The sequence below is a fragment of the Amia ocellicauda genome, chromosome 12, assembly GCF_036373705.1.
Source record: "Amia ocellicauda isolate fAmiCal2 chromosome 12, fAmiCal2.hap1, whole genome shotgun sequence".
NCBI classification, from domain to species: Eukaryota; Metazoa; Chordata; class Actinopteri; order Amiiformes; family Amiidae; genus Amia; species Amia ocellicauda.
The window spans coordinates 29,951,915-30,020,437 of record NC_089861.1 but is presented as its reverse complement, the minus strand read 5'-3'; the positions used below and the strand labels follow the sequence as shown (position 1 = coordinate 30,020,437).

The 68,523-nt window shown below is 39.8% G+C and overlaps 1 protein-coding gene and 2 long non-coding RNA genes across 5 annotated transcripts; 2 read left to right on the top strand and 1 right to left on the bottom strand.

Moving 5' to 3' along the window:
* The first annotated feature begins 19,552 nt into the window (after positions 1 to 19,552).
* Positions 19,553 to 27,213, top strand: LOC136764896 (uncharacterized). The gene is made up of 6 exons (XR_010821257.1): positions 19,553 to 19,854; positions 22,524 to 22,634; positions 24,651 to 24,728; positions 25,051 to 25,197; positions 25,737 to 25,865; positions 26,065 to 27,213. It is a non-coding gene; the product is annotated as an uncharacterized LOC136764896 (long non-coding RNA).
* Positions 27,214 to 35,520: 8,307 nt separating this feature from the next.
* LOC136764902 (uncharacterized) lies at positions 35,521 to 54,238 on the bottom strand. The gene is made up of 4 exons (XR_010821262.1): positions 54,168 to 54,238; positions 37,574 to 37,675; positions 37,099 to 37,255; positions 35,521 to 36,293 (listed from the first exon to the last, which is right to left on the bottom strand). It is a non-coding gene; the product is annotated as an uncharacterized LOC136764902 (long non-coding RNA).
* LOC136764884 (B-cell receptor CD22) lies at positions 42,239 to 57,890 on the top strand. 3 transcript variants are annotated; one of them, XR_010821256.1, is made up of 13 exons: positions 42,239 to 42,562; positions 42,919 to 42,983; positions 44,956 to 45,318; positions 45,647 to 45,882; positions 46,322 to 46,591; positions 48,453 to 48,722; positions 48,940 to 49,209; positions 52,349 to 52,618; positions 53,640 to 53,730; positions 54,517 to 54,580; positions 56,161 to 56,309; positions 56,713 to 56,801; positions 57,109 to 57,890. XR_010821256.1 is itself a non-coding variant. In XM_066719249.1 (13 exons), the coding sequence occupies exons 2-12, from the start codon at positions 42,944 to 42,946 to the stop codon at positions 56,798 to 56,800; spliced, it is 2,139 nt and encodes a 712-aa protein (XP_066575346.1). In that variant the 5' UTR covers positions 42,240 to 42,562; positions 42,919 to 42,943; the 3' UTR covers position 56,801; positions 57,109 to 57,890. The 3 variants fall into 3 exon arrangements, 2 of the variants coding, with proteins under 2 accessions (XP_066575346.1, XP_066575347.1); XM_066719249.1 differs by having other exon boundaries at positions 42,240 to 42,562; positions 45,619 to 45,882; XM_066719250.1 differs by lacking the exons at positions 44,956 to 45,318; positions 45,647 to 45,882 and having other exon boundaries at positions 42,240 to 42,562.
* The last annotated feature ends 10,633 nt before the right edge of the window (positions 57,891 to 68,523 follow it).

Sequence of the window (68,523 nt, the reverse complement as noted above, 5' to 3'; positions counted from 1 at the left end):
AACATAATAAATAACACCAATTAATAGGCAACACCAATCACCCCTCCCAGCACCTCTTGTAACATTAGTTCCAATAATTCAGTCATATAGACTACACATAATTAGGACAGTTGGCTGCGTTAGTAGGGTACTTTACAGTGTGCTGGTGTAGTGGTTTAGAAACACTGCTATGAACTTGAGGTTGTGGGTCCGATTCCGCATAGTGAGGTAGTGATTTATTAAGTAGGTGTTGGATTTATATATATATTGATTTTTTTTTTCTTCCTGGAATTAAATAGAACGAACAATTAGAAGGCGATTAATAAGGCTTTTACATAGCTTTTCTTAATTAGAATTGCGTTTCAGTAACAACATCGCTTCAGGCAACGTGGATAATAGCAAACAGTGGTGCATTTAGGGGGGTGCCACGATGCCATTGCCCGCCTCAAGGCCATGACAATTTGGAAATAAAATAATATGTTTGTGTAGGTCGGAGCTCCGCCTGGGAATGGAAGCGCAGCTCATGCGCTGCTCTGCGCTACTGATTCTGCGCACCAGTTATATCATGGGTAACGAGCTCATTTCATGTAACAGTCACGACCGCATCACAGGAGCGATCATTCAGCGGCTAAAACTACTCAAATGTTCGCTCCATTATGACAGATGACTTTATGGACTCGTTCACCTGTACATAAGGACCTCAAACTAATGTCTTGATGTTACTGATGAATTCGGACGTCGTAATGTCACCCGTGGGACATTGATACTTAATTAGCTTGGTTTTATTGATTGTTTTTTTCCTTTATATTTACTACACGTATTTGTTTATATACATTTAACACATGCTTGTTTGATTTTCTTTATTTTTCACACTTGATTTTGTGATCAATACTTATGACTTTTGGGTTTTGCACGAGTTTGTTTATTGATTTGATTTTAATGGATTGCCTAGCTAATGAGTATTAACTACCGCATGCCTTCTCACGTCTTTTAATAGCGTAACTGACAGCTGCTGTAGCCTTTTAAAAGTGGCTTGTTCAACTGAAATGGAGAGAAGCACGACTGAAGAGAAGCGGGATTGAAAAAAAAAAAAAAAAAAAAGTGAAGAGCAGAGAACAGGAAACAGAGAAAGGAGAGGAGAAATATAGACAGAAACAAAGGAGAAAACGCAGAGAGCGAACGAGAGAAACCGAAACAGAGTGAAACTAGGAGGTTTAAAGAGACTTAAAACTTTATCCTTGCAAGAACGAACATTTTTGTATTTTGTTTTATCTTTTGTATGGGTTTTGTATACCCCTGCCTGCTGTTATCTCTGCTGTAACTGGATTTTTTATTCTTGCTGCAGATACTGTATTTCTTTGGGACAGTGTTGTGGATTTTAACTTTTTTTTGTTTTTATTGCCTTGGCTTTGGACAGTTTTAAATAATTGTTTTATTATTATTTTTATTTCTTGGCAGACGCCCTTATCCAGGGAGACTTACAATATAAGTACAAAACAAAGTGCAAATAGACAAGTTAAGTAAAAGGCATCATCATTACAAATTCAATTTAACTAAAACATAGCAATTCAAAATAATACATTTTACAAATTCCATTTTACAATTTACACAAGTACAGTAAGTGAGGTCCTACATCCTGGACAGTAAAAGCTAAGTGCTGTCAAGATGTAGGGTCACAGTCAATGGCTATGGGAAAGGGAGCAAGGAGGAAAACAATCAAAAGCACAAGGCGCATAATAAAACTGTGAAGTGCTATCTAGCAGGGATAAAAGGACTAATATTACAAGTACTGTCGGAAAAGATGCGTCTTGAGTAAGCGCCGGAATGAGGTCAAGGACTCTGCTGTTTTAACTTTGGTGGGCAGGTCGTTCCACCATTTAGGGGCCAGGGATGAGAAGGAGCGGGCTCTGGAGGAAGGAGAGTGGAGAGAAGGCAGAGTTAGTCTTCTGGCATTGGAGGAGCACAGTGGTGTGGAGGGGATGTATGGAGAGATGAGTGTTTGAAGGTAGCTTGGTGCAGTGTGGTCAAGACAGCGCTAGGTGAGGGTCTTGAACTGAATGCGTGCCGGTATCGGGAGCCAGTGGAGGGAGCGGAGCAGTGGAGGAGCATGTGCGAATCGGGGCAGAGAGAATACCAGACGAGCCGCAGAGTTCTGGATGAGCTGGGGCAGGTAGTAGTTGCAGGCAGGCTGGCCAGGAGGGAGTTGCAGTAGTCCAGGCGGGAGAGGACCAGTGACTGGACGAGCAGCTGAGTCGAGTAGTCAGTGAGGAAGGGACGGATTCGGCGCATGTTGCTCAGGAAGAATCTACAGGTGCGTGTCAGCATGGTGATGTGCTGGGTGTAGGAGAGCGCAGGATCGAGGGTGACTCCTAGATTTTTAGTGGAAGAAGAAGGAGAGAGTGTGGTGGATTCCAAGGGGATCGAGATGGGGAGGTCAGCAGAAGGTGAGGAAGAGTGGGGGGGAAAAACGAGATTCGATTTGGAGAGGTTGAGCTTGAGGTGGTGCGAGTGCATCCAGGGGGAAATTGCAGACAAGCAGGAAGAGATGCGAGAGGGGATGAGAGGGTCAGAAGAGGGAAAAGACAGGAAGATCTGGGCATCATCAGCGTAGAAGTGGTAGGAGAAACCATGGGATGCGATGAGGGGGCCCAGGGAGCAAGTATAGAGCGAGAACAGGAGTGGGCCCAGGATGGAGCCTTGGGGAATGCCTGTGAGGAGAGGTTGGGGGGTGGATGAGGAGCCTCACCATGTCACTTGGTAGGACCAGTCGCTGAGGTAGGAGGAGAACCAGGTGAGAGCAGTCCCAGAGATTCCAAGGTCAGCGAGGCAGGAGAGGAGGATGGAGTGATCAACGGTGTCAAATGCTGCAGAGAGGTCAAGGAGGATGAGGACTGAGGAGAGGGAGGCTGCCCAAGCACAGCTGAGGGAGTCAGTGACATACAATGTGTTAATAGTCTAAAACAAAATAAATCGCATAAACTGAATAAACTCATCATAACCAGTTCCGTGCCGTGCTCTTTAACAGGTGCATTCAGGGGATCTTCACATGTCAACCCTCACAATCACTTAAAATAAGGTCCGACATCAATAATGTGTTAATTGTAGAAACAAGATGCATAACATTCATTGATACATAAACAATACCGCCTTAATTGCATTGATTTCAATGTGTGTTTTTGGTGCCAGGTGACTGCGTTTCTCATGGATAGAAAAATACAATGCATTTAAATCCCCTTTGTTATAGCAAGTTGCTTGATCTGTGTATTTTCACAGTTATAACTAAATAAGCTGTAGACTTTGTAAGCATTTAACATAGTTACAATTTAGAGAAGATACCGGTTTATGTTTTCAAGAAAATGCATTTCACATATCACCGATTAGCAGAAAACAAACCATGTGGCTGCATTAAAATGACAGTGAATGAGATACACCTTTGACCTTACACATTATTGATATGTCTGATTTATGTCGGTTTGTAAAAATGTAAAGGGTATCAAAACGCAGTTTCACTTGTTTAAAAATGCATACACTACAAAATGCAAAGTACAATATGCAAGAAAATTAAACGGATGCAAATCTTAATTACCATTTTAATTGTCTACTGTGGATAAAAATAACCAAATTCAATCCGTCATAAATATTAGAATGTGTAGTACATTTTGTTTCACTTCTTGAAAAGTAATCTAAAAGTATTCTGATTACGTTACTGACTTGGAGTAATGTATTGGATTAGGTTACAGATTATTTTCAAAACAAGGTAATCAGTATGCTGTAACGGAATACTTTTTAAAAGTAACCCTCCCAACCCTGATCACCAGTTAGAGTGGATCAAATTAAATGTTAGAAATCAATAGCAATAAATTATTACCATTATTATTATACTGTGTTCAATTATTTCATATGTTGGTATTTTTTTTAAATTATACTTAATTCCATTTGAAAAAATCATATGTAATAATAATAGTTTAAAATAATAGACTGGACAATACACAAAGTACTTAAATCAATTATAGCAACGCAACCCTATCAACACAACCCTTTGCTCCCTCTCCATTAGTTCATAACTTTGACTTAACATCTTGTCTGCACTTATCAGCTTTTAAAATCTAGGATGTAAGACCTTATATTGCTTACTGTATCTCACATTTGTGTGAATTCTAAATGTGTAAAATGTATTATACCTGAACTGCATTATATTATTGCACTTTGTATTGCTCTTATTTTGAACGTTCCCCCTGGACAAGGGCATCTGCAAATAAATAAATAATAATAACGTGGTAACGGTGGGAATCTGCAGGTGGGTAGTCACTCTGGGGCTATTCGTGGGTTCCGATGTAGCTTACATTTAGTGAACGCCTCCTTAATATATTTGAATATTGTTTGTTTTTCAGGTTTTCAGGAATTGGTTATGTCAAAGTGACAAAACAAAAAATAGCAAGGTTTGTCTATGTCTAGGTCTTGCTTCATCTCACTCTTTCTCTGTGTGTGTCATACACACACACACACACACACACACACACACACACACACACAATACATTAGAAACATTTAACTTCCTAATTGGAAGGTAAGTTCGCTAAATACACTAGAAATATCCTAAACACTAGGTGTCGCTATAAACTGAAAGAAGAGTCTCTCCTCTCCTGCCTGAATTTTCGCTTTGCTTTACTGCCTGATTATTTGCATTTATGTTTTTTGGTTTATTTTTTCAAGAATAATTAAAGTATTTCTGTGAATAATGAGGACAGTTTATCGTTCTAATGGTTTTCATGTCTTATTTAAATATGCTGGTTTAAAGAAGTAGCCTTATGTCGCCCTGGATAAGGGCGTCTGCCAATACAATTATGATGATGATATTATTAATAACAATAATAATAATAATAATAATAATAATAATAATAATAATAATAATAATTCCCCCTCTTTCTGCTTGGCTTGATAGTTCCCATTAAGAATTACATTTAATTATAATTTGTCATGTTCACATGCAACGTGACCTCACATTATATGGATTAAAAAAAAGAAACATCACATTCAAATAAAATAAATTAAATAAAACGTAATATTATTGCTTCAAGCATAGAAAAACGTTGTTGAAAAACGTGTTGACAAATGATATCAACATTACTCAAATACAAAGCAAAATTACAGTGATTACAAATCTGCAATGTTTGAGTATTATTAAGTTATGGTTATAGTAATGATTTGAAGGCATCCGTCTATGTATATTTTTATCTATATATATATATATATATTTATCTATATATATATATATATATATCTGCGCATCTGTCCATCTAAACACTGTTAAAGTAGCATTGTAGCACACTCTTGCAGTCACACTTAATGTAAACCTAGATACACAAGAAATAATCACAGTCATGAGCATTGATAGCTTTTATTACAAATATGCATAGAGATAAGGTTAGTCCCTAGCCAGAAAGTCATATAGGATTCCAAAAGATTATTTTTTCCCCTTATATTAGAATCCTATTGGAATTTCTAGAATTATCAGGAACCAATCCTATAGGATTCCTATTGGAAATTCTTATACGATATTTATGGGAAAAAATACTATTGAAATTCTTCACATATTGTGGAAGCAATCATATGGGACCAGTTCAAATCACTAAGCATTAGCACTTTAAAAACGACAATTTTATATAATTTGTATCATATATTAAATAGTTATATTATAACAACTGTTTCTGTATTGTAATACTTTGCCCAGGCTCTAAATACTTGAGAAAATCATGCTGCAGCAAAAAACAGACCAGAAGGTGATTACATACACTAAATTTTATTACAAACAAACATTAATTTTTGGTTCAGATAAACACACACACATACATACAGTGAGGGAAAGAAGTATTTGATCCCTAGTTTTGTGCTGATTTTGTACATTTGCCCACTGACAAAGAAATGATCAGTCTATAATTTTAATGGTAGGTGTATTTTAACAGTGAGAGACAGAATAACAACAAAATAATCCAGAAAAACGCATTTATAACTTTTTTGAAATTGATTTGCATGTTAATGAGGGAAATAAGTATTGGTGTCTTGTATACAGGTAACGATATAAACCTGTATAAAAGACACCTGTCCACAGAAGCAATCAATCAGATTCCAAACTCTCCACCATGGCCAAGACCAAAGAGCTGTCCAAGGATGTCAGGGACAAGATTGTAGACCTACACAAGGCTGGAATGGGCTACAAGACCATCACCAAGCAGCTTGGTGAGAAGGTGACAACAGTTGGTGCGATTATTCGCAAATGGAAGAAACACAAAATAACTGTCAGTCTCCCTTGGTCTGGGGCTCCATGCCAGATCTCACCTCGTGGAGTTTCAATGATCATGAGAAAAGGTGAGGAATCAGCCCAAAACTACACAGGAGGATCTTGTTAATGATCTCAAGGCAGCTGGGACCATAGTCACCAAGAAAACAATTGGTAACACACTACACCATGAAGGACTGAAATCCTGCAGGGACCGCAAGGTCCCCCTGCTCAAGAAAGCACATGTACAGGCCCGTCTGAAGTTTGCCAACATCTGAATGATTCAGAGGAGAACTGGGTGAAAGTGTTGTGGTCAGATGAGACCAAAATCGAGCTCTTTGGCATCAACTCAACTCGCCGTGTTTGGAGGAGGAGGAATGACCCCAAGAACACCATCCCCACCGTCAAACATGGAGGTGGAAACATTATGCTTTGGGGGTGTTTTTCTGCTAAGGGGACAGGACAACTGCACCGCATCAAAGGGACGATGGGAGGGACCATGTACTGTCCAATCTTGGGTGAGAACCTCCTTCCCTCAGCCAGGGCATTGAAAATGGGTATTCCAGCATGACAATGACCCAAAACACACAGCCAATGCAACAAAGGAGTGGCTCAAGAAGCACATGAAGGTCCTGGAGTGGCCTAGCCAGTCTCCAGACCTTAATCCCATAGAAAATCTGTGGAGGGAGCTGAAGGTTCGAGTTGCCAAACGTCAGCCTCGAAACCTTAATGACGTGGAGAGGATCTGCAAAGAGGAGTGGGACAAAATCCCTCCTGAGATGTGTGCAAACCTGGTGGCCAACTACAAGAAACGTCTAACCTCTGTGATTGCCAACAAGGGTTTTGCCACCAAGTACTAATTCGAAGGGGTCAAATACTTATTTCCCTCAATAACATGCAAATCAATGTATAACTTTTTTGAAATGCGTTTTTCTGGATTTTTTTGTTGTTATTCTGTCTCTCACTGTTAAAATACACCTACCATTAAAATTATAGACTGATCATTTCTTTGTCAGTGGACAAACGTACAAAATCAGCAGGGGATCAAATTATTTTTTCCCCCTCACTGTATATACAGTAGATGAGTACAACATTTTAATCTATTGTCCTCTTCAATATTTTGCATTAATCAGAACACTTTTGGAAGATTATAATATTCCCAAGAATAGCAACATATTGTTGTGTTCAATAACTGCATATAGTATGTTTAAATATTGGATGTGTTCATAGACAATCGTCACAGATTGTTAAACTGAATGCTTTTCCGGTCAGATCTGCGACCGTGTATTATTCGGTTGGATCAGAAAGTGTGTTATTAGACTACTGCACGTAGTTACTGTATTGCTGTCATATGCATTTGTTATTGTACACGTTTGCTGCCATTTCTTATGCACTGATCATGTAAAATGTAAATGTTTTATTAATACAAAACGAACTGAGCTCACGGATTATTGCAATATGAACACAAGTGATCCGAGTCCTGAAAAAACACAGAAGTGAACAATGAAAACGAACGATAGGTTGCATATGCAACCCCGGTTATCTGAGAAAAGAAGCACTGCCCAAGGGGGAGGGGTTTTCAGCGTGCATCGCTGGAACGCGCGAATACTTTTGTCTATCAAAGCAGCCAATGGCCCTTGTGCCCGTCCCTCAAACAGGGCCGATATAGTGTGTGCGACCGGAGGCCTCCCTGCCTGTTGATGTCTTGTGGACCAAAACCATCACGACGAACTAGCCTGAATAATAATAATATTAATATTAAACGACTAGCAGTCGCGTGAAAGCCGAGATGAACAGAGCCGCGGACGGAACAAAACAGCGTGGCTAATTTAAATAAAATAAATATAGCACAACACCACAAATGTAGCGAATCAGTGGGTGGATAGTACTATTTGTACTACCAGCCAGACGAAAAACGCAATTTCTGTTTTTATTTACAAGTCTTTGTGCAGACGTCACCTTTTATACAAACAGGAAGTGGAAGGGTCCTGTTTGAGTCACAGGCACATGGGCCAGTGGCAGCTTTGATAGACAAATGTCTTCGATAGTTCCAGCACTCCAGTGCTTTTTCTACGCCACAAGGTGTCATTGCCATGCATATTGTAAGATATTATTTGTTAGAATGTATTTTCTATGGGAAATTCGAAGCTATCTGGTTTGGTGCAGACTTCTTCCTTTTTATCTAGTTCCCTACATTCAAAGGGGCCCTGGTAGACCCTGGCTTAACTATGTGTCCAGAGTTCAAAAGATACCTGTCCTCTGATTGGCTCCTAGCCAAATCTCCAAAGACCCCCACCTCTAAGTTACATCTGTATCACATACCCTTCTCACGGTGTTGTGCTGTCAAAATGTGATTGGTTGAAAGGAAACCTTATAAACTAGGGACAAACAAAGAGTTAAGAGTTCAAGAAGAAGAAGAATGAGATAATGGCAAGAGAAGAGCAGGAGGAAGAGAGAGACCTGTTGCCTGACCAGACTGACCTAAGCTGCCATGTGAGGAGAAGAGGAGAAATCGGGTATTATCTGTTTCTTTCTGTAATCCAGCTGAAGCTTAATATTACTTATTTTAAGTAATATAATTGAATGATATTAGTTTTCTATTTTTGTCACGAATAAATTATTATTGCACATCTGTGACTTGATCACGTCTTCCTTCTAAAAAGAATCTTAAAAGAGAAACCAATTGACCTATGAGTTTTCAGTTCAACTATTTATTTAGATTGACTGACAAACCAAGCATATCAAATTCTCTTACAATATTATAACCAGATTACAAACACTTTACACTAAAAAGACCTAACACCAGCAAACTAACGACAGGAAATTGGCTGTGTGTACTATATTTACTGTACAGTGTGAGATCATTAGACTGCACTATAGTTGCTGCGCAGTGTGAGATCATTACACTGTACTACGACATTAATGACAATTTACAATGCCTGTGTTAATCAGTAGGGTATCAGATTTTGGATAATACTATACATCACCCATGACTTGACCTCAATTATTCCTATATGATCTGTAAATCCACCTGCCTCATTTCAAGTATTGAAGACAGTGTCCAGGCACTGTCCACATATTTTTTCAGAAATCATTGCTTGAAGATTTGTTTTATGAACTGATGTAATAATGTTAATCTGAAAGTCAATATGATGGGATTATTTCCCTGTTAATTTGTCTAAAAAGGCAAATAAACCATGAATATTAGACAGATTAATTAGTACAACATAATACTAAAGTATTATATAAAAAAAAAACAATGGCAAAACAAAAGAGAGCTAACGATTCTGATGCAGCAAACTCTCAGTCCATGTTACATTCCATAACTACAAGCATGCAGATTTAAATTATCGGATTATCTGAATCTGGCTAATGTCTGATTAGTCTGAATTAGCTACGAGGAAAGTGGCCCGAGTGTCACCGGCAGTTGCATGATTGGACGCTGTATACAGTGCTGTCCAAATTATACTTATACTTAAACAGACAGGAGTGCATTGCAAAACCCGTTCATTTTCACTAATGGTCATGTGTATACAGGGTTTAGAAATTCTGTATGTGCGTGTGTGTGTGTTCTAGATTTACTGGAGCATCTGGGTCACTTCACCCATGCTCCAGTAAAAACACAGTTCTATAAATCAGTAGGCTAATTAAATAGTGATATACTGTAAATTGTAAGCCACACTATAAACTTACTACATGCATTAGCAGATGACCTCATTTATAGTATGTAAGATTACATTTATCAGTATATTACATTTATTACAAGCCAACAATGTTGGGAGGGGAACCTAAATTATAAAGGTCAACCAATATCTAAGACATCTTACCAACACAACACAACACCTATTGGGAAACAATGGAATATCTCTCGGTAACTGGCAGACATTGTGACGAAATAACATTCTATAGGCTTACCACATATGTACTGAAAATAACAAACTGACAAGTTAACACTTAAGTCATTTCCATGTCATTGTTGCACAGAGCAACACAGCTCAATCTGATGTCAGTTTGGCATGCCCTGGGCTGCCAAATAATAATAATTAATAATAATAATGCCGCTAGGTATATTTGTTTGTCTTCTGATTAATGTCCCCATGATACATTTGGTATTAGTATTGAGTGTGAATTATTTTTTTGGAGTAGTGCAAAAGCATCTGCCATTACTTATCGGTGTCTATAAAGTGTGTGTGTGTATACAGTGCATCCGGAAAGTATTCACATTGCAAAATGGATTAAATTCATTATTTTCCTCAAAATTCTACAAACAATACCCCATAATGACAACGTGAAAAAAAGTTTGTTTGAAATCTTTGCAAATGTATTAAAATTAAAAAACAAAAAAAGCACATGTACATAAGTATTCACAGCCTTTGCTCAATACTTTGTTGAAGCACCTTTGGCACCAATTACAGCCTCAAGTCTATTTTAGTATGATGCTACACGCTTGGCACACCTATTTTTGGGCAGTTTCTCCCATTCTTCTTTGCAGGACTTCTCAAGTTCCATCAGGTTGGATGGGGAGCGTCGGTGCACAGCCATTTTCAGATCTCTCCAGAGATGTTCAATCGGGTTCAAGTCTTGGCTGTGTGCTTAGGGTCGTTGCCCTGTTGGAAGATGAACCTTCGCCCCAGTCTGAGGTCCAGAGCGCTCTGGAGCAGGTTTTCATCAAGGATGTCTCTGTACATTGCTGCATTCATCTTTCCCTCGATCCTGACTAGTCTCCCAGTTCCTGCCACTGAAAAACATTCACACAGCATGATGCTGCCACCACCATGCTTCACTGTAGGGATGGTATTGTCCAGGTGATGAGTGGTGTCTGGTTTCCTCCAGACATGATGCTTGCCATTCAGGCCAAAGAGTTCAATCTTTGTTTCATCAGACCAGAGAAATGTTGTTTCTCATGGTCTAAGAGTCCTTCTGGTGCCTTTTGGCAAACACCAGGCGGGCTGTCATGTGCCTTTTACTGAGGCGTGGCTTCCGTCTGGCCACTCTACCATACAGGCCTCATTGGTGGAGTGCTGCAGAGATGGTTGTTCTTCTGGAAGGTTCTCCTCTCTCCACAGAGACACGCTGGAGCTCTGTCAGAGTGACAATCGGGTTCTTGGTCACTGTAGAACACGTCTCTGAAATAATTGGAAAAGTCGTTGAGATAAAGCAAATAGAACTTTAATCAAGCCAGCTTGGAAGCACCACGTCAGGGAATTCCTTCAGTGAGACCTTAATGTTTACAAACATGAGTGCAGCTTTATAGGAAAATGACATAGAATCTTGTGGCCGTTCATCCAATCAGAGGCTTCAAAAGATGCAAGCTCTGCAAAGTTTGTAGGCTGCCCTTCCCAAGGGAGGAGGTCATCATGGAGGCAGATGTCTGGTCCTGTTACAGCATACAAACGGTACGATCTTGTGGTTTTCTTAACAACGAGGTAACATCTTTAGCTTTGAGAGGAGAAACAGGAAATCCACACACAGACAAACCCATGGGTGGATACATTCAGAAAAACCCATGGGCTATACATTCAGAAAAACCCATTTCTCTTATCATACAAAAACAGAAGTGGAAGCAGAGAGAATAATTCAATAGGATGCATCTTTAACAACTACTTTGTAGGTTTTACTAGACTAGGCCATTTCTAATGCTAACAGGTGTGTATGCATGTACGGCGAGGTATTCAAATAATCAGGGGATAGGAATGTCTTTTCTTTGCCTGGTCAGGCAAACAATTATGTCATAACTACACCTTATCGCATATTGAGCTCTCTTATGGAAATTGCAGTGGCCACCTACAATTTCCTGGAACTTTACCGTGTATCTCAAATTATGTTTCATCCTGCCCCAGGTCATAAAGGTCAATCCCCAGTTACTAAATACATAATACAAACATTTTGTTGCTTCTAAGAGAATACAAAAGTCAGCAAAATGTTATTTTTACAAATTCAGTTTACATATATTTCTGTTGCATTTTGATTGTACATTCTACAAATCTCAAGAGAAGGGCAATGGACTTATTCTTACTTCATGTCTTTTATTCTATTCAATTGAATAATTTGACATCTCCACCAAAAGTACATTATAAATTAAACTATCAATACAAGAATATATGCTACTGCAGACATCATCTGAGCTGTTTCACAATGTCTTGTAGATCCGTATAATCTGAAAAACCTTTATTCATAGTATTTCTCCATTAAGTCAACCATCACTGTGGCGTTGTGCACCTCAACATCGATCTTTTTAAGATGCCGTGAGGATGTCTTTAAAGCCGCGCCCTCGGTCTACTGTGTCTCAATGAAAACACCAGCGTCTTCTCCATATGCACCTCTGCCACTACGGGTCAAACATCGGTTCCATCAGGACACGATTCATAATGTCTATATCTGCCATGTGGAATAAATCAGTCATCTGAAGACACAATGTGTGGTTTGCACAACAGCAGAGATCCTCCTTATGAAAGGCATCTCTATCACATGCACAGTAGTTGACATTCGCACAATCTATAGGGTTTCCAGTAAAGGGACAATTCAAAATAATAACATTGATTCCAATTTATCACAAATTATTTCGGTACAGCAGCACTACGCTGTTGTCAGCAGCATCATCATATCTCCTGTGTTACTGAATCAACTTTACTTCCTAGTGTAAATACTCTTTTGTGTGGAGCTGTCAAACTTTCAGAACAATGTGCAATGTGCATCTCTTTCCTTTTATCTGACTTAAATATCAGAGACCATTTTAATAATTATTACAGCAGCTCCTTCAACAACATAGTTAATAGTGGTTTGGTAAATGATGGCAGTTATTAATCTTTGTTTCTCAATTCATTTTTTACCAATAAACCATCATTTGAAATTATTTCCATAGTTTAATTAGGAATTATTCCTATTTTCATTATTTATTTATCTAAAATTTCCTCCCAATATTGCCATTGTCTTGATTTGTATTTTACCCATTAATGGACATTCATTGTATCAATATATAAATTTACTTTTAATAAACCTTCATCTATAATAATATAACTCCATCCTTATTCTACAAAACTAAACCTTGTAATGACATGGTTGTACAAATCTTTGCATAAACATCATCTATAATTTCCCAAAAGTTAGAATGGAATTGGCACTGATCTAAAGCCAATTCTATCGCACAATAGACTTATGCTATAAAACCTTTTTTAACTAGAGCAAATATGTATTATTCGTTCATTACAAAGCATTGGCTTTGTTATCACATACAATTTTAGAACTAGTTTTTTACTCAACTCCCATATACAATACAATATACCATAGTAGAATTATTCAGTGTGTATCCACTTCATCACATTGAAACATCAAATATCATTTCACATTTCAGTCACACAGCACAATTCTCTCAATCCAGTAGTCACTATTAAACTATGGAAAGGATAGTTAATGAAATGCCCATAGTCCCACCAGACTCTGTATCCTTCAATTGCACTTAAAAGAGGTTTGAGATGCAGGACTATTCATGTTTCTTTTCAATCTATTTCCATATTGTTTATTCAGGCCTTTCTCCTGTTTTACCTGAAAGATACAATTATGTTATTTTCAGCACCAATGATTTCCCCAATGAAGAGCCTGTGTGGGCACCGAGACTGTCCGCCTGCATGGCTCACATATGTCTTTATGGTGTCAACTTCCTCCTATTGAAGTCCACTCGACACCGGTACATGTTCAGAAGAACTTTTCCCAAAGCCAGATTGAACTGATCAATAGTTTATTTCCAACCTACACAGCGTGTTTAGGGATCTATTTCTTGGGGTATCAAAAACTCTTCATTGTGGAACTCACAGCTACCAAATGACCACATTTTAATTTCCTGGAGTATTTGTTTACCTATGTATTCATATCTTCACCACATTTTACAGTTTCCTCAGATTTCCATTTCAAAAATTAGATCCAATTAAAATTTAATTGTATTTCTGGTTTGTAAAACTAATTCTAATAGTATTTCATTTTCTCCTTTAAATTATTCAATACTAATTTTAGCTAACTTATTCAATGCTTGAGATTTTACATTTCTATAATATCCTTAAAATTCTTACCCTTTGACTAATTCACTCATCTTAAATCCAAGGTCTAATTTTAACTTTTATTTCAGGTATTTTATGCTAGGCACTAAACATTTTTTGAAAATTTGACTAATATATCACTATTCCGTTTACAGTCTCCTGCCTGGATTTTACATCAGGCTGTCAGGGCTGCACAAGAGTGCTGCTCATGTGGATTTCAGCCTTTCGTTTTGCTTTAATTTTACTTTACAGAATTTGTCCATAATATGTTTTTTTAACAAACAAAATTATTGTCCTTCGGAGTCTTCGAGGACACCGTGACTACTTATTTACTTGTATTATTAATGTATTTAGTGTATATTTTGTATTATATTAACATTATTCTTAGAATAAGAATTAACTGCATAATTTTAAATAGAACTCTCAGTCTTATTCTGGACTATGCACAATATTAAAAATACAATGCATACAAAAACAGACATTTACCTTGCATAATCTTCAGACTATACATGTACATAAACACACAAAGCACATACACATTGAAATCCAAAGATAATTCAGATATTAGATTAATGGCATGTTTTGTTGACCCTGCAGTGTGTCGGTCACCGCCTATGGGGTGCGTAGGGGCCACACGCTCACGACCACGCCACCTCTTTTGTTTGAGGAGAGAGGACCTCGTTCACCCCAGTCAGTTCTCTCCCCAGGCAGCTCGACCGGACCCCAGAACAGCACCACACGGAAGGCTAGTTCGCAAAAAGTAACATTATATTTTAGCTAGAGCAGGGTATGAAGACTGTACTAGCACAGAACCTTAGGAATTTTGCATGTGTAATTCTAAAACCTATTAAAATGCCTTTAATAAATTGGGCACATAAAACACTAAAAACCCTACCCAAAATAACAAAGAAAATAAGAAACGATGCATAGAATAAATAAAACCCAAATTCCCAATATAAAACAAAAAGCAACGACTAGATTTTACAGTCTCTTCTGTTCACAATAGGCGACACCACACGGAAGGATCCCCCTTCCTCTCGGAGGAAAGGAGTCTCTTTGCAGCTGAGCTGGAACCCCGTCGGCCAACTGGGACCCCAACAACTGCAGGTAGGAACAAGTATTAGCAAGTCTCCAATTGCACAAATTCAAATGTAATTAATGTCTTTTCTTCTATCCCGCAGTCACCCGTCTGCATCACAAAGACCGAAAAATCACAGCAGGCAAGTCTCTAGCCCCAGGACAGGGAACGCTCTCCATAAAGCAAACCGACAGAGATCTCAGAGTCTTAAAGAAAGTTCAACCTCCACAACGTGTGGCTTCTCTTTTCTAATTATCCCTTCTAAAGAATTACAACTGGGTACTTAACGCTCCGTAGCCTGCGCGGTCATCTCCAGCAATCCAGTGTCCGTCATTTCCAAAGCGCCCTTTATAATCCGTGCTTGGAGAAATCTTCGACGTTCACTGCTGGCACTGCGGCACTGCGGCACTGCGGCACTGCGGCACTGCGGCACTGCGGCTTGGTTCCCCTCTCCGCCAGATGTCCTGCTCAGTAGTCCATTGCTCTCTGCCGAATGACCATTTCCCTGGCCTTAAATACTAAATAGAGGGATAGGGGCACAGGTAAAAGCCACCAATGAGAAAACGTGCAGTTAGTCCGTGTGGGAATGTGATCCGGCAGCTTGCGCTGGGCAACAGAAGCAATTGATTAAACCAATAAATCACCCCAAATAACAAATTAACCGTAGAAATAGAAACAATAAGGAAGTTAAAAAAAACCTTCATCAATAAAACAATCGTGAATAATGAACAGTGCGCAAACAATAATTAAGTGAAAAAAAATGATAAGTAATCAATTAATGCTAATTGCCAGTCACGCCCCGTCACGCCCCGCCCCGCCCCGCCCCGCCCGTGACATCTTTCAATTATTTCACTACTTTGGGGTTCTTGATCCATTATGATCAATTTCTTCGCTATATTCTTATTATTCAGATAAAGAATTGTATAAACTTTGTCGGTTTTTCATCTTTTTACCTGGGGGTCCAGTCAGGTCTTTACCATTTTAAGGTTAACATTTTTTAAACTTCTCCCATAGCAATTCACATACAGACACATATTGTAATGCCATTATGCCAATCTTATCTTTGCCAATGATGGGACTATATCGTTGGACTTTATTGTACCTCAGGTTCCGTCTGACTGACTGCCACCAACTGCCTTAGCGTACAAGGATTTCCTTGCGTAACATAGGGTTTAGTATGCGTTGCAATGCAGCTCAGTTCCCTTGGCATCTCTCCCCGCAGATCTGTCTTGCCTGGAGTTCACCCTACTACGAACCTTCGCTGTACAGTCAACCTTTCCATTTATTTCACCTCTACTTTTCCACAGGTTCACTTTAAATTACAATCCAATAGCCTCAAACAATCCCGAGATCAAATCTAAATATTATAGGGTGGTAGATTTGAAGATACTCACCCTTGTTTTGGTCCCGGGAGTGGAGGCAAGTTCAGATCCTCGTTCGTGACGCCAAGTGTATACAGAGTCTTCAGTCACCTCCCTGACTAAGGCCCTTCTTCCCCGATCGCTCAGTTTGGCCAGGTGGCCAGCTCTAGGAAGAGTACTGGTGGTTCCAAACTTCTTCCATTTACAGATGATGGAGGCCACTGTGCTCATTGGGACCTTCAATGCTGCAGACATTTTTCTGTACCCTTCCCCAGATCTGTGCCTCGATACAATCCTGTCTCGGAGGTCTACAGACAATTCCTTGGACTTCATGGCTTGGTTTGTGCTCTGAAATGCACTGTTAACTGTGGGACCTTATATAGACAGGTGTGTGCCTTTCCAAATCATGTCCAATCAACTGAATTTACCACAGGTGGACCCCAATCAAGTTGTAGAAACATCTCAAGGATGATCAATGGAAACAGAATGCACCTGAGCTCAATTTTGAGTGTCATGGCAAAGGTTGTGAATACTTATGTACGTGTGCTTTTTTTGTTTTTTAATTTTAATATATTTGCTTATATTTGATTTCAAACAAACTTCTTTCACGTTGTTATTATGGGGTATTGTTTGTAGAATTTTGTCGAAAATAATGAATTTAATCAATTTTGGAATAAGGCTGTAAGATAACAAAATGTGGAAAAAGTGAAGGGCTGTGAATACTTTCCGGATGCACTGTATATATGCCTATATATATTAATACTCCATCTTAAATGTACATATCACCCCATATATAGGCCTATATATATATGTGTAAGATGTAAGATGGATTACATGACTCCTGTAGAATCTCTCTGCACGGACATTGATTAACCCTAGGAATAAACAAGCAATATGTGTTGGGGAGGTTAATGCAGAGTGATTGGAAATAAAGAAGGTGTTAGGTGAGCGGTATGTTTGGGCCATGTAGTCCCATGCAACTTCAAAGATTTGTTGCACCAATTTAATTACACAACAAAAAAAAGCAGCTCAATACAAAAACACTCTCTGGTCTCCTCTGAGATCACAGGATGTCAGTCACCACCCAGAAATGGTTTCTGTGTCCTTCCTAGCTAGGATCGGGTTGTCTCAGCCCTTCCCAAACACACAGCTGTCCTCCTCTCTTTTAGTCCTCTGCTCCAAGCCTCCTTAACCCCCCTAATCGAGTTCAACCATGTCAGAGAGCTGGGCCCCGTTCCTCGAAGCTGGCTGAGTTTAAGTTTAAGGATAAATTGACAGAAGTCTGGCATGTTATATGCAATTTAATTAATAGGTAATCCTAACCTAATAGAATTATAGACTACATTATTATGTAGAGATCCCCAATGTCAATGGTGCTGTGGTCTGCAGTCAGATGCCCAACAAGGCACCCTCAGGACCAAATGAGGCAGATTTTGTGAACAGGAAATCATTTCACAGCATTAATGTACAGATGCTTATGAAGTTATCATTACATTAAATAAAAAATTAGCTACAATTCAGAAACTGATGCACATAATCCAACATTTTAACGACAATTATACAATGCCTGTGCCCATACAGCATGCACATACCTGTATTTCTTAAGTCCGAAATGGAGTTAATGAGACAAGTTTAGCTTCTTTTCGTCGGCGATAGCCTGGCTTATTTGGGTTAACTGAATCCGGCTAATGTGTGATTAGCCTGAATTAGTTAAACCAGCTATGAGGAACGGGGCCCAGGTGAGCTGCCTGACCTTTCAGTGTGGAGAGGGAGTAGGTTTCCACAGACTGAGGCCCCCTAAAAGGCCGGCACACACATACCGCAGCCCCTACAGCCACCCTGCTCTTTACAAAGCTTTGTACAGCACAGGGTTCTGGACATGAGGAGGCTGGCATCCTTGACAACCATCCCCTTCCCACACACTTCTTCACCTGGTTGCTATGATACAATCTCTTCATGTGTAGGACAATGGGAGTCCATGTTGACCTTGTCTGTCTTCCTTGCAAACCCATTATTCAAATGTTGCCGCCTTCTGTGATTCCTGCCTGGTGTAGGGCTGTGACAATCCATAACCAACAACCCTCCCTCATCCTTCTCGTATCCCATGGTGACATCATCATTTGCATCGGCACAATCATTAAGTAAATGAGAAGTGAATTGATGGATTGTACATTAAGCATATGAATTACAAATTTTAGAGGGAATTACTTTGTTTACTATTTATTGTGCCGTCCAGCTTTATTTATACCCCTGAATAAATAGGACCGATATAGTTCATATGAAAGAAGGATACACGTATTGAATAATGTGTCTAAACGTGTTACACTGTCATCGCATTAGCATTGCACAGAGCAAAGTCATAATTGTCAGGAATAATACATTAAATTCCAGAATTCAGGGGGGTCACATTTATTCACACTGTTGTAATTAGTGCTGTGTAAATTCTCCTCTGCCACAGAATGACAAGATGCCTCTGGCAGTGTTGTATGAGGTTTTGGCACTTCTGAGGGGGGATTGTTGACCATTCTATATTATTCACAATATTACATATATAATATAAAATGAGTACAAAAAGTCACTTTTTAAATAAAGCATCATTACTAAGAAATCCTTTAATTAAAAGGAAAAACTGAACAAAGTATTCTTAATGTTCTCCTTAACAGTATATCATTAGTTTTAAAAGTAAAATGGTTTGTTACAATACAAGTATGCTAAATTTGTCAATCTAAATTATATTTCATAGTAATAAAAAATGATTGGCTTTCACAATAAAACGATAAGATTAACTGTACTTTGCTCTGTAGTTCTCATTCACTCAAAATCATATGCAGTTTGTGAGGACTTTAGTTGATAGTAATAAACCCTTAATTACCACAGCTTATCTCTCAAGCTTCCTGCTCTTTCTTTGTGGACAGATTGGTTAATCATTTATGAGACTTTCGAGAATATTCATTAAACCGTACATTATAGTCATCACTTACTGTAACTTAAAAAGTTATCTCTCAAGCTTCTGCCCATATGTCTGTATATATATGTAGAGGGCCACTTTGGTCAAGCACTCGCGCCTTACACATCTCAAAATGCAGCTGTGGGTGAAACTCTGTGTAATCTGTGGATTGCTCTTTTCAGGTTAGCCAGTTCTGTTTATTATAACATACATAAATGTTCAGTGCTGTTTATCAAAGATGATGATGTTGATTATTAAAATATTGTATATGTATTTATATGGTGTAATTTTATTTGTTTTATGGGCAGCACGGCATTTAGGTGAATTAAATCCTTGTTCAGTAGAGCATTAATTGAGCAGAGTAAGGTGCAGGTTCAAATGAATACAAAATATTACATTTTTTTAAAGCAACAACTGAAGAGGTTTTAGCCTAATTAGTCACAGTTACATATGCCTAAATGTTGGGTGCTTAGTGTCTACATTAATTCAGACAAAGGTTAATCTTAATATTAATTTTGTTAGTCTGAGACAAATATTGAATTGTGTATTTTCTGTTATTAAAAATCGTTACAGTAGCAGTGAATATCTTTAGGTGCACACTGGTAATTAATACAAATTTCACACAATGAACAATGACAATGACAAGAATTCTCATTAAACTTGAACAGGAAATATATAGGAATAATGTTTTAACAGATTATATCAATACTAGACTTATGTGCAGAGTTAATAAAATGACAAATATTGAATGTTCAATACTTATCAATTACTTCTGCCAAGTTGTTCCAAGGCTTGGGGAAGGCTGTTGTCCAGGAAAAACTCCAGAGCTCTTTTGTTCCTTTTAGTAGGGGTGAGAGTTCAATGGTATCAAACTTTGAGGTGTCCATTGATCAGAGGAAACTCAGTCTATTTTGCTGTTTCTTGTCCACAATTCTCAGTTTATTAATAAACTGACTTCACTGCACTCTGCCTTGGTGTGATGAAAGTAACTAGATGGATGTGTGAGGTGCTTTGTTCAAGAGCTGTAAAACACCTGATTAACAAATCTGTTAATTGGAGGTTTTCACAGACTTGTCTGTCCAATGTGATGAAGTTGGCCAATATACATTCATGATGTATATATATGATGTATATATAATGATAATCCTATAAAACAGCTGTCCGGTTCTTGGGCTCCTAATGGAGGGATTGATACTTGCATACAAACAGAAACACTGACACACCCATACACACACAGAAACATACACACAAACACTGACACTGTTACGACCCCAAGTGGCTGATTTAAGGGGATAAGAGGAACATAACATAAAACACACAAATGCAGTAGTGGGAGAGTGAAGGGATTGCAAAAACCAACACAATATCAATAAGATATATATAAGAAGGGTTTATTTACAATGGGGAGGGGAGTATATACAAGTATGTACAGTATACAAAAACATGTGATGATAATGATACAAATAATGAACAAATATACAGAGGAAAACACCCTGGGCGGTGTCGGCTAACACTGAAACAAAACAAAACCTATCTAAGCTAATCTAAAAGAGTACACCACCTGACTTGAATTTGTAGGACGACCCTAACTAGCTACACTAACTAAACTATCTAAACCTAACAACTAGTACAGATGGGTGATCACCGCCCCTACCTAATACCTAATGTGCTAGACAACATACATCCCTACGTGTAACCGTGTAAACCCATGGGTATCTCACCTATCTACCCGTTCTCCCCTGAACAGAGCACAATACACGATACAATGTAAACGGAAACAAAACAGAGAAGAAACAGTGGATATTTACACAAGGAAAAACAATCAATCACAAAGGTATTTTACACAAACAGACAGGGTAGCAACAAGAAATGGCGTTGCAATCAGTAGTCTCTCGTAATGGAGGAATGACGGGGTATTTAAGCAGTAGTTGGAGACATCTGATTGGACAGGAACAGCACGGAACAGCGGAGTTGAGTGACGGGGACGAGAGCCAATCACAGCGGGACACCTGCGTACAATAGGGATAGGAGGAGAACAGACACAGAGCACACGCACGCAACAGACACATAAATACACACACATTGACATATACAATAGGCAAGCTGCCTGCAGGAATGTCCATCAGAGCTGTTGAAAGAGAACGGAATTTTCATTTATCTACAATAAGTCGCCTCCAACGTTGTTTTAGAGAATTTGGCAGTACGTCCAAAAGGCCTCACAACCAAAAATCATGTGTAACCATGCCAGCCCAGGACCTCCACATCCGGCTTCTTCACTTGCAGGATCATTTAAGACCAGCCATCCTGACAGCTGAAAACTGAATTTCTTCACAAACTGTCATAATCCGTCTCAGGGAAGCTCATCTGCAGCCCGTCGTCCTCACCAGGGTCTTGACTTGACTGCAGCTCTGGTGGACATTGCCACAGTCAGCAGGCCATTTGCACACTCCCTCACAACTTGAGACATACACATATTAAGCCATAGATTACGGCTTAATGAACTGATTTCAATTGACTGATTTCCTTATATGAACTGTAACTCAGTGAAATCTTTGTAATTGTAGCATGTTGCATTTATGTTCTTGTTCAGTGTACATACGTACACTCATACATGAATACGTACTCACACATACATAGGCCTACACATTTAAAAAAATACCTTGGTCCTTGTATTGTTTTCCTCAATTCCTTTAAATAAAAAAAATAAAAAAAAGACAACCACTTGCATCATCATCCATAAAAGCTGACACAATGATTTCACATCTTACAACCAAGTCTAAAAATTATTCACACATAAAACATACAGAGAGACACATCTGAAAGGCATCTTATTTCTCCTTCTGTCTCACAGTTTCTGCTCTGGAGTGCCACATGTGTGACGCTAGTGGGTGCATCAGGCAGACATGTCCACCTTCCACAAGCTCAATGCCGGAGTGTTTTACACAAACATCAGCGGTACGAGGTAAGAACATTTACATCCTACTTTGCCGTGTTAAAGTTTATCTCAATTGCTGGAGCACATTTCTCCAAACAGAATTTACTTTTTCAAAACAATGAACACGAATATGGAATATGCACTCAGACTCTCAAAACAGCAAATATCCATCACAAAATCAAATCAGTTAATCAAAACAGTATCATTTGTCATCTAATGAAAAGTTCTTTCCATCAATGGCACTGTTGGGATCGTCATGTCCAAAGGCAAATCCAGTTGTGGGGCTGAGAGGAGAAGGGAGAGAACAGGAGGTAGGCGACACACTGGCAAACAGGTTTGAAGGGATAATCCAGGAATCTTAGTCAAAGGGTAGCGAGAGGTCAATCGATCAGGCAAACTGGGATATAAAGGAAAACCCAAAGTCAGCAATGAGCAAACAAAGCAAGGTCAGGAACACAATGGCGATCCATACAATGGAAAGCACAGAAATGCAGTGGGAAAAACTGGCAAGACTTCACAGAGAATTCTGGGAGAAGTGGCATTATAAATAGGAGCTAAGTAAAGAGGGAAACAAGGATCAGGTGAGATCATTGAAACAGTCATGAGGAGAATCAGAGAAGATTAATTGAAAAACTGGAGCACAGGAGACATCTAGTGGTGACGATCAGACTGCAGGCCTGACAGGCACAATACAGTTTTTTTTCAATTGCCAAGACACTTTTAATGAAACTGGGGTCACCTTGATCTCCATCTTAACCTAATGAGCAAAACAGTATTTTTGCAAAACAAAAAGTCATTTCTCATAGCTTTCATACATAATGCAAATGTTAAGCACAATTTTGCAAAACAGTAAACACAACTCTCAACAAAAGACACAAAACTCAGGTTAGTAAATCTTGTCAAACAAAATTAAAACATTTGGTCACATCTACTACAAATTACTTCCATGAAACGTCTTTTCACAATTGTTCATTCAGCAAGCAATCCTTATTCATGATCACATTTGAAATGTTTGCAAGGATGGACCAAGAAACCAACCCTTGACGTCACCTCTCCTCAGAACTACCGCCCTGTCTCCCTACTCCCCTTCCTCTCTAAGACTCTCGAGCGGGCGGTCCACCGTCAGCTCTCTGACTTTCTGTCCCATCACTCACTCCTGGATCCTCTGCAATCCGGCTTCCGCACAGCTCACTCCACTGAGACGGCTCTCCTGGCAGTCTCTGACTCCCTCAGCTGTGCTCAGGTGGCCTCCCTCTCCTCAGTCCTCATCCTCCCTGATCTCTCTGCAGCATTTGAAACTGTCGATCACTCCATGCTCCTCTCCTGCCTCGCTGACCTTGGAATCTCTGGGACTGCTCTCACCTGGTTATCCAGTGACATGGCGAGGTTTCTCATCCACCCCCCAACCTCTCCTCACAGGCGTACGCCAAGGCTCCGTCCTGGACCCCCTCCTGTTCTTTCTCTACTCTCGCTCCCGGTTCCCCCTCATCGCATCCCATGGTTCCTCCTACCACTTCTATGCAGATGATACCCAGATGATGCCCAGATCTTCCTGTCTTTTCCCCCTTCTGACCTTCTCATCCCCTCTCGCATCTCTTCCTGTTTGTCTGCTATCTCCGCCTGGATGCACTTGCACCACCTCAAGCTCAACCTCTCCGAATCGGATCTCCTATTTTTCCCCCCAACTCTTCCTCACCTTATGCTGATCTCTCCATCTCGATCCCCTTGGAATTGTCCACACTCAAGTCTCTACATGGGTTTCATCTTACCAGGAAATTATCTAATCCCACCTTTAACAAGTTCCACTGTAATTTAATGCATTGCAGATGCCCCAAAAAATTGCACAAATGTGAAAAATAGATTTAGAGAGAAAAGATAATAAAAAGGTTGAGAAGCACAATCTGGGGTTCTATACTAAAGCCGCAGCAGGAAACTGTATAGATCTCTTCGGGTTGAGTCAATAATCAATGTACTGTCTATCCCCCTTGAGAGAAAATAATAGATTTATAAAAATGTATATTGGCTTTTCCCCTTAATGTTCAGAAACAGCACCCTTCACCGGCAAAGGAAAAGAGAAAACATTCAACCTTGGACTGGTCCCAGCACTTCTGCAGAACACAGGTACTGTTCCTTAAAACAAACAGGATACTCCATGTAAATTCCAGCTGGCTGCTGGCTCCTTAATTTCAACAGGGCAGGGCAATTTCAACCCTTGGGGATCAAAGGGGTTTCTGGCTTTCATTCCATCTCTGGTCTTAATGACTTAATTGCAGCACCAGATGGGATGACAAGCCAAACTACCTGTCCTTTCCAGACCTTAATAGGCTGCTGAAAGGTTCCCAATACCTGTAGGAACCCAGATCCTCAAGGTCCAAAATATTACATTACATTTTATTTTGTTTCTGGTTTCAGATATTTAATTCTAACAATCTCGTTCCCACAGATTCAAATGTTTGGACTGCGACCATTAAGGGCTGTAGGACAGAAGATCACTTCATTGGACTTCTCTCTTACGCCACTGGACCTATGCGAATTACCATTAATTCCAAAAGCTGCAGTACGGACTTGTGCAATACTGAAACTCTTCCAGGTATGGCAGACTATTGAGAATGTACCTGCTCGAGTGTCCACTTGTCCACAGTGACATGAGTTTATTCTGTTTGAGGGTTTTCTCCAACTCAACAGCTTATAAACCACTCGGCAGGTGAAAAGGCAAGGTGAAAGCACTATCACAGTGATTTATCATTTATTGGCATCTCCCCTGACCCTTGAACTCAAGAGTGAGATCTATACAGTCCTTGTATCACAAGCCCACCAGAAGTCAGTATTTAGCCAAAATAATAAGCCAAATCCTGAGCATACAATACTACTACTAACATTATATCCAGTAGCCTACTACACTAAAGACTAGCAGTACTACTCTTACCATAAGTACTACTACTTGAAAGAATCGAAAGTTTTAAACAATTTTTCAAGCATGCATGTAGACTGGTATAGCTTTCTACTGTTTGCACTAGAGGATGCGCAGCACAAAGCTAATAATTATGTAAAGCTGACACAATATGGAAGCAATGTTTAAAATCCAATTCTCTCTGTCTGAACAGATAATTCTCCTAATTTTGTTGGCAGCTTATGAAAACACAAAGCCCAATGGACGGGTGTGCGTCTCATGCTTTGGAAAACCCCTTCATCAATGTGGTAATGAGACAATTAAGTGTATGGGCATTGAAGACTACTGCTTCCAGATTGAATATACAGGTGGGTAACTGTATTTTTGCAATATTTATTTTGTAGAAACTACAAAACTGCAAAGTTGGGTAAGCAGGGTTATGAGAGAAGTGTTACACAACCTGTAAATGTGCAAGGAAACTGAAAAGGAAGGAAAATATTTGAGTGTTTGTGTGGGAGCTGATATAAACCCTGAAACCTAATTTTCACTGATTTATTCTCTCTTAAGATGGCAGTGTGCTGAAAGGCTGCATGTCAAAGAACATGTGCAGGGACATGACCAGTTCGGCATTAAACTCAACCGACAGCACGTTCTCCTGCAACAACACCGGGAGCCTCAGACAAAGTGGACTACTGCTGCTGCTGCTCTCTCTGGTGTCAGTCAGACTCTTCTACTGACCACTATGGGAGACAGCTAGTCATTTATCTTTTTAACAGCTGATCACAGAGTGGAAAAGTATGTCTACATGCTTTACTTCTTTCTTCTTATTGAGATTATTGAGGTCTCACTAATCAAATATTCACTGATGGCTTTAGTGTTTTTTCACAGAATGTCCCTTGTTGTTAAAGAAGTTGATCACGTACCTCTAAATGTAGATAGAGCATTGCAAGAAATACATAAAAACAACAAATATATACATTAATTTAAAAGAGAATATAGCTTTCATACAGAACCTCATAATACTGAAAGCACAGTTTTATTTGGTTAATCAAGTGAGATTATAAATTTTAATAAAAACTTTGGTCCTTTTGGTGCTTCTTCTTTTGTTAATATTGTATTCAACCACAGAGGGTTAACAGTGCACCCACACCCCAAGGGCTGACAAGTTATTGTTGACTTTCCATCCCCCCTTGTGAGGGCTGGTAAAGGGTGCCCACCAGAGGGAAGACCACAGACAATATTAAAATATGAAAAACTTTCTTGGTTTCTATTTGCCAATCAGTGTTGATATCACATCCAGATATTCCCTGACAGAAACCAGACAGACAGCTTCTATTGCCTACCTGGGGTGTATTGTTCCAAACCCTGAGGTGAACTTGTGTAAAAGACTTAAAAGGACTAATCATACTGGACTGTGTATTGGGACTATTTCTTTCTTGTTCTCTTTGTGTGATATTGCTGCTATTTGGACTTGGTTATTTGGGGTTGGGGTTCTGGGCTTAGTTTTAGATAGGGTTTTTAGTATAGTTTATTTTTCTAGTTTTTAGCTTTTGTATTGTTTTTAGTAGTTTTATTGCCCAGACTATTAAAGGCAGTTTTAATCCTTACTTTGTATTTACTCCGGGATTTGCAGACTTCGTGCCCTGCTAGTTGCCCCTTGCTGTGATTGTGTACCATAATATTTTACTGTTTAGAATAAACCATTTATTTTACTGATCGACTGGTAACTGTGGTGTATGTCCTGAGATCTGCCGAACCTGCATGGGGGACTATTGGAGTGGTAGTGATTCCCCATCTTGCGATATCAAACTGGGGTGGCATAGCACGACTATATTTGGGTTCAGTGGTCACTGCCACTCATGACAATATCATGCCGACATAGAGCAGGATAGGGAAGAAGATGGCCTTTACGACCAGCACCTTACCAGTCATTGTCAGGGTCTTTGTGCTCCAGCCGTGGATCTTCCTTTGAACCTTAATTAAGGCTTCCTCCCAGCTCCGGGTGCCCGTGTTGGTCCCGTCGATCGTGATCCCCAGAACCTTGATAAACGGCTTCACAGGGAACACGGTCGGCGGGACCTCACACTTGGCCTTATTGACAGCAGCCCCCGTCACCCTGCAGAAGCCGTCCAGCAGTTCCTCCACCTTGGCCACGGACAGCGCGTCCATGCAGACCACAGCCATGTCGTCCATGTAGGCCAGGGCTTTCAGTTGCTCTCTGCCGGTGCCCGGGAGATGGAAACCCGTCACCCGAACATCCCGGTGGATCGCCTGCATGAACGGCTCCAAACAGAGGACGTACAGCAGGGCCGACAGGTGTCCATCTGTTGAACCCCCGACCTGACCGGGAATTAATGGTCAGGTGGCGGTTCACAAGGACCCTGCTGCTTAGGCTGCTGTAGATGACCTTCACCCACCTCCTCAGGCCAAGAGCGAGACCCATCCTCTCCATTACCAGCTGCAGGTATTCGTGGCCCACTCTGTCGAAGGCCTTCTCCTGGTCCAAACTGATCAGGACCAGGGGATGCCTTCTCTCGTTCGAGTAAGCCACGATATCCCCGAGCAGCATGGCGTTGTCGGCCCCCGATCTCCCCGGGGCGCCACAGACCTGGTCGTGACCCACAATTTGAGGGAGTGGCCGCTGTAGCCAGAGTGTAAGTGCTTTGGCCAGGATCTTGGAGTCGGTGCACAGGAGGCTGACCGGCAGCCAGTTCTTTAGATCCTTTGGATCACCCTTCTTATGGAGAAGAGTAAGAATACTCTTCTCCATAGAGGGCGCCAGTCTACCCTCTCTGTACACTGACCGCAAGCACCTCCCAAAAGATCTTATAGAATTCAGCAGGGATCCCATTGGGACGCGGTGTCCTTCCAGAGTTAAGACTCTTTATCACCTGGGAGAGTTCAGTGGTGGTGATCTCTGGATCCTCCTCCTCCTCGTCCCCCTCCTCGTGGGACTCCAACAGGGACAGAAAGTGATGGATCAGATTTTGATCCACCACCTTCTGATCATACAATTCCCTGTAGAAGTCCCACACCACTGTATAAACACCCTCTCTGCCCTCCACCTCCCGCCCCGAGGAGTCGATCATGAAGGACATTGCAGGCTGCCTCTCCTTCGTTTTCTTCAAGAAGAAGCGGCTGCATTTCTCATTGTCCTCCATGATGCAGACCCTGGAGAGGACCTTGATCTTTTCCTGCTCCTCCATATAGAGGGCGGAGAGGCTATGCTTCACTGGGGCTACCTCATCAGCCAGGTCGAAGCCTTTGAGCTGTAAAAGACTCAGGCGCTGGAGGCGGGCGTTGAGATGGGAATTTTTCCCTAACTGAATGGAGTAGCCCTTGGTTCTTGCTTTCACAATCTACCACCAATCTATGGGAGAATCAAAAAGGTCCCTCAGGGTCCTCCACTCCTTATTTGTGGATGTTGGCAAATACTATTTGTTATGTTTAAGTAACTGACTTATACTGTGTTTTATAATGCAAATGCAATGCAATTTATAATGTAATTGTTTTATTTGCTGTTTAGTGTAAATACAACAAAGCGTAACTGTCGCACAAATTCGTTGCCTAGCAACTTGCACAGGACAACGGAAGAGAGCACAGCTGGGAGGCGCTGAACTACAGAACCCAATATTATTGGCAATGGGGCAGTTCATCAGCACTGTTGGATAGCAGACTTAATATTTTAAAACGTCATGAGAGCACTGTGGGAAAATTAAAATGAGGAAAAGAACCCCCCAGTTTTTTACTTTTGCCCCCATGTTTCCCCCATGCAATATTTCCCCCCATTTCCCCCCCATGGCTTTGGTTTAGCCCCAATCTGGCTAATCCTGCCCAGACCCCGTGAATCCCTCATTCCGCTTCACTCTTCTTATTATTGATGGGCATTTCGATTATTTTTAGTGACTCGATTAATTTGATTCAGTTCAATTTGGTGAATCGATTCATTTCGTTTATTTCATTGATTTCTATGGAGTGAATTCACTGTCAAAAAAGCGAGCACAGAAATACAACTTATACGTTCAAAACTACACTTATGGTTTTTATTTTACGCTTACAATTCAATTCTGCGCTCGTTCAATATCGTTAACATATTTGCAGTTTCGTTTACACATTTGCAGTTCTGTCTCCGCTTTGTAATGTTTTGTACACATAAAACATTTTGCACAAATTATTAATACTTGCAAGTCATCTTGAGGTAAATCAAAAAAATGTGTGTGTTTTTTGTGTATGAATTTGTTTCCAAATTCCCTCTTGCTTATTGCATAAGAAATAAATATGTATGAGCCAAAATGGCGTCAGTTACATCCAGTGACGATTCCAGAGTATGTGAGGGCCCCAGGCAAAATAATTCCTGACGGTGTTGGTATTTTCTCCCGTGAGAGCGGGTGGAGGGGGGGAGTTTTCCCATTTGGGTCCCCCCCCAGCCCGGGGCCCCAGGATGCCTACCCCCTTGCGACGTCCCTGGTTACATCATCCAGACCGAGTATAGACTACTGTCAGAAAACGACATTAGACCTTTATGCCATATTATAGACGATACATAGTGTGTGCGTGTGTGTGTGTGTATGTATTACAGTTCGTATTCATTGGGTACGTCTGCCAAACAAAAAATAATATATAATAAATCACTATGAGGTTTGTTTTTGTAATGTTCTGTAACATAAAACATTTTGCACAAATTATTAATACTTGCAAGTCATCTTGAGGTAAATCAACAAAATGACCTATAATAATAATTATTAATATTAATAATAATTGAGATATACCTATGCGTAAGACATTAATTTAACATTATTATTATTATTATTATTATTATTATTATTATTATTATTGTTATTATTATTATTATTATTATTATTACTAGTCCTGGTTTGGACTACCAACAACACCAATGAAGCCATGTTTTGCTTAAATAATAATTAAACACGTCATCAGTGCATACACATCTCCATGTCTCGTTTTCCTAGTTTAGGACTACATCATTGTGTATAGGCTTCAGCCTAAACCACTACCACGAAACCGCAAACAAACACTGGAAACCATGACAAATTATTACCTGTTTACCACTCCATTCTGGGTACAAAGAAGTATAAGTTCTGGTATAACTCCAAACCCTATACAATTGAAAAGGTATTTTGTTATGCACCAGACATCAGTTATCCAGGGAAACTTCTTACTAGACGGTTGATGCTATTCACGCATTGTAAGTTATTTCAATTGCATTGCATTAAAATCGGTCTCCTTTATTTAATAAAAAGCTGAGCCATGTACCCTAATAAAACAGTGGTCAGCATAGCACGTAGACATGTGATAATGAAAGAAGCTGATTTAGACATTCCAGAATTAGGAATGATTCGATTGAAATCGATGTTTTTTACTAAAATAAATATAATAGACTTTCTGTTTTTGTTGTTGTTGTTGTTGTTTATTGTAACAAACGTCTGCTTTCAGTTTTGTTGTCTGTGGATATCCCGTGCCAAATACATTATGGCTTTAATTTTCGCTATTTGTTTTATACAGCATTATATTGTATGAGCTGTGGTGTCACGCTGTAGGCTGTACGGGAAGGTTTTTGGTACAGATTGGCTCATATAGAACTGAGAATTCAAAACGGCAATGTACCCAACCTATCTAATGCACAGGTGAGCTCAGTAAATTACTGCTTCGACCTGTCAACACATTTCCATAACATCTGTCACTGAACGGACTGTTATGTTTCAAGAAACTCAGACAGACCAGCGTTTTAACGTGTCTCTCCTCTCTTTATTTTGTACACACACACTGTTTCTGTAAAGCCGCAAAACAGTTTGTCATTCTGTCATTCCCTGTCATTCCCAGAAAAGACGCTAACTGGCTGGCTGAGGTTGGGTCAGGGAGGTTGAGGACGGCCTCGACATTCGAGTGTAGGTGTAAGATTCCAGAAGCAGACACCTGGAAACCCACAAAGTCAATAGCCGAGGCTGCGAAAACGCATTTCTCTTTGTTCAAGGTCAGATTGTGCTGATTTAAGGCTGTGAACACCATCCGCAGGCGCTCGTTATGCATGTCTGTGTCCACTCCATGTACCACAATGTCATCCAGGTAGACGACGACACCAGCACAACCAGCGAGGACAGTAGGCATGATTATCTGGAAACAACTCGGTGCCGAACTCAGTCCAAAAGGTATCCGAGTGTACCGGAACACTCCAATGTTACGAACGCTGTGAGGTTCTTGGTCCTATTTGGCCTGTTAGAATACCTGCAGTGTCAAACTGGCACCAAATTATTTTTCTTTAAATGATTCTGTAAAGCAACCACTTTTGTACAGCTTCAGTAGATTAAAGAGTTAATGAACCTGAATTAAACAATGGCAAATCTCTGTTTGGATATGGTCTGATTGATATTTTAAGTAATGGTTTCTCTTTGGCTGTCAACATTCAAGACTCATCACAGGTTGGTAAAAATGCTAGAAGACAATTCATCTTAATCTGCTCTGAAATAAATAAAAAAATACAGTCAATACTCTTCATTTGAGAATAAATGTGTGACCAATTAGGGTCTGCATTTATCCTGCACATAAAACTGTATTCTGTTTTAGTTTTTAATTAAGGGTATACTAAGTCTCATAGCTGCAGAGATTAACCTGATGCCAAACCATGAACTCACACAGTGCATTTGCAGCTGTAAGCAGCTGAACACTCTTGGATTTCTCAGAGAATCTTGTCCAATGCCTTTTAAGGAGATTGAAGCAGGTAATTACTCATTCAAAACTATTTCTGCAGGGTCAGTTTCAACATGACCTTGGTTCTAATGACCAGAAACCTAGTCACATCTTTACTTGGACTGATCAGTGCACAAGAAACCAAAACACAGCAGCTGTATAGGGAAGAAAAGACAGATTTGTTCAACTAGTGCTGTTGGACCTAGAGAGCTCCCAAAGCAGTTACACTTTATACGTCACCCTTAGTATCAAAACCTAAAGGCTGAGGGCTCGTGTATTCATGCGTTTGTTTACAATGAAATGTATTTGAAGACCCTCTATTGGAATGTTGAAGAAAGTGTTTTATATTAAATGTATCATGTTTTATATTAATACTAGCATTAGAAATGGCTTGTATACAGACTGAGCAAATTAGCTTTATCTAGCTAGCAAAACCAACAAAGCGGTTGTTAAAGATACATCCTATTGAAATTATTCTCGCCGCTTCCACTTCTCTTTATCTATGATAAGAGAACAACCCACGGATGTACAGCCCACAGATTTCTGCCATTTTGCTTAGTATCCGTTTGTAGATTTCCTGTTCTTCCCTTAAAGCTAGGGTGTGTAATCCAGAGAGGCTAGCCATTAGCAAGCTTGTTTTGGAAGCATACAGCTCACCCTCGCTTCAGAGGCGTCTCCAAAGCCACGCCACCTCTATCACACATGCGCACACACAGAGCAGAGTCTCAGCGCCAGGAGGAGAGACGTGTTGGTGGAATCGATCGCAATGGTTTCAGATTAGTGCATGTCTCATTCACACTACATGAGCTAAGTACTCCATTTCATTAACAAAATATATCAAAAACAAATCAAACCATGTAATTACGTGTCCAAAAGAAAAAACACAACCATGGCGTCATTTTTCAGACTCTTTGAATCCCACAGTTGCCTCCAACGTGGAAAAGCTACGCCAATGTTAATTCTGCTTTTAGCACGCTCTTGACGTTTTCCAGACGTTTTTTCATTGTATTAATTTCTAACATGGTCTTTCTTTTCTTGTTTCCTGTTACTGGTGGTTCAGGAGGAACATAGGCAGCTGCGGCTCGCCTTCTATTCTCGCGCTCGCTCTGCACACCGTCAAGGTTCCCGCGCTGATGACGTGTGATTGTCTGCGCGAACAAGTTGCGCGGCGGTATGCAAATATAGATTGACAGACAGGAAGGACATCCTATCATTACATTCGGACCAAATGCAATTATTGGTCGATCATTTTTTAGTCCTGTCCCTTCCACAGAAGATATATATATATATATATATATATATATATATATATATATATATATATATACACTCACCTAAAGGATTATTAGGAACACCATACTAATACTGTGTTTGACCCCCTTTCGCCTTCAGAACTGCCTTTATTCTACGTGGCATTGATTCAACAAGGTGCTGAAAGCATTCTTTAGAAATGTTAGCCCATATTGATAGGATAGCATCTTGCAGTTGATGGAGATTTGTGGGATGCACATCCAGGGCACGAAGCTCCCGTTCCACCACATCCCAAAGATGCTCTATTGGGTTGAGATCTGGTGACTGTGGGGGCCAGTTTAGTACAGTGAACTCATTGTCATGTTCAAGAAACCAATTTGAAATGATTCGACCTTTGTGACATGGTGCATTATCCTGCTGGAAGTAGCCATCAGAGGATGGGTACATGGTGGTCATAAAGGGATGGACATGGTCAGAAACAATGCTCAGGTAGGCCGTGGCATTTAAACGATGCCCAATTGGCACTAAGGGGCCTAAAGTGTGCCAAGAAAACATCCCCCACACCATTACACCACCACCACCAGCCTACACAGTGGTAACAAGGCATGATGGATCCATGTTCTCATTCTGTTTACACCAAATTCTGACTCTACCATCTGAAGGTCTCAACAGAAATCGAGACTCATCAGACCAGGCAACATTTTTCCAGTCTTCAACTGTCCAATTTTGGTGAGCTTGTGCAAATTGTAGCCTCTTTTTCCTATTTGTAGTGGAGATGAGTGGTACCCGGTGGGGTCTTCTGCTGTTGTAGCCCATCCGCCTCAAGGTTGTACGTGTTGTGGCTTCACAAATGCTTTGCTGCATACCTCGGTTGTAACGAGTGGTTATTTCAGTCAAAGTTGCTCTTCTATCAGCTTGAATCAGTCGGCCCATTCTCCTCTGACCTCTAGCATCAACAAGGCATTTTCGCCCACAGGATTGCCGCATACTGTTTTTCCCTTTTCACACCATTCTTTGTAAACCCTAGAAATGGTTGTGCGTGAAAATCCCAGTAACTGAGCAGATTGTGAAATACTCAGACCGGCCCGTCTGGCACCAACAACCATACCACGCTCAAAATTGCTTAAATCACCTTTCTTTCCCATTCAGACATTCAGTTTGGAGTTCAGGAGATTGTCTTGACCAGGACCACACCCCTAAATGCATTGAAGCAACTGCCATGTGATTGGTTGGTTAGATAATTGCATTAATGAGAAATTGAACAGGTGTTCCTAATAATCCTTTAGGTGAGTGTATATATATATGTTTATTACATTTAGACCACTTAAATTATTGATTGCTATCAGGATGTGAAGAGACTTTCAACCAGTATAACAAAAAAAAATTCTGGAAAAGATTGCACTTGGTGATTGATTATCTCATTGTCCATTGTTAAAGAGAAACTGTGAGATCGGGCAGTTTGTATACCATAACACGAAGACATCTGCTTCCATGATGACTCCCTCCCTCCGGAAGAGTGTCCTACAAACTTTGCAGAGCTTGCACCTTTTGAAGCTTTTGATTGGATGAACGGCCACAACATTCTACGTCATCTTCCTATAAAGCTGCATTCATTTTTGTACAAATTAAGTTCTCACTGAAGGAATTCCCTGACGTGGTGCTTCCAAGCTAGCTTGTTAATAAAGTTCTATTTGCTATATCTCAACAACTTTTTCAATTATTTCCAAGACGGGTTCAACAGTATACATTGACAGTGACTCAAAAAATGGGTCTATCAAGGACCAGGGGTAAGAGACCCCACAAAACAACACCCATCAGAGCTCTATGCCTACTTTTTTCGAGCATTGTGCCTAAATTTAGGGGCACTGTGGCAGGGTAGCCAGTAATGGAGGCTTGGAGACCGACCACAGGTAAACAAAACAGGCTTTATTAAATAAACAAAATAAACTGGCACGATGGCCAAACAAACAGATACACAAAACTCAAAGAAAAATACACAGGCTGGACCTGGTCTTCACTGTGAAAAAACATAACGTTTTCCTTCCACACCCAACTACCCAACTACCCAACTACCCAACACCTCCAACACCTCCAACACCTAATGGGAGGCTGAGGCCTCCTTATATAGCAGGTGGCTGGGGTTGATTGACCTTAATTTATCAATCACCCCGGCCACCTGCAGTCCATGAGCAGGCAGGGAGGGACAATTAACCCCCTCCCTGCCACAGGCACACTCAAAAAAACAAAAAAACAAAAAAACCAATTAGTGGCACATCATCATAAATGCTTCATATTTGATGCTATAATGAATAACGAATGTAACAATGTGGAAGACATTTAAATACAGTGCACAGTGTACAGTCGTTTCTAGGCATAAGGGACATAAGCGACTGCTTAGGGCCCACAGCCGCAAATTAAGGGCCCACAGCAACCCCCCAGCTCCGCTGATTGGAACAGGGGAATTGTTCATAGCAGGATATGTACTCTGATGTTCTATGGGAAAACTCTCTCTGGTTTTGAATGAGTTTTGGTTGATTGCTGCACACATTTCCTGGCTCCTGGACCACTCCAATTTATAACTTTTTTGAAATGCATTTTTCTGGATTTTTTTGTTGTTATTCTGTCTCTCACTGTTAAAATACACCTACCATTAAAATTATAGACTGATCATTTCTTTGTCAGTGGGCAAACGTACAAAATCAGCAGGGGATCAAATACTTTTTTCCCTCACTGTATAGATACTGGACTGATTTTGTACTATTTCTACTCATCTTGCAGGGCTGGTAGAGACGGTGTGTCCCCCCTGTAGTCAGCTGGGCCTGAGGCGGAGCGTAGTGCACCTGTGGAGAGATACGTTGGGGAAAAGGATAGCAGGGACGTGAATGGGGAAATAACATCTGTAGTGTGTGTCGCCTGAACGACGCATCCCTCCTGAACTGAATTTCCTTTTCTTGTTTCTCTCTCCATTCCCATTCCCAGGATTGGTGGCACTGCAGAGCCTGGTCCAGAGGCTGACACTGTGGAAGGGGGACCCCGTGCTGCCAAGCCTTATAGAGATCTACTTGCTATAACCTCGGATGGACCTTGGTGGCTAAGAGACTCCCTTTTGTGTATTTGCACCATATTTCCGGGACTTTTACTTTGGTGGGGGGGCCAGGACAGGCTTAGCTTTTAGTATAGTTTTATTGGGAAAATATTTTTAAAATTTTTTAGGATTAGTTTTAGTATTTTTATTGTGTTTTTATTTTTATGTCTTTTAAACGTTATTTAGTTTGCTTGTCTTTTTTTTTTTTAATGATTGCTAGTGCAATCGCCTATTATTAAAGGCGGTTTTAGTTACTTTTATTGTTAGTAATAGGGTCTCTAGCCCGGCGGACTTCATGCCCCGCCTGGCAACCATTGTAATAAACTTTTTGTTTTGCAACTCTTGCTATGGCCTGCACGGGGAGAGGGGGGGAATAGTGAGACCCCCTCCTCACTGGAATAAAATAGGGGTGGCGTGGTCACGTGACAGTGGCAATTGTTCCCCCCTTTGTCATCGTCACATAAGTATGTAACACGGTGGTGCTTAGGCTTCCAACAACTCTTGCAACCCTAATTGATCTGAGGTGTGCACCGATGCGTCTGGGTATTTCAGTTTGGTACCTGTTCAATGACTCTGCAGTGAGAGGGGCCGTGATGAATGAGGATCTTCACTATCTCCACATCTCCCTTCCAGGTGGCCAGGTGAAGTGGGAAACAGCCTTTGATGTCGGCCACGTTGGTAGAGGCCTCATACTGGAGCAATTTCAGGACAACATCCCTGGAAGAGAAAAAAAAAATCTAATGACAAATTCATCCACCTGTCTGTGCATTCCCCACACAACAGCATCCTTCACACTCAATCATCCCTTAACAGCAGCACTGCAAAGATAACATTCGGCTTTTCTAGCCAGGTTATTGGCACCACAGGAGGCTTTTTTCTCAGTCAATTAGTTGAATCCTGTCGAACCACCCAGTTTTTAATCAGACAGCTCTGCACAAATACAGAATGCAATGTGGCACACCATGCTGGAGATAGCAGCACAGATGGTGATGTTTGCACCCCTTTGCCCTGGCAAATTAAAGTCGGCCCTCTTACCAATGAGGTTCCTCCCTCGTCTCCTTTGGAAAGGTTGAAGCCGGCCCGATCCACATACATGAGTGTATGGGGTGTTGCGCTTGCTTCAAGCTCTATTATTCTCTAAGACAAAAGCACAGTAGAAACAGTATTTAGGTATACAAAAAGTAAATACATTGTAAAATATTCCAGCTGCATACAATGCAATGTTTTTCTATAAGAATAGGCATTACAGTGACCAACTGTTACCTGTACAAATTGGAGTCTAGTCTCCTTCACGCTGTCACTGTTTCTTTGGAATGGGACCTGGTAAAGTTGCTTCATTCCCACTTTGTGCTTTTTAAGGACTCGATCAATAGTGGCCAAACTCACACTGTTGACATTTCCATACGTGTTGTGATCTTGGATGCAGGGGCGGACTGGGACTAAAAAACTGCCTTTTTTATTGCTTCCCCACATTGTTTGGAGAAAGTGAGGCATCCACATAGACTCCTAGGTCTTTCTCATACATTACTTCATCTAGTTCTATTCCTCCCATAGTGTAATTATAGTGGACATTTTTGTTACCTGCATGTATTACCTTGCACTTGTCCACATTGAATTTCATCTGCCAGGTGTTGGCCCACAACTGAATAATATCTAAGTCCCTTTGAATAACCTGTGCTGCCAAGATCTGCTGAGCCACCTATTTTAATATAATCTGCAAATTTGACAAGTTTGCTAACTATCCCAGAGTCCAGATCATTAATATAGATTAGAAGAAGCAAAGGCCCTAGTACTGATCCCTGTGGAACTCCACTAAACAACCTCACTCCAGTTAGAAGCTACTCCTCTAATCGACACCCTTTGTTTCCTATACATCAACCAGTTCATAATCCATCTACTTACATTACCCTGAATGCCTACAGCTTCCAATTTGAGGATCAGTCTTTGGTGTGGAACCTTATCAAAAGCTTTTTGAAAATCTAAGTATATCATATCATATGCTTTCACGTGATCTACAGCTGCAGTTGCGTGTTCAAAAAAATCTATAAATTAGTAAGACATGATCTGCCTCGTCTAAACCCATGTTGACTATCTCCAAGAATATGGTTTTCATTAAGATGCTCCCCTATTTTCTGTCTAATCATTTTTTCCAACAGTTTACAAGTAATGCAGGTGAGACTGATTGGTCTGTAATTTCCTGGCTCAGTTTTGTCCCCTTTCTTGTGGATTGGTATGGCATTTGCTGTCTTCCAGTCAGTTGCCACATCCCCTTTTCTAAGTGTCATTTGGAATATTTGAGTTGGCAGGCTATAAATCATTTCCCTCATTTCTTTAAGTACTGTTGGAAATATACCATCTGGCCCAGGTGATTTGTTTGTTTTTAATTCTGCTAGTCCCTGTAGTACCTCCTCCTCATTTATCCTGATCTCTCTTAGGGTTTGACTGGACTGATTTTTAACCTGTGGCATGTTATCTGTTTTTTCTTTTGTAAAAACCTCTGTGAAATACTCATTTAGAACATTTGCCACATCTTGTTCATTTTCCAAGATACTTCCATTTTTGCCCTTTATCTTTTTCACTTCCTCCTTTATTGACCTCTTGCTGTTGTAATATTGAAAAAAGCTCTTTTTTAGCTCCAAGAGCTATGTTTCTTTCTATTTCCCTCTTTGCTTTCCTGATCCCTTTCTTAAGCTCTCTTTGCAGCTTTTATGTGCGCTATACAACATTTTCTTTCTCTTGATATTTTTTTGCATACTTCTATAAAACCATTTTGGCCAATGTTTTTTGGTCCTCAATTTGCTAAGTTTTGGGACAAATTTCTTCTGAGCCTCAAGTAGTATATTCTTAAAATATAACCATCCATTTTCAACTGAATCTGTATCCAGTGTGCACCAGTCTACCTCTTCTAAGTGCTGCCTTATACCTTCAATGTTTGCATTTCTAAAATTATAGACCATTGTTTTAGACTTGGTCCTTGTTTTTTGAAAGAATGCCTCAAAGCTAAACATATTGTGAACACAGTTTGCCATTGGTTCTAGTGTCCCTCTGACTCTATCTTGGTCACCTCTTCGGTTTTGCCTGTCCCTCCTAAACTGTGTGTATCATTTCAACTTGTATTCATCCCCATTTTCTGTAAGCCATGTTTCTGTCACTCCTACAACATCATAGTCACACACCAGTACTGTGGCTTCTAGGTCTAACATCTTGCTCCTTATACTCCTGGCATTGAGGTACAAACATTTCAGGACTTCCCTACTAGCAGTTTCCCTTGGTTTTCTTTCCTTAGTGGAACATCTCCCATTGGAACTTTTATTTCCAGCTTAAGTACATATACGAGATCAAGAAACCATTGAGAGAAAGTCATCCACATGTTGGTGGAATGGAACCATATTTCAGCTTATGGCCTAATTGCAAATGTAATTGCAGCGGGTGAGTCTTCTATTAATCTCCTCAGACATCAGATTGCCTTTAACATGGAAACAGACCCTTCTCTAATACTTTACCAAAAGGTATCACATCTATTTTCATGCTGCTGCCAGAAGCTTCAAACTCCTATACGTCTCATTTTGCATCTTGCTCTTCTAAAGATTACCAAACACCCCCCTCTTGTAGAGTAATGCTTACTTCTACTACAACTTCATAAGGCAATTGCACCAGAATACCTTGAATAACACATCCAGGATAATATTTAAAAGGGTGAGTCTTGTTGCATGTGTTGTCCATTTTTAGAAGTGCTTCACTTTACTTTGGTCAGACGTAAAGCTGTACTCGCTTTGCCTGCGTCGAATCCCACAAAATGAGCGCAAACTGTTGATTAAAATATGTTGATGAGAAGCCTGCAGCAGTATTCACATTCTCATCTCAAACATTCTTATATCCTGTTGAGTCTTAAATAAAATGTGTTAAACATTGATAATGTGCATTAGGGTACATTTAACTGTATTTACATTAGTATTTAGGGCTTGCTGAAACTAGTTCATCGTATGTTAGTTGCATAGGTCTAGAAAATAAAATTAGAAGCCCATATTCATTCACACATTACTCTCACCTTGCGACAGTGACAGTGGCGTCACGTAGGTAAATGTTGGGGGGGGGGCACAGTCGGATACAAATTACAATTGCTACAAATGGCTGATACTACATCAAGAGGGTATCCTATGTCTTTTTAAATGTAAGTGTACTTTAATTATTATTATGTATTTATTGGCAGACACTATTAGCCAGTGCGACTTACAAAATACAATACAAAGTGCAAAAATACAGTACAAGGCATCAAACATTACAAATTCAGATTTACATAATACAAAGCAATTCAGAGCATAATACACTGTACAAATGTTAGGTCACAGTCAAGGGCTACAGGAAAGGGAAAATCAATAATAGTTACAGTAACGCAAGAAACATGATAAAACTTAAAGTGCTATCTTACAGGAGAGTAAAGGACTAATATTACAAGTATTGTCTGATTTAATGTACTGTTCTACACACATATTCAATAGTATTGCTATGCTGTTTTTTGTTGTATTCTCACCAGTGGTATTTCTGATACCAGTTACTGCTAAAACATCTTCGCTTGGGGTTTGCTAAGGGTATCTAACACTGGTGGAGTGGGACACTTTCTTATTTCTAAATCTTTTGCCAGGTGATATTTTGGCACGATTAAACTTGTCTCTGTTCTTGATTTAAAAAAAAAAAAAACACTGGTGCTGGCACTACTGATGCTACAGCTGGTTTCAAGGGAGACTTCAGTCTCAGGGTTTAAAAATAAATAAACTGAATATGTTTTAATATATATTATACTTTAATAAGTAGTTGTCATTCATTTAAGCAAAACATAAAGAATGTACATTTGTTTTGTCACTAAAACCCACTGTAGTCTATGAAGGATGTGAATATTTCTGGAGGCAACTGTACCTGTTGGCCTAGTTAGTTGTATTACTAGGAATTGAAACGCAGGAAAAGCACCTCGACACTTAAGTAATAATAAAGTACCAAAAGTAAAATGATTGACAGCAATTTATGCTGTACATGTAATAGCTTTACTATTGGTTTTTAAATAATTTAGCATTTTTGTAAAAACACGTTGTATTGACTCACGTATTGTCAATGCATTATATAACAATAGTACGAGAGATAAAACAACGCTTATTTTAATGTGGTAAAACAGAACATTGCCACACATATTTCGGTTTAAAAAAAACAATATACATGCTTCTTTATATACATTATATACATAAATATAGATTTTTTAAGCGTGTTTTAATAATCAAAGTGTTGTTCAGTGTGTGATGTACTTTGGCATTTCTATTGAGACACGCTACTGGACACGTGACGCTGGAAATCGTTTTTTTTTTTTGTACGCTTTACCTCAGAAACTATTTGAGAGTACAATAATGTAATTACACTTTTTTTAAATGTGATGTTTTGTTGAAATATTGATTTGCTGAAATGCATAACTCTAGAATCTTTTTCAGTTTAAATGTTTAGGCTACTATGTGTTATAGCCTTTTCCTATCATATAACCAATTCATGCAGTCGATGCTACTTTTTTAATAGTCATGTGTGTATCCATTTTTGTTTTTTCCTTTCTAGTTTCACATGTCAGAATGAACACTTTCAGTAAACTTCACAATACATGTTACGCCTTGTTTATTGGTTTGTTAAGTTGTTAGCTAACTGTCTGGCTCTGCAAATGAAATCGCAGTGCGGGGGCACTATGTGCATTGAAGAGTGCGGACCACAGCATGCTATTTGCATTGTATTTGGTCTAACAGTAGGTGTAAAGTATTTGTAGCTTTTCACGCATAAACAACTTTCGCGAAGGGCGGAGGTGTCGGGAAACAGCGGCCGCTTCCGATGCACCCAGTGCGGAACCGCGCAGCTGCAGGCGCTGCCTCGATTCCTCACCCGCGTCGCCTGAACCCGTGAAGCATAAAAGCAGCGGTGCGCTCTGCCCCCCACAGCAGAGCAGCGAGCCTCTGTGGGATGACAGACTATCCCATCAACCCAGATTACGTCTTGCATGTGAGTATCTTTATTTATGTATTTAAAGTGCTGAATACTAAATTCTAAGTCTCTACTTAACTTTGTGTATTCATTTAAACTGAGTGATACGCTACTGAAGTTAGTCTATATACCGTTCAATCTGTACAATGTGCTGGAGTGCAGATTTGAATTAGTATATATGTTTTGTTTTAATAACAAGAACACAGTCGTTATCCCGATTTCAAAAAATCTCACAATAAAGTCTGCATTTAATTCATATTGTTTTAATAATAATAAAAATCATCATCATCATCATCATCATCAAAAACAAGTGTCCTCGTAGGCACTTACACGGTTGCATTAATTCATTACTGAATTGATTTTTACACTTTCAGAATTGGGAACGGTACACAGGAGGCCATGCTCGTCGGATTAAGTCTCCTACTCTTCGCTTTACAAGGTAACAATGGTTAGTCTACTATATAATGCGCACAATTTAGATCACACAGCTCAACTGCATCATTAGCTGAATGAGCTGTCCATCTTCTAATCAGGCATCTATAGGAGTGTGTTGCCAGATTTATCTAATTCTAAGTAGGAAGCCATGAACTTTATCTTTATTTTTAATTACATTTACGTTTTGTGATCTGAGCTTCGGAATTTGAAAACCGGACAATTAGGGCTCTATTTTTATTAAAGTACAGTTATCCTAATTAAATATGCGTTACTCTTGTAATTTGACATTTGTTGTGCGTATTGAAAGATCGAGCCAATGTGCATAATGTAAAAAGTGAAGAAAAAAAAATCTGCAAATTGTTCTAAATGAATTACAAATACAAAAAAGAAAATAAATGAACACATAAGCAATCACCCCCTTCAGTCAATATTCGGTAGAGACACGTTTGGCAGCAATTACAGCCACAAGTGTACGTGGATAAGTCTATACCAGCTTTGCACATCTGGACACAGCAATTTGTGCCCATTCTTTGCAAAATTGCTCAAGCTCCATCAAATTGAATGGGGACCTTTGGTGAACAGCAATGTTCAATTCTTTCCACATATTCTCAATTGGATTGAGGCTTTGACTGGGACACTCCAGGACATTTACCTTTTTGTTTTTAAGCCACTCCAGTGTGGCTTTGGCTGTATGTTTGGGGTCATTGTCCTGCTGGAAAATGAATCTGAAGTCCCAGGTCTCTTGTAGACTTCAGCAGGCTTTATTCTAGGATTTCACTGTACTTTGCTGCATCCATGTTGTCCTCTATCTTTAAGGCTTCCAGGCCCTGATGAAGAGAAGCATCCTCATAGCATGATGCTGCCACCACCATGCTTCACAGTAGGGATGGTGTTCTTAGGATGATGTGCGGTGTTAGGCTTGCACCAAATCTAGAGCTTAGCATTGAGGCCAAAAAGCTCTATTTTGGTCTCATCAAACCATACAATCTTCCTCCACTTGGTCTCAGTCTCCCACATGCCTTCTGGCAAACTCTAGCTGAGATTTGATGCATGTTTTTTTCAACAACGGCTTTCGTTTTGCCACTCTCCCATAAAGGCCACTTTTGTGAAGCACCCGGGCTATTGTTGCAGTATGCACAGTGTCTCCCAGCTCAGCCGTGGAAGACTGTAACTCCTTTAGAGTTGCCATAGGCCTCTTGGTGGCCTCCCTGACTTGTGCCCTTCTCATCTGGATACTCAGTTTTTGAGGATGGCCTGATCTAGGCACATTCACAGTTGGGCCATATTCTCTCAATTTCTTAATAATGGACTTGACTGTGGTCTGGGGGATATTCAATGCCTTGGAAATGTTCTTACATCATACCACTGGTGCTTTTGAAGAACCTTATTCTGGATATGCATTCAATGTTCCTTTGTTAGGAATTGTACTAACCAATGTGGGACCTCCCAGAGACTGGTGTATTTAACCTGAAATCATGTGACACATCTCAATTGTACAGAGGTGGACTCCATTCAACTAATTATGTGTCTTCTAAACACAATTGGTTTCACCACAGCTCAATCAGGTGTGTCATAGCAAAGGGGGTGATTACTTATGTTTATTTTCTGTTTTGTATTTGTAATTAATTTAGAACAATTTGCAGATTATATTTTTCACTTTGACACTATGGACATTTTCAGTGTTGATCAGTGGCAAAAACTCCCAATTAAAACCATTGTGATTTCATGTTGTAACACAATGAAATGTGGAAAAGTCCAAGGGGGGTGAATACTTTTTGTTCAGAGCAAAATCTTACCAGACTTAATGTCGTATTGGTTTGAAACACTGTAGTAGTTGCCATGTTGGTGAAAATTAATATCTCTCTTGTAATTAATACATTGCATAGCTCAATTCATGACCACCTGTGAGCTGTTTGAACAATATGATTTATAATGCTGATGTTCATTAAACACTGTGAACTGTGATTCTGTTGCAGGTGTTCTAGGATACAATACATGTACTGTAACGTTTACACAGACTGAGTTTTGTGTTAAGCCCGGATCCTCAGTTAAGTTTAAGTGCAAGTATAAATATCCACAGAAAGCTTCTGTACAGAAGGAAATGTGGTTTCGGACCAATGATACACCTTGGGGAGATCGAGAGTACGTTTTTCACAGTGACGTGAATAATGTGAGCCCGTCTTTCAAGGGACGGTGGACATATGATGGAGAAAGAAAACTGTGTGATTTACAGATCAATAATGTGAGGAGCAGCGATGCTGGGACCTATTTCTTTAGATTTGAGACTGACAGAGATTGTAAAATGACTTCCCCAGAAAGGGTGACTCTTTCAGTTTTAAGTAAGTTTGTAGTATTAATAACAGCACTCATATTATTATGAATAAATTCAACACTAATAATAATTATAATTATTATAATAATAATCAGTTTTTATTGTTTATTATAATCGGCTTTCTCTAGTCTACTATATGAAGCCTATACATTCACTCTTTATAATAGGCTGACATTGACAAATGCAAAACCTTTGTAAGCAACAGTTGGTATCTTTGTGTGTGTGTTTATGTGTGGTGGGGGGGGTGGGGGGGGATTAGTGTTGTATGTATGTATTTATTTATTTATAATTATTTTCCCTACTGCAGCTTTATCTATTCATGTTTCTCCATCAAGGCCAGGCAATGCATTTTCATATGGAGAACAAATATCCTTGACATGTGAAACTGGAGGCTGTGCTAACTGGATTAGTGAAATTTTCTTCTACAGGAATGGACATATAATTAAACGCAGTTACTACCCAAATGTGATCAAGCTTTTTCATTTCAGTAATTATCATGCTCAGACTTATAGTTGTGGCCTGTCAGGGTACTCAACAATTCGCTCTCCAGAGGTTACATTGACTTTAGCATGTGAGTATGTCAGTCAGCGTATTGTTCCAGAATTTAATTAAGTATTTAAAGTAGTGTGCTAGTTAATAAAATAGTTAATTCACTTGTTTATTCACTTAGCACTTGATTCTAAATAAGCATTGATTTAATTTACACGTGGTCTAGCTATACTTGAGATATAGGCTGAGACCAATTCTAATCTTTGACCTACCAACAATTACAAATTTGTACCCTGTGGAATTTTTATGTATTGTTATAATAAATTTGCCTTTTGATAATAAGTAATGGTATCATTCACATTTGGTAAGATAATATTGTCATTATAACCAGTAACTGCATTTTATACTTTCTATAAGCAAGTAGCAGAAGAACCTGAGTTGTCTTTTAGAATACATTTAGAAAAACATTTTTTATAGATATCCTTATTTTCTGCTTCTCAACAATTTTTTTCTTCTTCCAGATGCCCCACAATACACCTCATTGTCAGTCAGCCCCTCTGGTGAAATAGTGGAAGGCAGTTCTGTCACCCTGACCTGCAGCAGCAATGCAAACCCACCAGTGCAGAACTACACCTGGTTTAAAACTGACGGAAGCATTAACACAGAGGAACGCTTTAGACAACACTTGAAGCTGTCACCAATAAAGATCTCTGACAGTGGACAGTACTACTGCACAGCAAATAATTACATTGGATCACAGAATTCGAGAGCAGAGAGAGTGGATGTAAAATGTAGGTATAATTACTCTTTTACTTTATTATATCAGAAATCAGTCTTTAGGTTAAACCTTGTTTGGGTATCCCTATGGCTCTGTACTCACCTGGTCAGACAGTGGTCCAGGAGGGGCTGCAGTGTCTTCTGATTGCTCCACTGCAATTTGCCAATTACTCAATTGAACAATTTATTTTAAAGTTAAAATAAATAGTGTAGTGAGCAGGGTGTGGTTATAAGAGAACCTACTAAAACAGCAGGACTGATTGACTAACTGTGTGACTGAGGCCCTCAAAGACCCAGCGTTCCCCAACACTGCGATAAGAAATTTAATACCACATTTTTTCTCTTGCATTGGGGTTCCGGTTGAACAAATACAAGAGAATTAATTCCAATAACATCCCCCGTTCCCCCTATTTGTTGGTGTCTGTTAATTCAGAGCACCTCCATGGGCAGAAGTCAACCCAGGCCTGTGTTGACACAGCTGTTACTTAGGAGGAACCTATGTTTCAAAACAAGCATCCACGCCCAAGAGTTACATACTCCAGTTGCCCTGTACTTGGTGCTTTCCCTTCATACTTTAAAATAGAAGCAACAGAGCCAGAGAAAAAAAAGAGTACTACAATGGAATCTTTCACAGTTCTAGAGCAGAACACCATGTGACTTCAGGAGAAACTATTCAGGGTGCAAGCATATGAAAGCCGCCCACCTCACAGGAAATTAAAGAGGAACTTTTAGAATCTCGGGCAGATGGGGCGCCCTCTGAGAGCATGAGATTAGGCCAGCACCTTGGTAAACTAGGTTTACGGTCTTATTTGATTTCCTTGCACAGTCATATTTTGACTATACACCGATCAGCCATAACATTATGACCACCTGCCTAATATTGTGTAGGTCCCCCTTTTGCCGCCAAAACAGCCCTGACCTGTTGAGGCATGGACTCCACTAGACCTCTGAAGGTGTGCTGTGGTATCTGGAACCAAGACGTTAGCAGCAGATCCTTTAAGTCCTGTAAATTGCGAGATGGGGACTCCATGGATCAGACTTGTTTGTCCAGCACATCCCACAGATGCTCTATTGGATTGAGATCTGGGGAATTTGGAGGCCAAGTCAACACCTTGAACTCATGATTCATCAGACCAGGCCACCTTCTTCCATTGCTCCGTGGTCCAGTTCTGATGCTCACATGCCCATTGTAGGCTCTTTCGGCAGTGGACAGGGGTCAGCATGGGCACCCTGACTGGTCAGCGGCTACGCAGCCCCATACGCAACAAACTGCAATGCACTGTGTGTTCTGACACCTTTCTATCAGAACCAGCATTCACTTTTTCAGCAATTTGAGCTACAGTAGCTCGTCTGTTGGATCGGACCACATGGGCCAGCCTTCGCTCCCCACGTGCATCAATGAGCCTTGGCCGCCCATGACCCTGGCACCGGTTCACCGCTTTTCCTTCCTTGGACCACTTTTGATAGATACTGACCACTGCAGACCGGGAGCACCCCACAAGAGCTGCAGTTCTGGAGATGCTCTGACCCAGTTGTCTAGCCATCACAATTTGGCCCTTGTCAAAGTTGCTCAGATCCTTATGCCTTCCCATTTTTCCTGCTTCTAACACATCATCTTTGAGGACAAAATGTACACTTGCTGCCTAATATATCCCACCCACTGACAGGTGCCATGATAACGAGATTATCAGTGTTATTCACTTCACCTGTAAGTGGTCATAATGTTATGGCTGATCGGTGTATGTTTCCATGCATTCAGTGAAAATATCATTTGTGAACTGTATGTTTCTTGGTATAACACCTTGTCTCCCAAATAAATTAAATTAGGGTGACAAAAAAAACCTATTCTATATTAAGTCTGTCATTCTCTTCCAGACACCCCAGTGAACACCTCAGTGTCAGTCAGTCCCTCTGGTGAAATAGTGGAAGGCAGTTCTGTCACCCTGACCTGCAGCAGCAATGCAAACCCACCAGTGGAGAACTACACCTGGTTTAAGACCAATGGAGCTGCTGTCTGGGAGAATGGATCAGGGCAGAGTTTGACCATTGCAGAGATCAGCTCTGGAGACAGTGGGCAGTACTACTGTGAAGCACAGAATAAACATGGAGCTCACAACTCTACAGCTGTAACTGTGGATGTACAGTGTGAGTATATCTTTGCTACTGAGCTGTGAGTACTGCAGGTCAGAGGGGTCAGTGACCTTCCTGGGGTCACACAGTGTACAGTGTTCCAGCTGGGAATCAATCCCAGGACCTAATGAACCTTCATCCTTCTCTTTGAGCTCAAGAGCACTCTTGGGCTTCACTGCCTGGACACTGTTCAGATAAATCCTGAATGATCACAGACTGTTCTCTCTTCCAGATGCCCCAAAGAACACCTCAGTGTCAGTCAGTCCCTCTGGTGAAATAGTGGAAGGCAGTTCTGTCACTCTGACCTGCAGCAGCAATGCAAACCCACCAGTGCAGAACTACACCTGGTTTAAGACCAATGGAGCTGCTTTCTGGGAGAATGGATCAGGGCAGAGTTTCAACATTACAGAGATCAGCTCTGGAGACAGTGGGCAGTACTACTGTGAAGCACAGAATAGATATGGAAATCAGACATCCATCAAAATAACTCTCAATATTCTGAGTAAGTTCAAGTTTTACAGAACTTTGGGTACAACAGAAAATAACTCAATTTGCATCAGGAACAGGGTGTTAATAAGGAAAGGAGATTAAATACAAATTGAGGACAAGATATGTATATGAATTTAGCCTTCTCTTCAGATTGGTTTGATCTCTAGAGAGTTTTAGGGAAATAAAACAGACTCCCATTTCTGAGTGTTGTGCAAAAAAATACAGCAACTGCCATGAGCTAACATCAGATGCTGGATATGCCAGGCTTTTCACCTTGTTTGGAGGAAATCTAAACTGATATGTGCCTGGGATTCAATTTAATTTGCTTATTGGCTTCATGCAGGGCAGTTTTGTACAAGTTACTTGAGCTGTTAAAACCTGATAGATCAAGAGGTTCTGCAGTGGGAGTCTGGTTTTCCCTGAAGGGTCAGATATTTGGAGATTCTTCCAGTAGCTCAGTGGTGCCCAAACCTGGCCCTGGAGGCACACTTACGTCTGAAGATTTGTGTTTCTACTGAGCTCCTAACTGACCCAACGAATGCCTTGTTTCAATCTTCTAAGTTGTTTGTTAGCTCTTCAACAGGTGGACATTGGTCTTGTAAAAGACTGACCACAACTGAGGCCAGAAAGAAACCCAGCAGATATGGGATTCGTCCAGGAACAGGGCTGTGAACCACTGTCATACCTGATTTGAACAGCTGTCAGAAAAGAATGTGCATTTATTTAAAATTAAATATGATTATCGGAATCTCTTGCCATGAACCTCTTTCCATCTGATCGAGCTGCTTCCAAGGCTTGAATTGCATCAAATGGAAACCCCCATCTTTACCCCTTGAGATTTCTACCAGGTGGTTTCTTTTGAGAGTTTCTGCTGAAAGCGTTGGTGGGTTTCCTAAACGCGTCACTCCTCATAACAGACCTGACTGAAAGCACCATGTATGTGATTTGGATTTTACAGCGAGGTTAGGCAAAACCTGGTAGTTGAGGCCTGACAGACATCACTCAACCGTTTCTCCTCTGAAATTAACCATACGGGCCTTGTTTTCGGGTTGTATTACCTGTTTGAATTACCCCTTAATAATATTTACCCCTGTCAATGCACCATAGAGTTTTTGCACTTTTACCATAACTGCAGTTTTCCCATTGGTTTTCAGTGGTATCTCGTTTATTTGACTTGCCTTCAATGTGCTTCACTACACTGGACCAGGGGAAACCCATGTTACTCCATGACCAATGTTTCTCAGACTGTTTTCAGTGGTAGATTAGTGGTTGTTCATGGTTGAGTGTAGTGATGCACAGTAAAACCATATGAAAGCACAGTAAAACTATGATTTGATCATAGTAAAACACTGTTGAAAGCACATACAGTTAGGTCCATAAATATTTGGACAGTGACACAATTGTCATAATTTTGGCTCTGTACGCCGCCACAGTGGATTTGAAAGGAAACAATCAAGATAGGCTTGAAGTGTAGACTTCCATCTTTAATTTGAGGGTAGTTACATTCAAATTTGGGTAATGGTGTAGGAATTACACACATTATTATATGTGGTCCCCCAGTTTTAGGGGCTCAAAATAATTTGGACAGACTAACATAATCATGAATTAAATTGTGAGTTTCAATACTTCGTTACAAATCCTTTGCAGTCAATGACTGCCTGAAGTCTGGAACCCATAGACAGCACCAGATGCTGGGTTTCTTCCCTGGTGATGCTCTGCCAGGACTGTACTGCAGCTGTCTTTAGTTCCTGCTTGTTCTTGGGGTGTTTTGCCATCAGTTTTGCCTTCAGCAAGTGAAATGCTGCTCAATTGGATTCAGGTCAGGTGATTGACTTGGCCATTGCAGAACAGTCCACTTCTTCACCTTAAAAAAGTCTTGGGTTGCTTTCCCAGTATGCGTCGGGGTCATTGTCCATCTGCACTGTGAAGTGCCGTCCAATGAGTTTTGAAGCATTTGGCTGAATCTGAACAGATAAACACTTCAGAATTCATCCTGCTGCTTTTGTCAGCAGCCACATAATCAATAAATACAAGGGAACCAGTTCCCTTGGCAGCCATTATTATTATTATTTTTGTATTTCTTGGCAGATGCCCTTATCCAGGGCGACTTACAACATAAGTGCCTACATGCCCATGCCATAACATGCTTCACAGATGAGGTGGTATGCTTCGGATCATGAACAGTTCCTTCCCTTCTCCATACTCTCCATCATTCTGGTACAAGTTGATCTTTGTCTCATCTGTCCATAGGATGTTGTTCCAGAACTGTACAGGGTTATTTAGATGTTTTTTGGCAAACTCTAATCTAGTCTTCCTGTTTTGGGGGCTTACCAATGGTTTACATCTTGTGGTAAACCCTCTGTATTTACATGGTGAAGTTTTCTCTTGATTGTTGACTTTGACACAGATACGCCTACCTCCTGGAGGGTGTTCTTGATCTGGCCAGCTGTTGTGAAGGTGTTTTTCTTCACCAGGGAAATAATGATTCGGTCATCCACCACAATTGTTTTTCATTGTCCTCCGGGCCTTTTGTTGTTCCTGAGCTCACCAGTGCGTTCTTTCATTTTAAGAATGTACCAAATAGTTGATAGTGGCAAAACACCCCAAGAACAAGCAGGAACTAAAGACAGCTGCAGTGCAGGCCTGGCAGAGCATCACCATGGAAGAAACCCAGCATCTGATGATGTCTATGGGTTCCAGACTTCAGGCAGTCATTGACTACAAAGGATTATGTCATGATTATGTTAGTTTGTCCAAATACGTTTGAGCCCCTAAAAGTGGGGGGACCACATATAAAAATGGATGTAATTCCTAAACCATTCACCCAATTTGGATGTAACTACCCTCAAATTAAAGATGAAAGTCTACACTTAAATCACATCTTGATTGTTTCCTTTCAAATCCATTGTGGTGGTGTACAGAGTGAAAATAATAACAATTGTGTCATTGTCCTAATATTTATGGACCTAACTGTACATCATAGGGTGCATTTTTAAAAAGGTTACTCTGTACCTTAATGGCCAGACACAGGGGGTACTGCAGGGGAAATCCTGACTTGAAGCCCCTCCAACCAGACACTTTTGTATCCTTGCTTTGTATACTGTAAAGCAGGATAGCTGAACCACAGACTTCCAAGTTTTTTTTATTTTCAGATGCTCCAAAGAACACCTCAGTGTCAGGCAGCCCCTCTGGTGAAATAGTGGAAGGCAGTTCTGTCACCCTGACCTGCAGCAGCAATGCAAACCCACCAGTGCAGAACTACACCTGGTTTAAGACCAATGGAGCTGCTGTCTGGGAGAAAGGATCAGGGCAGAGTTTCACCATTACAGAGATCAGCTCTGGAGACAGTGGGCAGTACTACTGTGAAGCCCGGAATAGCATTGGAGCTCACAACTCTAATGCTACAACTCTTATTGTACCAGGTAGGGGTGAGGTGAATAACAGACCCCTGTAAAGTATAACTCACCAGATTGACCCTTGGCAGTGCCAGGACATTATCTGAGATTTGTGGATAACTGTAATACCTGGTGGTTAAGCAATACACTGTAAGTTTGCTTGGATCATGACCAGCAGTTTATATACATTATTATTATTATTATTATTATTATTATTATTATTATTATTATTATTAATAATCATAATCATAATTAGTGTCTAAATATCCCAATTAATCTGGAATTTTGAATCCATTAATTGAAATCTGAACTAGAACGAATACTAGATGACTCAATGTGTAAAAATCATAAACCAAGATATACAAGTTCCTAATAAATTCAGAAATTCAATGCTGAGATTTTGCTTGCCCAGCACTATAAACCACATTGACTTCTGAGTTCAGCGATGAACCACTGAAGATTATTAACAGTGTGTGTGTGTGTGAGGCGGGGGATCTGAACTTCCTGGAACTATTTTAAATCCCTTTAGCCTTCTTTAAACCCACAGCGTATGCATGCTTTCACTACCAACTCCCTTAATGACTGGGATCAAGGCAAACAGACAGACCCTCACACCTCCCCCAACTCTTTCACTTTAAAGATTTCACTACCTTTTTCGGTACGAGTTATCGGTAGGCTACCTGAACTCTAGATTCTCATTTTACACTCATATTTCTTTCTGAATACACACAATGGAAGCAGTTTTAAAGGAAAATCAAATATGGCTGTATATTTAACCCTTTCACACCGTATTTATTTTATGATATTTGCTTTGGTGTCGCTGTGTACTACTGCTACTGAACTTTTCTAGCTATTTTTTTACCTTATTACAAGTCCCCATCTAACACAATTTAATTCTGTCAACATTGTATGAGATTGTAGTTTGTTTGTATTTTAGTTCTGCCAAATATTTGAAAACTACTGTAGAAAAGTAAACTGTGTTTTTAATCTTGACTGAATATTGTGCGGTAGGGCTGCAAGCATATACAATTGTCTCTCTCACCCACAGCCAGGCTGAGTGTGGCTGTCCTGTCTTCGGCTCTTACTGTCCCAGTTTTGGCCATTGCCATAGCAGTGCTGACGGTCCTCTTCCTTAGAAGGTAGGCACAACCACTCGCTGCACAAAAATCCTGCTGTAAAGATGAGCTATCTATGCCTTTAAAAAATATATATATCCTAGACAAATGCAAAACTGTGAAACTAGGAAATAGGTCCTGTTTGTGTATAGTGTTTTCATTGTACAATCGAAAACAGCCAAATTTACAGAGACGGATGCAGAGACAAAGACTGAGGAGCAGAAGAACAGCAACTAGATAGATTACTTTGTCCCCACCACAAATCAAACCCTAATACCAAAAACCACAGAAACAAGTAAAGTACAATGGCAGTATGACAGACCAATCTGAAATGCGGAGAAGGCAGTCCTGACAGGAATGCAGTCATTGTGAGTCTGCATTACAGTAATCTGTAGCAGTTTCCCTTTTACATCAAACATTTTTAGAAAGAAATGACTTTGTTACAGCCAATGTTTACTCACTCGCTGTCTCTCCTCTCACAGCTGGTGCACAGGGGCTCTGTGTTTTAGGACCTTTAATGGTTGGGCTTAATTTGTATAGTGATACTGTGGTGGTAAAGCCTTCCTCTCAATTCCCCTTTTTAAAGTGATTTTCTGTTTTCTCAAGGGAAAACATCACCGAAAGCAAACTGTAGGGAACGGATGTGGCCGCCATCTGATATTTATGGCATGCTATTAATGTTTGAACTAGATGTCTGTTCCTCTGATCTGTGATTCTAATCTTCCCACAGTTTCAGTGCTTTTACAAGACGCACTGCACTGGGGAGCCCTGTCTGTGCTTTTTAATATTGTTTGTCTCTTCTCTTTATAGGATGAAGATGAGTGCCTCAGAGAGTCACCCCATCCGTGTAGTAACCCAGGAGATGGAAAATGATGTATTTAAACTCAGACTTCAATCTGTCCTTAACTCCAGGAATACATTAATTTTGTTTATATATTATTTTCTTTTTCTTTTTCTTTCTTGCCTTCCCTTTATTCATTAATTATTGCTGTTGCTTTTTATTTTTATTTCTTTACTTCCATGCATGTCAGTTGTGGGTGGGTGGGTTTTATAAGTCTCTCTAAATGACCAATCATTGAGTACCTGACACACACAGGCCATTTTGATTCATGAAGCTCAAGAATTGTATCAGTGGGTAGCAGGTTTCTGATACTGGCCAATAGATGGCAGCATCGCTCCACAATCATAAGAACAGATAAATTAGAACTTAAAGCTTTATATATGCAGTGTAGGGGGCTTTGGATTCCATACAAATTGAACCAATTATTGTTATTTTGTTTTTTAATTAAAATGAAGTGGAATTATAGATTAATGTATCATTTTACCTCTTCAGTCATTTGTCTGAAGCCTTCGTCCCATTTTAAAAGCAGTCCCATTACAAATTTATAAGAAACTTTGAAATACTCTTACACTGTGAGGTGTCAAAGTTCAAAGTGGATTAATGGGAAAGGAAGGTAAAACAAGAATAGGCTATGATGAATAAAGTAAAGAGAGCAATGAGGAGCAAGATTGCAATTAATGTACACCGATCAGCCATAACATTATGACCACTGACAGGTGAACTAAATAACAATGATAATCTTGTTATCATGGCACCTGTCAGTGGGTGGGATATATTAGGCAGCAAGTGCACATTTTGTCCACAAAGTTGAAATTCTTGAAGCAGGAAAAATGGGCAAGCATAAGGATCTGAGCAACTTTGACAATCTCCAAAACTGCAGCTCTTGTGGGGTGTTCCCAGTCTGCAGTGGTCAGTACCTATCAAAAGTGGTCCAAGGAAGGAAAAGAGGTGAACTGGCGACAGGGTCATGGGCGGCCAAGGCTCATTGATGCACGTGGGGAGCGAAGGCTGGCCCGTGTGGTCCGATCCATCAGATGAGCTACTGTAGCTCAAATTGCTGAAAAAGTGAATGCTGGTTCTGATAGAAAGGTGTCAGAACACACAGTGTATCGCAGTTTGTTGCGTACGGGGTTGCGTAGCTACAGACCAGTCAGGGTGCCCATGCTGACCCCTGTCCACTGCCGAAAGCGCCTACAATGGGCATGTGAGCATCAGAACTGGACCACGGAGCAATGGAAGAAGGTGGCCTGGTCTGATGAATCACGAGTTCAAGGTGCTGACTTGGCCTCCAAATTCCCCAGATCTCAATCCAATCGAGCATCTGTGGGATGTGCTGGACAAACAAGTCCGATCCATGGAGGCCCCACCTCACAACTTACAGGACTTAAAGGATCTGCTGCTAACGTCTTGGTTCCAGATAACACAGCACACCTTCAGAGGTCTAGTGGAGTCCATGCCTCGACGGGTCAGGGCTGTTTTGGGACCTACACAATATTAGGCAGGTGGTCATAATGTTATGGCTGATCAGTGTATATAAGCAGTTAATATGATTATGTGTAGAGGAGGTAGACTATCAGGATGTTGATTGTGTGTGTTTGTTCATCCGCCACCAGCTGGACTGTCCTCAGGCAGACTTGGACAACGTGTATGAGAATGTGTCTGGGTATACCGCCCATCAGAATGCAGAGGACCAGCTCAGGTCCCAGGACTATGAAGATTACGGCGTGAACTACGTCTCGGTGCACTTTGTCAAAGCCCAAACGTAAGCCCTGGCTCTCCCCGTCTCCTGTTCTCACACGCTCGTGTGGTGGCCATGTTGAGAGACACATTGCGTGCTCTTATACTGCAGAACGTGTAGCATGCATCTAGCAGTTCATTTTTAATAGTTTATTGATGTTTATAATCATGGATTGGCTGTCTTTTAAAGTTGATCTGTAACCATGACAAGGTTTTAAATGGCAAGAATGAATATATAGAGAACAAGGCATGTGGGAAGAAAAGGTTCTCTGTTCTCTGTTACAGGTACAGATATAATTCATTTTGTTTTATTATGGGTCTCCAGAAAGATGAAATACCTTGAGGTGTGAATTTCTGCAGTGGCTTTGCTTGATCTCTATTATTAGTTATTATGCTAAAACGCTGTTCTGTTCACTCTGGGTTTGTAGAGCCACACCACTAGCAAGCGAAGAGGCTGCAGACACCACAGATGTTATCTACACCATGATAAACAGACCACAGAAACATCACAGCTGAGGTATGAAAACTGAATACAAGTGCTTTGCCTTTTTTTGCAGTGATTGTTGTTCAAGGAGAACCACACCACCACCGAAACTTCTGTAGCTTTGTATTCATAAACAACCTCCAGGCAATTGCTGTAAGAGGTACAAAAGACTACCTACCAGAATCCAAAGTCTCTGAAAATGTACCACTGAACCAGATCTATGTGAACCTTTCACTCCCAACCCCTACACCCCTCCCCCCTCTGTCTTCAGAAGACATGTATTGCTTTTATGATCTTCAGATTGCATGAATAACTGAAAATCTCCATCTCCTTCCCTTAGGCTCACCATCTCTGCTGGATTGCACTGGCAATATTGTTCTGAAGCTTAGACTCCATAAAGATGGATCAGACAAATTCAGCGTGGAATGCATCAGATGCATCAGACACTTTTTTAACTGTGGTGCAGTCTGAGGGACATGCAGGCAACATCATATTGTAAAGGACTTTTTTCATGTATTTATTTAAAAAAAAAATGACATTGTGGACATGATCTGCTTAGATCTCCCATAATTAATTTGGAATGCTTTTTCATGGAATGCTTACATTCCAGATACATAGGGACAGAATTTTGCGGGAGAGGGTATAGGGACAGTATTTAGCCACTCCGTAGCCAGCCATTAGACACTATTGCACAGGGATACAGTTTGGTATTCAGAAGAGCTCCCAGGTGCAGACTATATTTAATGTTTTTCTAAAAAGATTCCTGGACTGTTGGGGTTTTAGGAAATATAATTGTGTTGAAGGCTACTGTCTTTACTTGCCCTTTCTCTGTGATCCCATTGTTAGTGTGAGGATTGTGTATGTGTCTCTGTGTGTGAGTGTGCGTCTGTCTTCTTTTTGGAAAGCTATGTGAATTATGTTGCACATTTTCAATTATTATTATTTGTTTTGTATGAGAAACTTATTTTGTATTCCATGGTTTTACTGGACAAATGTTTTACTGTGGTACTTTGGCATGTGTAATTGTAAATAATAATATTGTTATTGTTGGAATGGAATTGTACCTCCATCATGATCTGTCTAACATGTACTTTATTTACATTAAATACACACTTAATCTTTTTTCCATTGAATGAAGTGTGATGAGTTACATTACACTACATCTTATACTATAATTTCTACTCCTAATAATTACACATGCTTTTATTTATTTCTGTTGTAAATGTTGTCTATTAACCAATGCAGTGTTTCCCCAGGGGCTGTGTTTCTAACTGGGAGACTGGGGCTGCTGCTTCTGTTAGGAACAAGAGATCCAGACAGTGCAAGGAATTGAGCAAAGCAAAGAGAGAGAATTTTCTTTTTTTTTTTTTAATAACACAGAGACCAGTCAAACATCTTGCTCCATCGATATGCATGCTATTTAATCTACTCCAATATTTAAACAAACAATGGGCATTCAAGTAAAACCAAGGACAAACTGTTTCAAATTAACAATGCCTGTACAGGTTTTTGGTAGTTGGAGACATCTGTCATCACCACCTCTCGGTAGCCACCAGATCAAAAAGGCTGCCATACCAACCTGCCGCACAAGGGGCATAGAGTGGGGTAAGAGGACATCCATATACAGTATATAAATCTTAAATAAATAAGACTATAGAATCATAAACAAACAAGACATATTCCCAGCAGGGGCACAGGGTAGGAGGCAGCCCATCATCAGAAACTTGGCCAACATGTTCTACTGTGGTGGAAAGCTGACCACACAGGGATGATCACCGCACTATATATTGTTATTGGAGGATTAGCAGGGATTGCTGTAGTGCCTTACTGTCACTCCAGGGGACACGGGATGGTACCAGCAGCAGTACAAAACTTCACTAGAGAAATTTCACCAGTATGCTTCACTATCACACCAGTTGGAAGCTGGAATTAAAGACATTATTGTGTCTGGCAGTACATTATATGGATGCAAAGTTACAGTATTTAAATAAGTTTTATGTACAGACAGATGACAAATTAAAGGAAAAACCTGAATAAATTAGTGGAGATACATAACGAATGTACAGTGAGGGAAAAAAGTATTTGATCCCCTGCTGATTTTGTACGTTTGCCCACTGACAAAGAAATGATCAGTCTATAATTTTAATGGTAGGTGTATTTTAACAGTGAGAGACAGAATAACAGCAAAAAAATCCAGAAAAACGCATTTCAAAAAAGTTATGAATTGATTTGCATGTTAATGAGGGAAATAAGTATTTGATCCCCTATCAATCAGCAAGATTTCTGGCTCCCAGGTGTCTTTTATACAGGTAACGAGCTGAGATTAGGAGCACTCTCTTAAAGGGAGTGCTCCTAATCTCATCTTGTTACCTGTATAAAAGACACCTGTCCACAGAAGCAATCAATCAATCAGATTCCAAACTCTCCACCATGGCCAAGACCAAAGAGCTGTCCAAGGATGTCAGGGACAAGATTGTAGACCTACACAAGGCTGGAATGGGCTACAAGAGCATCGCCAAGCAGCTTGTTGAGAAGGTGACAACAGTTGGTGCAATTATTCGCAAATGGAAGAAACACAAAATAACTCTCAGTCTCCCTCAGTCTGGGGCTCTATGCAAGATCTCACCTCGTGGAGTTTCAATGATCATGAGAACGGTGAGGAATCAGCCTAGAACTACACAGGAGGATCATGTTAATGATCTCAAGGCAGCTGGGACCATAGTCACCAAGAAAACAATTGGTAACACACTACACCATGAAGGACTGAAATCCTGCAGCGCCCGCAAGGTCCCCCTGCTCAAGAAAGCACATGTACAGGCCCGTCTGAAGTTTGCCAATGAACATCTGAATGATTCAGAGGAGAACTGGGTAAAAGTGTTGTGGTCAGATGAGACCAAAATCAAGCTCTTTGGCATCAACTCAACTCGCCGTGTTTGGAGGAGGAGGAATGCTGCCTATGACCTCAAGAACACCATCCCCACCATCAAACATGGGGGTGGAAACATTATGCTTTGGGGCTGTTTTTCTGCTAAGGGGACAGGACAACTGCACCGCATCAAAGGGACGATGGACGGGGCCATGTACCATCAAATCTTGGGTGAGAACCTCCTTCCCTCAGCCAGGGCATTGAAAATGGGTCATGGATGGGTATTCCAGCATGACAATGACCCAAAACACACAGCCAAGGCAACAAAGGAGTGGCTCAAGAAGAAGCACATTAAGGTCCTGGAGTGGCCTAGCCAGTCTCCAGACCTTAATCCCATAGAAAATCTGTGAAGGGAGCTGAAGGTTCGAGTTACCATACGTCAGCCTTGAAATACTTTTTTCCCTCACTGTACAATTTATTACAGTTCTTTTCCATCTTAACAGTTATAGTTCTTTTGCACTATACCATTTAGAAATAGTGGAATTAACAAAGGTTGTCAGCGAGAATGCATTAATAAAAAAAAAAAAAAACACATCTCAACACCAATTATGTAAACTGTTCACTCCAATTCCCTAATTTGTGTCTCCTTCAAATTAGGCCGATGCTGAATAGCTGACATATTGGCACCATGTTGTCAATTTCTTCATACTGTTTTACCACAATACAGTACTCTGTTTAAATAAAATAAAAGCTTGTTGGAGAAAATAAAAAATATTAGTTTAGACTAAGAGCTTGCAGAACAAAAAGTGTAAGTTTAAGACAATGCTCCAAAACTGCAGAATATCCAATCTCACAGAATGCAATTTAAATGCAGTGTAAAACATCCTAAATATCAACAATTGGTTGTTTTAAAGAACACAAAACTGTAAGTAATATGGAAAATACACCACAACCTAAGTAGTGTTGTTGACCACCTTAAGTAACAGTTTTATACAATGCTCCAAAATGGCAAAATGATCATTTTTTGCAATATATAACAGTATTGAAGCATCCTAAATATAAACAATTTGTTGTTTTGAATATCAGTGAACTGCGACTTAACTTAACTGTGCCATAAGTATCGCATTAAAATAAAATATATTGTAAACAAAAAAAACTTGAGAAAAAAATGATGTTGAGATAAAAAAAAATCGAATGCAAAATTTATTGAATTGTAAACAATAAAAATGTATCGAAAGGAAAAAAAAAAAAAGTTGAAAGCAAAAAATGTTAAATCGAGAGCAAAACTCGCCTGCAGTCCCTGTCTTTGCTTGCGATGCTGCAATTTTTGCTTTCGCCACCAGTTTCTTTGCTTTATTTTTTTTCGTTTACGAGTTTTGGCGGCGCTGTTTTGTAGTGAGGGCGGGATTTACAGGGAGGCGTGGATCATGGGTCTCCATTGGTCCAGCAGCTTTGAGTGACAGTTCTTCCTGACCCAATCAGTGAGCAAGTGGGCTGGTCTGACAGTCACCTCTCTGCAAAACATCTGACTTCAGCACTGACTGACCCATAGATTGAGTGGTTGCAACTACGTGGCTTCAAAATTTAATTATAAACAAAGCATGCTTTTAATAAAAGTTGTGGACAATCGTTTTCTACACATTACATGTGTTTATTTTATACAGCCTTTATTCACATCTTTATCAATGGCGCCAGTAATTTTGTAGGTGACTGTCCATATATACACTCACCTAAAGGATTAGTAGGAACACCTGTTCAATTTCTCATTAATGCAATTATCTAACCAACCAATCACATGGCAGTTGCTTCAATGCATTTAGGGGTGTGGTCCTGGTCAAGACAATCTCCTGAACTCCAAACTGAATGTCTGAATGGGAAAGAAAGGTGATTTAAGCAATTTTGAGCGTGGCATGGTTGTTGGTGCCAGACGGGCCGGTCTGAGTATTTCACAATCTGCTCAGTTACTGGGATTTTCACGCACAACCATTTCTAGGGTTTACAAAGAATGGTGTGAAAAGGGAAAAACATCCAGTATGCGGCAGTCCTGTGGGCGAAAATGCCTTGTTGATGCTAGAGGTCAGAGGAGAATGGGCCGACTGATTCAAGCTGATAGAAGAGCAACTTTGACTGAAATAACCACTCATTACAACCGAGGTATGCAGCAAAGCATGTGTGAAGCCACAACACGTACAACCTTGAGGCGGATGGGCTACAACAGCAGAAGACCCCACCAGGTACCACTCATCTCCACTACAAATAGGAAAAAGAGGCTACAATTTGCACAAGCTCATCAAAATTGGACAGTTGAAGACTGGAAAAATGTTGCCTGGTCTGATGAGTCTCGATTTCTGTTGAGACATTCAGATGGTCAAGTCAGATTTTGGTGTAAACAGAATGAGAACATGGATCCATCATGCCTTGTTACCACTGTGCAGGCTGGTGGTGGTGGTGTAATGGTGTGGGGGATGTTTTCTTGGCACACTTTAGGCCCCTTAGTGCCAATTGGGCATCGTTTAAATGCCACGGCCTACCTGAGCATTGTTTCTGACCATGTCCATCCCTTTATGACCACCATGTACCCATCCTCTGATGGCTACTTCCAGCAGGATAATGCACCATGTCACAAAGGTCGAATCATTTCAAATTGGTTTCTTGAACATGACAATGAGTTCACTGTACTAAACTGGCCCCCACAGTCACCAGATCTCAACCCAATAGAGCATCTTTAGGATGTGGTGGAACGGGAGCTTCGTGCCCTGGATGTGCATCCCACAAATCTCCATCAACTGCAAGATGCTATCCTATCAATATGGGCCAACATTTCTAAAGAATGCTTTCAGCACCTTGTTGAATCAATGCCACGTAGAATTAAGGCAGTTCTGAAGGCGAAAGGGGGTCAAACACAGTATTAGTATGGTGTTCCTAATAATCCTTTAGGTGAGTGTATATATAGTGTGTATGTGTGCGTGTGTGTATGTATGTATGTATGTATATGTGCGTTTCTTACCTACACATAAACTGGAACATCACATGCTCTTAATGAATATGATGCCCCTCCATTTGCCTCTTGCTCAATGACGTGATCTACATCAGTCGGCACTGTGTTATCTGAGGAGCTGAATGAGAGTGCTCTACAAGTTACATTAATATGAACCTGATATTAAACATGTTACTGTTAGGTGAATCCTGTGTTTTTTTTCAGTGCTGTATGTATGGGATCTAATGGCGGTGGGATCCAATGATTGTCCAGCTCTTGACTGCAGGTCTCTGCGCACACTGGGTGTTTAATGTGTCGCTGATAGTCGAGTCCCATCCCACACAGAGATCACCAGACCAGCCCACCTGCTCAATGACTGGGTTAGGAAGAACCGTCACTCAAACCTGCTGGACCAATGGAGACCCAGGATCCACGCCTCCCTGTAAATCCGGCCCTCACGACAAAACAGCGCCAAAACCCGTAAACGAAACAAATATAAATCGAAAGCAAACACAGGGACTGCAGGCGAGTTTTGCTCTCGATTTAACATTTTTTGCTTTCAAGTTTTTTTGTTTTGTTTACAATTCTATACATTTTGCATTCGATTTTTTTATTTTTGATCTCAACATCATTTTTTTTCTCGTTTTTTCTGTTTTTGTTTACTATATATATAATGCCATACTTGTGGCGCTATTTTGAGCCCATACTTAAGTGACTGAAATTAAAATAATAAAAGCTAGCTTGTTTAATGGATTGAGGTCAAACACGTTATTCATCCTCACAAATTATGAATAACGTCTGTAACATTCCTCTATACCACGCGCCTTCTTGTCCTCTTCCTCTTTTCTCCTCTTCCTCTTTTCTGTCCTGTGGACTGGTACAATCTGTGCCAAGGCACACTGAAGCTGTTCTGGCTGTAAATTTAAATAGTTTTTTCCTTTATTTGGTCACACTTCTGTAAATAGCTAGATACTTATGAAAATAAGACCTTGAAATATCTCATTCCCCACCTTCATTTTGGCTTTGAGGTTTTTACATGTCAACGGATAACAGATAGAGCACACACAGTTGTTTGTTTTCTCCAGTAAACTAAATGAAACCCGCTTATATTCAAATAAGTCGCAAACAAGTTTGATACCGTCCCCATCACTGCCCCAGTTAGCCTACAATACGCTGCCAGCCCGGTAGGAATTGGTTGGGAATTCATATATCGGTCTCAGTGAATTCAGAAACAACCTACCGAGTCAAGCAAGTCCGCAGGTAAAGTCTGATACCATCTGTTGCTTAATCTGCTTTACATTCGATCTGAACAGAGAAACACATTTTATGTAATCAAGTTATTGTATAATACAGATTTAAAGTCAATGTAATTATGCAAATGTACCTATTTGAATGTATGATTTAGTACCGAATTAAAATGTGCTACTATAAAACATGATTTGCTCTGTTACTAACACGAGTCTGTGGAAAGTTAAAAGTTTAACAAATATCGCTTTCAAAGCCCGAGGTCGCGTTTGTCCACATATGTTGTATTGTATCAATTTGCTGCTTTTATTGTTTTGTTTTGATCTGACTATAAAGATATCCCATTGCTAATTGACATAATTTAACTAGGTAATGCTGAATGGTGATGTATAAAGAGGATAATCCATTCCAAAATTAAAAACATAGAGAATAGAGTAAATAAATAAATTAATGTTGAAATAAATACATGAATAAATAAATAAATAAATACATACATACATACATACATACATACATGTTGAAATAAATGCATACATAAATAAATGTCTATTTATTCATGTCTTTATTTCAACGTGTATTTATTTATTCATTAATTTATTTATTATTTTCTCCCTGTATTTATTTTTAAATTTGGCATGAATTCTCCTCCATAGCTGTACAGTCTTTTACGGAATTAATTAATTTCTCAGTAGTAATTCTCTTTAAATCATTAATATGAGAACACTTTCGTATAGGCTTCTGCTACGTGTATTGTAATGATAATACAACTATTTATTAAACAACGTCTGTAGGGCATTCCTGTTTGTAACAAAAATAAAGTACACAAGCTGTTTTGTGCGGTTGCTGACCGCGTGTTTTTCAATTCACAGACAATATCCCACCAAAATGTGCATAAAGACAGAAGTAATGATGCTAATGGTATCCTGTTTCATCACAGAAGGTAAAAATGCAGATTAATAATAATAATAATAATAATAATAATAATAACGATTTGGGTTATTATTAATAGTAATGCTAACAACAATTATTATTATAACTATTATTATTAAGGATGATGATAATATTGATAGTAATATTTAGTGAAACCTTGTTTAAATCGTATCGTATCGTTGCTGTGACGGTCGGCTGTTAACTTGGGTGCGACTGTTTTGCAGTTGCGCTGGAGTGGGTCATTTCGTTTAACCCTCAGAGTATCTGCGCATTGGAAGGATCATCGGTGGTAATGGGATGTCATTACTCATACCCCAGGGGCCAAGTAACCAATGCATTCTGGTTTGTCAATTCACTGAAAAACAAACTTATCGACCTCCCGGCATACAAGGGCCGTACAGTATATCTGGGGAATAAAGTCAACTGTACTAACATGCTGAGATATCTGACACAGGACGACGGTGGAGTTTACAAATTTAGGTTTACGGTAAATAATCCAGAAAATGCATGGATCGGTAAAGATCAAGTGGATCTTTCAATCACAGGTAAAATAATTATACAACAGTTTCATACACGCTGGAAGAAAGATTAAACGGGTTTATAGTGCATTTTTGTTTGGTTGTATTGAATAACCCCTATGCATTTATTTATTTATTTATTTATTTACTTATTTGTTTATTAGATTGTTTGCTTGTTTAAATACATTTTTATTGGCAGTTTGGCTTATGTCAAACCAAACAATTTCCTCGCTGACTTCCAACAATGGCTGGATTCTGCAGGGAAGCAACTTAGAAGAGTGTCTGTCTGGAGATTGAGTTATACTGATTTCATATATGACAAAGCATAACCCTATCCCATATCTTCTCAATCATAAATAAATATATACATGGGTCAGTGACGAATAAAGATTTTAAAATGGTAAAAAAGTTAAAAATACAAATTAAAGCTCTTTCTACCTTCATTAGAATTATGCATGTATTTCAAAAAGTTTTATTTCTGAAAATAATCATTTATACTTTTTTATTATAAATCATATGATTTCTAGTATCAAACATGTCATACCGGATAACAATGATACATTTGCATATTTGACTTTGTTTTTTGTCAGCATAATGTGGGTTATATGTATTCATAGTTTGATCTCAATCTATAAAATAATCTCACAAATTTGGGATTTTCTATTGACACCGGCGCATTTTTTTTAATTAGTCATCCAAAACATAACGCTGAATAGTGAAAAATGATGGGAAATGTCTGAAAATGCTTTCTAGTAAAAATGATATGATTATTGTTGTATCCTTAACTCAAGGATACTTATGTATTTTTACAAGAAAAATCTGTGTTGTCCTACCTGACAGATATTGTTACTCGGAATGACATACTGTGAGATTTCATATGGGATGATATCTAAAGATAGTCTCAGCAGCAAAGATGTACTTAAAATAATAATTCTGTATTTAACCGAGAGTGAGAGTCACTAAATGTATCATTTTTTTATAACAGTAAATAATCAGAAGTGAGCATTCACTTTGATGCAATACAATTCCACTCAAGGCATAGGCTTTGATAAAACAGTAGCTGTAAAACATTTAAAGATTTTAAAACATTAAATATTTTCAGCACATTAACAATTTATTAAGTTATACAGGAAACATGTAAATTCATTTAAATTAATTAACATGTCAACTGATTAAAACGTATATTGAATGTTTTGATATCATAACATTTGAAATATATAGGAATTATGCTATTTATGAATTTGGATCTCTGAAAACTTGTAAATGGCTTCATGGCATAAACATCTGCCATCTCGTTTGTTATTTAAGGACATCCACACAGAAAACTACAGAAATAATGTTATAAATATGTTATTGTGTTAAAACAATATGTAAATGTAATGCCTACGCACTTAAAAATACTCATAAAAATAAAAGTATAAGCAAGTCACTCCAGATAACGAGTGATATTGTTGGATAACAGAAAGTGTACAAGTTTTAACTTATGAATCCGCCAATTACGTAACCATTTATATAACTGTATTACTTTGACCGACGACTATTCAAAGCCATCTTTCACATTAAATATACATAAAAAAGCAATATTATAAATGCTTTTTAAGTGTTGCCCAGTATGAAACATAATTTTGTACCCTAGTGCACCAGTGATGGAAAAGGTCAAATTATCAACATTTTAGGAGAGACTGACTAAACTTTCTGCACAGCTTGGGAGTCCTTCATAATCTTCTAAATGATGTAATGTCCTGTCACATGGCTAGCAAAATTCATTCTGATGTAAAAATGCTCCTGAATGTCTGTTGCCCAGAATGACATTGGAAGAAATCCCAATATGGACACAAGTTTTTTTCATGTAAAAATGAAATGTTTTTATACATTAATGCAAACACTCATACAATTATGCCCAACTGTTAGATCTAAGGTTTTATAATTTTTAATGAGTTTTTGTACCATTTTTGAATTTTCATTTTAGGTGTGGACAGTTATTTGGTATGACATTTTGGATGATTGAAGATTAATAGCTCCTAAAATTTTAAATACTCATGAAAAATACTCCTATGAGTGAATACAGATTGGAATGTTGAGACATATTATTCAGTTTTAATAACAAATAAATACATATAATATTTGTAATATGCTTGGGACACCAAAATTCATGCGTCTAGTCATTGACCCACATACATCTGTATAATCATTTCACGCCAACCACTCACTAAATAAATCTATGGCATTATACACTCACCTAAAGGATTATTAGGAACACCATACTAATACTGTATTTGACCCCCTTTCGCCTTCAGAACTGCCTTAATTCTACGTGGCATTGATTCAACAAGGTGCTGAAAGCATTCTTTAGAAATGTTGGCCCATATTGATAGGATAGCATCTTGCAGTTGATGGAGATTTGTGGGATGCACATCCAGGGCACGAAGCTCTCGTTCCACCACATCCCAAAGATGCTCTATTGGGTTGAGATCTGGTGACTGTGGGGGCCAGTTTAGTACAGTGAACTCATTGTCATGTTCAAGAAACCAATTTGAAATGATTCGACCTTTGTGACATGGTGCATTATCCTGCTGGAAGTAGCCATCAGAGGATGGGTACATGGTGGTCATAAAGGGATGGACATGGTCAGAAACAATGCTCAGGTAGGCCGTGGCATTTAAACGATGCCCAATTGGCACTAAGGGGCCTAAAGTGTGCCAAGAAAACATCCCCCACACCATTACACCACCACCACCAGCCTGCACAGTGGTAACAAGGCATGATGGATCCATGTTCTCATTCTGTTTACGCCAAAATCTGACTCGACCATCTGAATGTCTCAACAAGAGACTCATCAGACCAGGCAACATTTTTCCAGTCTTAAACTGTCCAATTTTGGTGAGCTTGTGCAAATTGTAGCCTCTTTTTCCTATTTGTAGTGGAGATGAGTGGTACCCGGTGGGGTCTTCTGCTGTTGTAGCCCATCCGCCTCAAGGTTGTACGTGTTGTGGCTTCACAAATGCTTTGCTGCATACCTCGGTTGTAACGAGTGGTTATTTCAGTCAAAGTTGCTCTTCTATCAGCTTGAATCAGTCGGCCCATTCTCCTCTGACCTCTAGCATCAACAAGGCATTTTCGCCCACAGGACTGCCGCATACTGGATGTTTTTCCCTTTTCACACCATTCTTTGTAAACCCTAGAAATGGTTGTGCGTGAAAATCCCAGTAACTGAGCAGA

Coding starts and splice junctions, on each gene's coding strand:
- LOC136764884 (XM_066719249.1), top strand. CDS start 42,944: ATGCTCGTCGGATTAAGTCTCCTACTCTTCGCTTTACAAG. Junction 46,592..48,452: donor AGAGAGAGTGGATGTAAAAT/GTAGGTATAATT, acceptor ATTCTCTTCCAG/ACACCCCAGTGAACACCTCA. Junction 49,210..52,348: donor AATAACTCTCAATATTCTGA/GTAAGTTCAAGT, acceptor TTTTATTTTCAG/ATGCTCCAAAGAACACCTCA.